Raw genomic sequence first — 72,089 nt, 5'->3', positions numbered from 1 at the left:
CTAGTTTAATAGATTGGGGAGGACCAGGGGACACGAGTTTAAACTATATAAGAGTAGGAATAGACTGGATGTTAAGCAGTTCCTCTTTTCCCAGAAAATTGTGAGCCTCTGGAATACATTGCCGGCTGATGTGGCGGGTGCTGACTCTCTGCCTTCAAGAGGGAGCTGGACCGATTCTTGACTAGGGCAGAGATCGCACCATATTGAAGGTAAGTGATTTTATAGTTAACACTTGGTCTACATGATCTCCTGGACTGGTTTCGATCCCCGGAGGGGGTTGGGGAGGAATTTTCCAGGGTATTTTTTCCCTTGTTGCCCCTGGGTTTTTTCTGTTTGTTTGCCTCTCCCAGGAGGTTACATGGCTGTGGAGGTGGGAGTGAGGGGGGGGGAGGTCAGGGGAGGAAACAAATGTTTAACCATGATAGTCCGGCCATCATGGTGTGGGGCAGACTTAATGGACCAGTAGGTCTTTTCCTGCCCATCAATTTCATATGTTCATAACCAGAGGACACAGATTTAAGGTAATTGGCAAAAGAACCAGAGGCGACATGAGGAAAAAGTTTTTTGCACAGCGAGTTGTTATGATCTGTAATGCACTGCCTGAAAGGGTGGTGGAAGCAGATTCAATAATAACTTTCAAAAGGGAATTGGATAAATACTTGAAGGGAAAACATTTGCAGGGCTATGAGGAAAGAGCAGGGGACTGGGACTAATTGGATAGATCTTTCAAAGAGTTAGCATTTGATGTGGTCTTCATGGATTTTAGCAAGGCTATTGACAAGGTCCCAGATGGCAGACTGGTCAAAAAAGTACAAGCCTATGGGATCCAAGGGAGAGTGGCAAGTTGGATCCAAAATTGGCTCAGTGGCAGGAAGCAAAGGGTAATGCTCGACTGGTGTTTTTGTGACTGGAAGGCTGTTTCCAGTGGGGTTCTGCAGGGTTCAGTACTAGGTCCATTGCTTTTTGTGATCTATGTTAATGATTTGGACTTAAATGTAGGGGGCACGATTAAGAAGTATGCAGTTGATACAAAAATTGGCCGTGTGGTTGATAGTGAGGAGGAAAGCCGTAGACTGCAGGAAGATATCAATGGACTGGTCAGGTGGGCAGAGATGTGGCCAATGGAATTCAATCCAGAGAAGTATGAGGTAATGCATTTGGGGAGGGCAAACAAGGCAAGGGAATACACAATAAATGGGAGGATTGTGAAAGGTGTAGAGGAAATGAGGGACCTTGGAGTGCATGTCCACAAGTCCCTGAAGGTAGCAGGACAGGTAGATAAGGTGGTTGAGAAAGCATATGGAATACTTTCCTTCATTAGCTGAGGCACAGAATATAAGAGCAGGGAGGTTATGCTGGAACTGTATAAAACACTGGTTAGGCCACAGCTTGAATACTGTGTACAGTTCTGGTCACCACAGTACAGGAAGGATGTAATTGCAGTGGAGAGGGTACAGAGGAGATTTACGAGGATGTTGCCAGGACTGGAGAATTTTAGCTATGAGGAAAGATTGGATAGGCTGGGGTTGTTCTCTTTGGAACAGAGGAGGCTGAGGGGTGATTTAATTGAGGTGTACAAAATTATGAGGGACCTAGATAGAATGGATAGGAAGGACCTACTTCCTTTAGCAGAGAGGGCAATAACGAGGGAGCATAGATTTAAAGTGCTTGGTAGAATGATTAGAGGGGAACTGAGGAAAATTGTTTTCACCCTGAGGGTGGTAGGGGTCTGGAACTCACTGCCTGAAAGGGTGGTAGAGGCAGAAACCCTCAAGTCATTTAAAAAGTACCTGGATGTGCCTGAAGTGTAATGACCTACAAAGCTATGGACCAAGTGCTGGAAAGTTGGATTAGGCTGTGGTGGCTCATTTTCAGCCGGTGCAGACACAATGGGCCAAATGGCCTCCTTCTGTGCCGTAAATTTTCTATGATTCTATGATAGGCACAATGGCCTTCTTCTGTACTGTATCATTCTACGATTATGTACTCAAATCTCTGGAGTAGGATTTGAACCCCAACCTTCTGACTCAAAGGCAAGAGTGCTACCACTGAACCATAGCTGATATATCAACCTGTTGTCCAAGGCAGTGAAGATGGCGGACCTCAGAGTCTGCATGGCCCCAGAATGAGCATCCCTGAGAGATGCTGCCACTGGTGCCACAGAGTCCTTGAAGGAGGACCCAGTTACAGCGTCCATTGAGGTGATCACATACTCCATGGTTGACTGCAAAGTGTCAATGCTATGCACCTGATAGTAGTTGATAGCAGACTCTGGCACCATCTGCAACATGGTGCGATAGCTCCGAGGCAGGCAGTTTAATACATTCAGCAGTTACTGGTGCACGGAAAGCACTTTTCTTTTGAAGGCTGAGTCCTAAAATCAGCATTTTTGTCCTCTTCAGCAGAGCTAGGACCCGAGCTTGCCCTCCAGTAATCTGTTTCTTGGGTTTTCCTATTCCACCTGCCCCTGCTCACTTGCGCCCTGTGAATCATCCTATGCAAGCCCCTCTAACTCGCTATCTATACCACCTGGGGTGCCGATCTCTGTACTGATGCTTAGAAAGGTAAAAGCGAGTAACGGGGCATCTTCAGGAGGGTTTTCCCCCTCTGCCTGTGTGGCTGCAGGGCCCAAGTTATCTGAAGGATCTAGTTAATACATAAAGGGCCAAGGTTTAGGACACAATGACAAGGGTAAGCAGCAGTGGATGAATGGCAATGTGATGCTGCCCCAAGGTGTCATGCCGTGTGTATGTGTGTGCTCGAGAATTAAATCAAAAGAAGAAAAGAAGGGAAGAGACCCCAAATTCTTGCTGTGCTTGGTCTCCAGCCTCTCCATCTTCAAAGCTGCTTTTCCTCCCTCTGTGAATGATGTCGATGGTGGCATCTTTCACTGAAATCAAAGTTTACAATGTAGCACGACCATCTCCTGTCCTTGAGATCGCCCTCCAAATTGTGGGCCCCTTCTCTTGCAAGAAGAGAGGAAGTGCGTTATTATGTGCCCTGTTGAAGGGTTGATGATGTATGAAGCAGCTTAACATATTGTGCATGCTGAGAGGAAGAAGCAACATGTATGGGTAAGAGGTGGAAGTTATTGCAAGGGCAGTAGCATGTGTTGAGTGTGAGTGTAAGCAGAAAGAAACGTAGTTAAGTGGACTGTTGCGATTAAAGAAAAGACTTGTGAAGCAGGGAAGGGAAAGATTGCTCATACTGGGGCTATAGTCTGGTGTGGCAGGGCTGTACAGAAAGTAAGAGAGATGTGAAGAGGAATCTTACCTTGGCAATCCTGATAAGGCCATTAATTTCTTCCTATACTACACCCAGGTCCTAGGTACTATGCTGCTGATCTGTTCAGCCACTTCTCTCCACTTCTGCTGGCCAATTTCCTGGGGAACCCATCACTCATGCTAAGGAAAGAGGACCTGCACCTATTCCTCACCTGCTCCATGAGGATGTCCATGGCTGCATCAAGGAATGCTCTGGCCGACATCATGCTACCAGCTGCACAGTAATTCACTGAGCACCTTTGAAAAGTGCACCTTCTCTTTAACATCTGCATACTGCCTTTAAGTAGCGGCAGGACCATTGGATTTTCTGCCCTTCCAAACTCATCCATTCTATTTCAATTAGGCCCACCACGAAATTCCATCGTCTGACCCAATCTGTGTTCCACAATAAAATTGACACCAATTTCTACAAAGTAGCTCTGTTTTACTCATTTCTCCTTTGGATAGCTGATGCAATCTTTCAGAAGTGCGTCAATATTTGCGATGGGTGTTGGAGAGTAGGACAGCATTGGCAGGGGATTGGTGGGAGTGTGTCAATGTTTACTGCGGATTCCCTACCCAGAAAAGTTTGAAAACCGGTAACCTATAGTGTGAGTGAATCATGGAAACCAAGATTTTTGAACTATCGGTTGAGGTTGTTCTGAGCACTAGTACAAGAAAGTATTCCTGGCGCTGTATGAACTATGGAAACAGGAACATTTTATTAATTTGTATCCCCATATAAGTTTGTAAATCACTGTCAATATTAGTCACAGCTTATTCTAATGGTCAAGGTACATCAGTAGTAATTTATTGATGAATTTCTAGCCATATCATTCATAACAAGCAAATATAATTTATGATTAGCAAACACAGCAAGTAAAATAATTAACTCATCAAAAAATAACTCGCAGTTACAATACAAATTTTTTTACATTTTTATGACCACATCACTGAACAAACCTTTGAGGCCATGCTTAACCATCGATTGTAATCAATCCCCTCTGTGTGTTGCTTTTAGTACACTGCTAATGTGCTTGCATTAAATTCCTGTCAGTATTATTTTAAAATGATCATTAATCCGTTTAAAGTAAACTGGCTAAAGACTGCATTAAAATAGCACAGGCAGCAACTTAATATGAATATGTTAACTCGTGAATTAAAAACATATACAGAGGAAATTAGATCCCAAGTTTTTCAGTAACCCCTTTGGATAGAGAAATTGACAGTGAAAACCAAATCAGATTGTCAGCACAGGTTGTCACTTTTATCTAAAGACATATTGCTCAAATTGAATCTCTCCAATCAAATTTCTGCCCCTGCCACAACACTGAAATGGCACCAGTCAAAGTGACAAATTAGATACTCTATGACTGTGGCCCATGGTGGACTATCCTTTATTGTTCTTCTTGATCTTCCTGCAGCCTTTGACGTGGTCCCCCTCCAACACCCATCTTCCACTGTCCAGCTGAGTTGTACTGCCTTCACTTGGTTCAACTCTTACCTATCCAATAGTAGCCAAAGCATATCCAGCAATGGCCTCTCTTCCCAACCTGCACCGTTTCCTTTGGAGTCCCCCAAGCATCTATCCTTGACCCCCTCCTATTGCTCATCTACTTGCGGCTCCTCAGTGACATCATCCAAAGACATAGCAATAGATTCCACATGTATGCTGACGACACCCAGCTCTATCTCTACAACCTCTCTCGTCCCCTCCACTACATCTGTGTTGTCAGCTTGCATATCCGCTATCCAGTCCTGGTTGAGCAGAAATTTCCTCCAATTAAACACTGGAAAGTCCAAAGCCATTGTCCTGCCCCCTCCCACCCCCAAACTCAGTTCCCTCGCTACCAATTCTATTCTCCTCCCTGTCTCAGCTAACTGTCTCATGCTGAACCAGTATGTTCACAATCTCGGTGTCCTATTCGACCTCAAGCTCTGCTTTTGACCCCATATCCTCTCCATTATAGGCCCATTTGCTGCTAAAAACTTCATCCATGCATTAGTCGCCTCCAGCCTCAACTATTGCAATGATCTCCTGGCCGGCCTCCCATCCTCCACTCTTCATGAATTTAAGCTCATCCAAAACTCGTATCCTAACCCACTCCAAGTCCCACTTACCCATCACCCTTGTGCTCACTATCCTACATTCCTTGTCTCCAAATGCCTCCAATTTAAAATTATTATCCTAATATTTAAATCCTTTCATAGCCTTGCCCCTCTCTATCTCTGTAACCTCCTCCAACCCTTCAACCCTCTGAGAAGTTCCTCTAACTTTGGCCTCTTACACCTCCCCCACTCCCTGCGCCCCATTATTGGCAGCTCTCTTGGTCTGAAGCTCTGGAATTCCCTCCCTAAATCTTTCCATCCCTTCACCTCTCTCTTGCCCATAAAACCCTCCTTTAAACCTATCTCTTTGACCAAGCTTTTAGTCTTTCCTCTTAATATCTCCTTCTTCGACTCAATGTCAATTTTTGTCTGATTCCGCTTGGGATGTTTTCCTATGTTAAAGCTGTATGTGACTGCTTGTTGTTGGTACTGTTGTTGTTGATACTGTTGTTGTTGATTGTTGTTGCTGTCATTATTGTTATTATTGTTCTTGTTGCTATGTTAAAGTATTCCCTTTAAGCTGTGAGGATTAATATGGTCAAAACCTATCTACCATTGATAAACTATATACTTTAAGGGTTTACATCAATGTTAAATTTGGGAAATATTTCAAAATACAAGGTGAACCTCGTACTCTAAAATGGTGGATAATTACTAAATAAAGACAACAATGTAGCATTCATCTGGAAAATAGCTGGATTCATATTTAGAATCTTTCATCTAATTGTCTTCTTATGTTCCTGATTTGGTGGGAGCGCTGCTCAGATCTGACCCACCAAGCTCTCAGCCTGAAATTGCCTCAGTTCCCATGTCTCTTCAAGTTTGGTGAGCCCTAAACTTCATGCAGCCTGGTCAGCTTTCTGCGCTGAACCAATAAGGTTGACTCAGTGCTGCATCACCCCGATCTCCATTTCTCTGAGCTGCTTGTGTATAATCCGCTCTGTATCTCCGTCATTCTCTACTGAACATTGAATGCCATGGATGAATAGACTCCCATTTCCATGACCCCTGCATAACCAAAATATTTCAGTCAAACCCTGGCTATAATTCTGTTCTGAAAGAGCAACAAGTATCTTGCAACCCCCTTATGTTCATCCCATTCACTGTCACCAGTGAAAGTCAACCTATCTACATAATTGGCTGTCTCATGCCTTACAAGCTCTCTGTTTGCATTGCAGGATTCCTAAGAGACCAGCAATGGTTTTTTGGATAGTGTAAGATAAAAGATTACTTATATCTGTTCCTTATCATAAGTTCAACCCTTAGGGACCACCGATTACAGAGAGAGAGAGATAAGCATACATTACTTTGTCAGTTCAAGATTAACTTTATTTAGGAAGCTGACAGTGGTTATACATGGAATGAATGACAACCTTAACTTGGAGAACGGCACTCAAGACCTCGAGTTGATCAGATCCTCAGTCTTGGGAGCTGGCCTGATATGTCGTCTTCCATTCCTTCTTTATCAGTGTTTCCTCGAAGTCCCCTGATGTTTCCTCTTGTTCAGAATCCCTTGATTCTGGTGCATACCTTAGCTTAGGTGTCATGCCTTTGTACCTCATCTCAGCTTTCATGTCTACATCAAACAAGCTCCGATCAAGTAAGGGATAGATTAAAGTCTTCTGTAGTCATTATTTTGACCAATCTATTTGAATGGTGTCGATTTAAAGACATGACTTCCCCACAGCCATGGGTTTGATAACACAGTTCCTTCGGCCATTGTTGTTGTATGTGGCATCAACACCTACTTACTTACACCAAAGCAAGTAGGTGTTGATGCCACATACAACAACAATGACCATAATCATCTTGGCCATTGTTGTTGTATGTGGCATCAACACCTACTTGCTTTGAAGTGTCAGCTCGCTGATGTTACTGATTTGCTTTGAAGTCTCAGCTTTTTCTCATGACCTTGTGACAAGAAGTTTCTGCATATAGCAGACAAGCAGTCCATCATGCTTTCTAATTTTACTGAAGGACCAGAATCCCTTCAGTGGCCTAACATGCTACATTTTAAAAACCTGATTTCATTCTCTTCATTTCTCTGACTTTTGCTTGGTTGATCCCCTGCAGCCATTCCTAAGAAGGGGCCAGAGGGTGGAGGTAGGCTGAGTTACTAGCTCATTGAGCAGTTGATCTATGGGATGGCATGAGGCATCTGATCTCCCACCCATGCAATGGCTTACCTGTGTTCACAAGGCCATAAGTGATTAGTATGTGCACCTAGCTGCATGAGAGTTTTACACACCTTTTCAAGTAATCAGATTTTTTAATTGTCTGGAATTAATTCCATAAATCTATCCCTTAGTGTAAAATGACAAAGACCTTTATAGTCTGTTACACCTTTGTTTTCCAGCCACATCTGCCATGTATCTTTGAGCTGGATAACTGTTTCTCTACATGTATTGATGGATCCTTCCTTAGTTTCTTACATTCCTGCCTGTACACTTCAGGCAATAAACGATAAGCACTGAGAATAGCATGCTTTACAACATTATGGTCCATACCATCGACAGGATTGACACATGAAAACACTGCAAGCACCTTTACACATAGTGACATGTGAGTTGGCCAGCCCATTCATTTTTGTCCTACTTGTGGTGAGTGGCTAACAATTCAAATGCCCAGATAAAAATACCAATATTGTCTCCCTCTTTAAAATTTGGAATAAGATTTGATTTAATAAAATGGTGGCCCAGAGTTCTGCAACCCAACTCCCTGTTGATGAGCATACCTTTGCCAGCTCAAGAGCACAATGATGCTCTTTTTCCATCTTGTTGGAATCCCACTGGTGCTGTTTCTCTTTCTTGTTGTCCTTGAATTTGTGTCACTCCCTCTCTTCCAGCAATCTGTTTCTCTCACTCCTCTTCCCAACTGTGTTGCTCTTCTTGTTTATGTCCCTAAAGCTCTAATTGAAACTCATATTCTTTTAGTTGAAACTCCCTCTTCTTCGCTTGTCTCACAAACTCAATTTTGACTTCTTTTAGTTTGGACATTTTTTAAAAATCTCACTTTTTTTGTTCAGTTCATTTTAAAAAATTTTAATGTTTTGATTATCTTCTCCATTACTAATGTAACTCAGAATCCTACTAATTGTTGTAATTTCTTCCATAGATACCTTCTTGAGGTGAGTGGTGACAGTTGCTCCTGTAAGTACTGGGCACAATTCTAAAAGGGGTTCAGGAACTGAGAGATTTGGGGGAATATGTACACAAATCATTGAAGGTGGCAAGGCAGGTTGAGAAAGCGGTTGAAAAAGCATACGGGATCCTAGGCTTTATAAATAGAGGCATAAGAGTACAAAAGCAAGGAAGTCACGATGAACCTTTATAAAACATTGGTTCGGCCACAACTGGAGTATTGTGTCCAGTTTTGGACAATGCACTTTAGGAAAGATATGAAGGCCTTAGAAAGGGTGCAGAAGAGATTTACTAGAATGATTCCAGGGAAGAAGGACTTCAATTATGTGGATAGACTGGAGAAGCTGGGTTGCTCTCCTTGGAACAGAGAAGGTTGAGAGGAGATTTGATAGAGGTATTCAAAATCATGAAGGGTCTAGACGGAGTAAATAGAGAGAAACTGTTCCCATTGGCAGAAGGGCCAAGAACCAGAGGGCATAGATTTAAGGTGATTGGCAAAAGGACCAAAGGTGACATGAGGAAAAACTTTTTTACATAGCGAGTGGTTAGGATCTGGAATGCACTGCCCGAGGGGATTGGTGGAGGCAGATAAAATCATGGCCTTCAAAAGAGAACTGAATAAGTACTTGAAAGGAAAAAAAAAATGCAGGGCTATGGGGAAAGGGCAGGGGAGTGGGACTAGCTCGATTGCTCTTGCATAGAACCGGTACGGACTTGATGGGCCGAATGTCCTCCTTCCATGCTGTAACCTTTCTATGATTCTATAAGTAGATCCCACACCCCTTTGGTGCTGGAGTATACTCACATTGATTGTGTGACCCAAGGGTGTAACAATACTAACCTGATCTAGATGCTTGTGTCTTTCGCAAATGCCCCTACATGCCTCTACAAATGTCTCAAAGGAGGACTGGGGAAACACCTGGTTAGATGAAACCAGAAACAAACTGTTAATTGCTTCATTTCACAGCAATTGAAGAGAGAGCAACAGTTCTGGTCACCCTATTATAGAAAGCATATTATTAAACTAGAAAGAGTGCAGAAAAGATTTACTAGGATGCTACCGGGACTTGATGGTTTGACTAATAGGGAGAGGTTGGATAGACTGAGACTTTTTTCCCTGGAGAGTAGGAGGTTTAGGGGTGATCTTATAGAAGTCTAAAAAATAATGAGGTGCATGTAACTGTCCAAATGCTTTTTAAAAGACAAAATTGTACCCGCCTCTACTACTGCCTCTGGCAGCTCGTTCCAGACACTCACCACCCTTTGAGTGAAAAAATTGCCCCTCTGGACCCTTTTGTATCTCTCCCCTCTCACCTTAAATCTATGCCCCCTCGTTATAGACTCCCCTAACTTTGGGAAAATATTTTGACTATCTACCTTATCTATGCACTCTTTCTAGTTTAATAATATCCTTTCTAAGATAGGGTGACCAGAACTGTACACAGTTCCAATCAGTACAACGAGTCATTGTGCAATAACATGAATATAAAGAACAAACTAAGCTTCCCTGCATCAGTGGATTGCCTTGCTTGATGCAAACAAAACAGCAACTAACTATCCTCCAGCATTCTCCTTTTGACCTTACAGCTTTATATTTAAAGACCTGACTGCCTTTTCAGCATTCTGTATTTTATTTTTTTTAAATGACTGCTTAGAATCATAGAATCATAGAAGTTTACAACATGGAAACAGGCCCTTCGGCCCAACATGTCCATGTCGCCCAGTTTATACCACTAAGCTAGTCCCAATTGCCTGCACTTGGCCCATATCCCTCTTACCCATGTAACTGTCCAAATGCTTTTTAAAAGACAAAATTGTACCCGCCTCTACTGCTGCCTCTGGCAGCTCGTTCCAGACACTCACCACCCTTTGAGTGAAAAAATTGCCCCTCTGGACCCTTTTGTATCTCTCCCCTCTCACCTTAAATCTATGCCCCCTTGTTATAGACTCCCCTAACTTTGGGAAAAGATTTTGACTATCTACCTTATCTATGCACCTCATTATTTTATAGACTTCTATAAGATCACCCCTTAACCTCCTACTCTCCAGGGAAAAAAGTCTCAGTCTATCCAACCTCTCCCTATAAGTCAAACCATCAAGTCCCGGTAGCATCCTAGTAAATCTTTTCTGCACTCTTTCTAGTTTAATTATATCCTGTCTATAATAGGGTGACCAGAACTGTACACAGTTCGAAGTGTGGCCTTACTAATGTCTTGTACAACTTCAACAAGACATCCCACTCCTGTATTCAATGTTCTGACCAATGAAACCAAGCCTTCTTCACCACCCTATCCACCTGTGACTCCACTTTCAAGGAGCTATGAACCTGTACTCCTAGATCTCCTTGTTCTATAACTCTCCCCAACGCCCTACCATTAACGGAGTAGGTCCTGGCCCGATTCAATCTACCAAAATGCATCACCTCACATTTATCTAAATTAAACTCCATCTGCCATTCATCAGCCCACTGGCCCAATTTATCAAGATCCCGTTGCAATCCTAGATAACCTTCTTCACTGTCCACAATGCCACCAATCTTGGTGTCATCTGCAAACTTACTAGCCATGCCTCCTAAATTCTCATCCAAATCATTAATATAAATAACAAATAACAGCGGACCCAGCAGCGATCCCTGAGGCACACCGCTGGTCACAGGCCTCGAGTTTGAAAAACAACCCTCTACAACCACCCTCTGTCTTCTGTCGTCAAGCCAATTTTGTATCCAATTGGCTACCTCACCTTGGATCCCGAGAGATTTAACCTTATGTAACAACCTACCATGCGGTACCTTGTCAAAGGCTTTGCTAAAGTCCATGTAGACCACGTCTACTGCACAGCCCTCATCTATCTTCTTAGTTACCCCTTCAAAAAACTCAATCAAATTCGTGAGACATGATCTTCCACTCACAAAACCATGCTGACTGTTCCTAATCAGTCCCTGCCTCTCCAAATGCCTGCAGATCCTGTCTCTCAGAATACCCTCTAACAACTTACCCACTATAGATGTCAGGCTCACGGGTCTGTAGTTCCCAGGCTTTTCCCTGCCGCCCTTCTTAAACAAAGGCACAACATTTGCTACCCTCCAATCTTCAGGCACCTCACCTGTAGCTGTCGATGATTCAAATATCTCTGCTAGGGGACCCACAATTTCCTCCCTAACCTCCCATAACGTCCTGGGATACATTTCATCAGGTCCCGGAGATTTATCTACCTTGATGCGCGTTAAGACTTCCAGCACCTCCCTCTCTGTAATATGTACACTCCTCAAGACATCACTATTTATTTCCCCAAGTTCCCTAACATCCATGCCTTTCTCAACCGTAAATACCGATGTGAAATAGTCATTTAGGATCTCACCCATCTCTTGTGGTTCCGCACATAGATGACCTTGTTGATCCTTAAGAGGCCCTACTCTCTCCCTAGTTACTCTTTTGCCCTTTATGTATTTGTAGAAGCTCTTTGGATTCTCCTTTGCCTTATCTGCCAAAGCAATCTCATGTCCCCTTTTTGCCCTCCTGATTTCTCTCTTAACTCTATTCTGGCAATCTCTATACTCATCAAGGGATCCACTTGATCCCAGCTGTCGATGCATGTCATATGCCTCCTTCTTCTTTTTGACTAGGGCCTCAATCTCCCGAGTCATCCAAGGTTCCCTACTTCTACCAGCCTTGCCCTTCACTTTATAAGGAATGTGCTTACCCTGAACCCTGGTTAACACACTTTTGAAAGCCTCCCACTTACCAGAGGTCCCTTTGCCTGCCAACAGACTCTCCCAATCAACTTCTGAAAATTCCTGTCTAATACCATCAAAATTGGCCTTTCCCCAATTTAGAATTTTAACTTTTGGGCCAGACCTATCATTCTCCATAGCTATCTTAAAACGAATGGAATTATGATCACTGGTCCCAAAGTGATCCCTCATTAACACTTCTGTCACCTTCCCTTCCTTATTTCCCAAGAGGAGGTCAAGTTTTGCCCCCTCTCTAGTCGTCCATCCACATACTGAATGAGAAATTCCTCCTGAATACACTCAACAAATTTCTCCCCATCCAAGCCCCTAATGCTATGGCTGTCCCAGTCAATGTTGGGAAAGTTAAAGTCCCCTACTATTACCACCCTATTTTTCTTGCAGCTGTCTGTAATCTCCTTACATATTTGCTCCTCAATTTCCCGTTGACTATTTGGGGGTCTGTAGTACAATCCGATCAAAGTGATCTCTCCCTTGTTATTTTTCAGTTCTACCCATATAAACTCAGTGGGCGAACCCTCGGATATATCCCCTCTCACTACTGCCGTGATGTTCTCCCGAATCAAGAACGCAACTCCCCCTCCTCTCTTACCTCCTGCTCTATCTTTCCTATAGCATCTGTACCCTGGAACATTGAGCTGCCAGTCCTGCCCCTCCCTTAGCCATGTTTCAGTAATAGCTATAACATCCCAGTCCCATGTACCCATCCATGCCCTGAGTTCATCTGCCTTGCCCATCAGATTTCTTGCATTGAAATAAATGCAGTTTAATATAGACTTCCCTTGGCCTTTGCCCTGCTTTCTCAGACCATCTGTCCGGTCATGTTCTGTACACTCTCCCTTCCTGCCTTTTGTTTCTGTCACCACTTTACTTCCCACTGACTTCCTGCATCGGTTCCCATCCCCCTGCCACATTAGTTTAAACCCTCCCCAACAACACTAGCAAACACTCCCCCTAGGACATTGGTTCCAGTCCTGCCCAGATGCAGACCGTCCAATTTGTACTGGTCCCACCTCCCCCAGAACCGGTTCCAATGGCCCAGGAATTTGAATCCCTCCCTCTTGCACCATCTCTCAAGCCACGTATTCATCCTAGCTATCCTGTCATTCCTACTCTGACTAGCCCGTGGCACTGGTAGCAATCCTGAGATTACTACCTTTGAGGTCCTACTTTTTAGTTTAACTCCTAACTCCCTAAATTCAGCTTGTAGGACCTCATCCCGTTTTTGACCTATATCGTTGGTACCTATACGTACCACGACAACTGGCTGTTCACCCTCCCCCGCCAGAATGTCCTGCAGCCGCTCCGAGACATCCCTGACCCTTGCACCAGGGAGGCAACATACCATCCTGGTGTCTCGGTTGCGTCCGCAGAAACGCCTGTCTATTCCACTTACAATCGAGTCCCCTATCACTATAGCTCTGCCACTCTTTTTCCTGCCCTCCTGTGCTGCAGAGCCAGCCACAGTGCCATGAACCTGGCCGCTGCCACCTTCCCCTGGTGAGTCATCTCGCACAACAGTATCCAAAACGGTATACCTGTTTTGGAGGGAGATGACCGCAGGGGACCTCTGCACTGCCTTCCTACTCTTCCTCTGTCTGTTGGTCACCCATTCACTATCTCCCTCAGTAATTTTTACCTGTGGTGTGACCAACTCACTGAACGTGCTATCCACGACTTCCTCAGCATCGCGGATGCTCCAAAGTGAGTCCATCCGCAGCTCCAGAGCCGTCAAGCGGTCAAACAGTAGTTGCAGCTGGACACACTTCCCGCAGGTGAAGGAACCAGGGACACAGGAAGGATCCCTGAATTCCCACATCCCACGAGAGGAACATAACACGGCTCTGGGATCTTCTGCCATGACTTAACCCTTAAGTTAGCTTAACACAACTACAATGTCAAGAGAAAAAAAAAGGAAAGAAAAACTACTAACCAGTCACCAGCCAATCACTTACCTGTTGGCTGTGACTTCGTGCCTCCAGCAGCTGCAGTAGCTCGATCCTCCTCCTAAACAATCAGCTACTCATCAATCAGCTCCTTCCCTTCTGCTGACGTCACTTTTGTTTTTTTTTCTCTCTCCCTAACCCTCGTGCTCGGCCGCTCCTCTGCTCCGCCTCCTCAGCTGATCCTGTGCTCCTGTCTCCCTCCTTTTTATGGGCCGCTCCTCTGCTCCACCTCCTCAGCTGATCCTGTGCTCCTGTCTCCCGCCTCTGCTCCGCCGCCTCAGCTGATCCTGTGCTCCTGACTCCCGCCTTTTTATGGGCCGCTCGTCTGCTCCGCCACCTCAGCTGATCCTGTGCTCCTGACTCCCGCCTTTTTATGGGTCGCTCCTCTGCTCCGCCGCCTCAGCTGATCCTGTGCTCCTGTCTCCCGCCTTTTTATGGGCCGCTCCTCTGCTCCGCCGCCTCAGCTGATCCTGTGCTCCTGTCTCCCGCCTCTGCTCCACCTCCTCAGCTGATCCTGTGCTCCTGTCTCCCGCCTCTGCTCCGCCGCCTCAGCTGATCCTGTGCTCCTGACTCCCGCCTTTTTATGGGCCGCTCCTCTGCTCCGCCACCTCAGCTGATCCTGTGCTCCTGACTCCCGCCTTTTTATGGGTCGCTCCTCTGCTCCGCCGCCTCAGCTGATCCTGTGCTCCTGTCTCCCGCCTTTTTATGGGCCGCTCCTCTGCTCCGCCGCCTCAGCTGATCCTGTGCTTGCCTGTGTCTCTGTCACAGATTTTTTATCTCCCCTTGTTCACAATATATGGGGAATAGCCTGTGCCAGACAAACCCCCTGTTGAGCACCCCGAAACAGAGACCTCCCAACAAAATGGGTGTGAGATGTTTATCTCAGTAAATGAATTGCTGATTGTTTAGTATTTGGGGAAAATTAGTATTTTAACCATCTTTCATCTCAGTGTCTTTTTTGTAAACGTTTATGAATGCACTTTGCTTTAAAACTTGGGCCTTAAATGCAGATCTTTTTTCCCAAATCCTTTGGGTGCAATTTTAAAAGTGAAGTCCGGGTGCGTTGGGGGCGGGGGCAAAGAAAATCGGAGAAATCCGGAGCGGGAACGAATCCCGGCTCCAACCTGCCGACTTCCGCGTTTGACCCAGAGTCATCTGGGTGGGCGCACTTCAGGAAGCTGTAAGTCCCGCCGGCAGTTAAAGCTGGCGGGCTGATATTTAATCCAATAATTAAGGGAGTTGAACTTGTTAAAGTATTTAATTTTATGTTGATTGAGGCAGGGAAAGGATTTTAACTCTGCCCCAGCGTGTTTCCCTGGCCTCTGAAACACGCCATGGCAAAGGAGTCGTGTTTCAGCCGGCAGCCATTTGGACATTTGAATACTTGTTTGACAGATGGGGATAAAAGGTGAGTTAATGCAGCAGGGCACTCAGTTCTCTCAGACAAACTTTTGACTGGGAGATCTTTGTGTTTAGACTGAAAATTCTTGTTTCACCAACTTTTCAGACACACTCAAACTAACACCATCAGGATAGGGGGCACGATGGCTGCATTCACCACTACATCTGAGGACGAGCAACATCACCATCCCCTCGTCAGGCACGGCGTGCACTTCTGCCACTTGGAGCTCCACAACACAGTACTGCGTCACAGGCACCTGCACAAGAGCACACAGGGGAACAACAGAAGGAGCAACGTCGCAGGAGGCACTACCCTCATCAGAGGGTCTACAGACCGAGGCTCTGCTTCCTGGACCTCTCTGAGGAGCAGTGCATACGGAGGCTGAGAGTGAGTCACCAGGTGGTTGTAAACATCTGCAGCCTCCTTCATGCCGAGCTGCTCCCGGCTGGGCCTGGCAGCATCTCATTACCCGTTGCAGTTAAAGTCATCACTGCCCTCAACTTCTTCACCTCCGGATCATTCCAAGGCGCCACCGGTGGTATCGCTGGGGTCTCTCAGTCATCTGGACACAAATGAGTAAGGCAGGTCACCGACGGCTTGTTTCGCAGAGACTCACAATACGTCAACTTCCCCAATGACAACCTCGGTCAGAAGGAGAGGGCAGTGGGAATCCACTCTGTGGCTGGTTTCCCACATGTACAGCGTGCAATTGATTGCACGCATACAGCAATCCGAGCACCTTCACATGAGACAGGACTGTTCATCAACAGAAAGGGGTATCACTCCATCAACGCTCATCTCACTTGTGACAAAAGATTCTTTCATGTGTGTGCCAGATTCCCTGGCAGCTTCCACGATTCGTTCATTCTGAGGGAATCCAACATCCTGTCCCTTTTCCACGCACCGAGCACCCTTAAGGGCTGGTTCCTTGGGAACAAGGGCTACCCCCTGCACATGTGGCTCATGACACCTCTGAGGAACCCCATCACCGAGCAACAGTGTTGATACAATGACAGCCACATCGCCACCAGGTCTATAATCGAACATGCAATAGGATTGCTGAAGATGCAATTTTGGTGCCTCGATCGTTCTGAGGGAGTGCTTCAATACGGACCTGTGAGAGTGTGTTGAATTATAGTAGTGTGTTGTGTCCTGCACAACATGGAGCAACAGAGAGGGGTACCAGTTGAGGAGGCCCCATCCCCGCATCCACCATCCACATCTGCCATCCACATTGAGGAGGAGCAGGAGAAGGAGGAGGACAAAACCATGGGCAGAGCAGTGGCTCACCTGGCAGCTCGTGAGGCCAGTGAGTCTCTAATATGTGAACGGTTCTCATAAGATCAAAAAGTGTAGAAGAGTCCAGTCCTCACACCACCTGGAAAGACCAGCGCCAACACCAGCCCATCCCTGCACAAAACAGTCCTGCAAATACACATATACCCATTGTAAAATGACCCGCTAGGTGGCATCAAGTGTCGCCGTTCATGGTGAAGCACATGAAAGGGCCCTATCACAAAAGTCAGTCAAGAATGGGCAAGACATGGCAGTAGTGGTGAGAATGATAACATTTAATGTGACTTTAACATAAGCCAAATATAAATAAAAAACAGGCCAGTCTGTCAGAAACCCTTGTGCATACTCTTCATGATCACAAATCCTTAGCCTTTCTCTTCCTACCGCTTTTACGTGGTGCATCCCCTGTGGCTGCAGCAGAGGTAATGGCAGGTTGCTCATGTTCATACCCTAACTGCTTAGATGCTTTTGGTCTACGCCCTCATGGTTTTGGAGCCCATTAGGACTCCACCAAAGACCGCTCCACCTGCACCTGTGCAGGGGTTGACTCGGACACCAGGAGAGGAAGCAGTTTTGCGGGTACTGGTTGAGAGGGGGGCTACAGGTGAGATGTGGGAGCGCTTTGAGTGGCGTCCACACTTCCATGTCCCCTTTCGCCATCATCTCTCCACTGGGTCAGGTCCACATCACTCCTACCACACTCCTGGACAACAGTTTGGAGGACATATGTGATGCTTTGTAAGGCCATTTCTAAAGTATCTGTCAGCCTGGTTTAAGGTGGCAGAATGTTATTCACCACACGGCTGTTGTCGGGGCTTGAATGGTCTCATTTTTGAGCCATGCTTGAAGCTCAACGGAGGCTAGCCTTCCCTCCATCGCAGACATTCCCGCACTTAGCTGCGACACTATCTCAGACATTTCTGCAGTTACATGCGACACTATCTCAGACAGTTCCTCACATCCCTGTGATACTATCTCAGAGATCCCCTCCTGTGCCTGTGCCACTATTCCACTAATGCAGGAGTTGGACGACTCCATCCTCTGCGCTATTGTGGAGAATGTGCGTGACACCTGTTCTGGTACTTCTGTGGGGAATTCCTTATTTTGTGTGATTCTTGGACACTAGAAGAATAGTCAAAAAAAGAAAGTTACCCTCACTCACGGTAGTTTCATTAATCAGAAGTAATTATTTAATGATGTTGTAATTCATACGAGCATTCATGAAGCAAAATCAAACCATACAAATGACTTTTCTCTATAAAATCCCGCTATACACTTAATAATTTGCAACATTATTATGTAATGACTTAACAACTCATACACACATCAGGCAAATCATTAATACATATAAGAACATAACAACATAAGAAATAGGAGCAGGAGTAGGCCGGCCCATCGAGCCTGCTCATCGGATTTTGCTCATTGGGCCTGAAGGTTGATCAGCTCTTCAGAACTCGAGGTCCTCTTCTTCTTGCGTGATGTTCAACTGCAGTGTGACAGCTGGGTGTTGAAGAGAAGAGAAGAGAGACCCCCTCCCCGTTCTTCTCTCAAAGACTTCTTTTTATATTGTGTTTTACCAATAGGATGTAGGATTGGGGAGGGTCATTCTTTTTGTCCAATCGGTCCCTGTTGCTATGCCTCAATCATTATCATACTTCAGTGATTGACATTTTAGGCTTTGATCATGTGACTGGAGACCCTTTGATGTAGAAAAGACCATCTGTGTTAACCATGGGTTGTAAAAGGCTCCTCACATTTTTATGCCCAGACATTCTTAATGGTCCTTGTGTCTCCAATATTGATTACTTCAATGGCGTCAAATCCATTCCTTATACCATTTGAACATATGCTGGGTGCAACACTGTTTGATGTTTTACAAATCCCAGTTCTTTTGAACAGATTACCAGATAGGAATGAGAAGCCCCTGCTCTTTTTCACACCGATCATTGCTTTCCTGATTCAAAGCCTTTGATGTATACATATCCTTGTTGCCTTTTCTTACATTACCCTGCTGTATTAAAAAGTTTGTGCTTCCAAAAGCCTATGTGCTTTGAAAACCTGACAACGCTTTAAGCTCAATATTATCCATCTAGCTTATGTATTTAATAATCTGTATATCTATCCACAGTATTTGTCTTTGATCCCAAAACTCATACTTCTCCAATGCCATCAGCGTAAGTGAGGGAAAAACAGGATTTCCGAGAACGCAGTTACTGTGTTACAAGAACGTTACTGTGTTAGCAGGTTTTCAAATGTTTTTGTAAAAAGGGGTACAGTTAACCCTTTCCTTCAAATATCTTGTGTTAAAGGGGTTTTGAACCCACACTTCACGAATGTGCTGCTGTCCCTCAGTCATTCTCCTTTTAAAGGATGGCCCCCGGGGTTCAGCATCTGCGTCCGGCTGAGCAGAGCCTGGAGAGGAGTGCGCCCACCGACACAGACTCTCCACACTGCCCCTGCCACCAGTGTCTGTGTGTGGTGACTCACCAGGTGCCAACCCAACTAACTAACTACTGGGACCCACTGAGGTGTGAGTATCTGCACTGGTGGATGCTCACTAAGATGTGACAGTGCACCCTCAGAGGCCAGGAACTCCTCTGAGGAATCGCCCTCTCCCATCACTGCAGTTGTTGAAGGGCCTGTAAGAGAACAGATGTGTCATGTTGCGATGAGCATACTGAGGTGTTCAACATGCCAAGCATCGTTAACATCAATTCATGTTCAATGTGATGAATGATAAATTGTGTCAATAGACGTTTGTGGGGTACCAGTCTTGGCGTCCCCGAAGGACAATCCTCCGCGTCTGTGAGGACCACTACTTGTTGTGGCCCTCCTCCAGTCCTCACCTTCTCGCGTGCATTTTGTGCTCCCTTCTCCTAGAAGGGGAGAAAGTACAGGCGTATGAGTGAGTGATGGTGAAGTGGCCAGCCAGTGAATACACTCCTTTGGGTGAAGCTAACCATGAAAGGGGTTCTTCTGAGGGTGAATATGAGACAGAGACATCACATTGGATCAGGATTGGGGTGAGTTGTAGTGATGGGGTCACAAATGGGAAGGTGAGGAAATGTTCAGGAAGTGAAGGTAAGGTGAGGATGAGCCTTATGTGGGTGTGAGGAGTGATGTGATGGAGTAGTCTTAGCAGTGCAGAATGGGGGGCGATGGGTGGGGGAATGATGTGCACCACGGAATGCAGGAGAATCAGTAAGTGTACTCACTTTTGCTGACCTAGTTAGGTCATTGAAGCGCTTCCTGCACTGGACCCCAGGTGCAGAATATGTTACTGCTGCTGATGACCTCCTCTACCACCTCGAGCCAGGCCTTCTTGGTGGCAGAGGCAGGGCACTTCCTCCTCTCGGCCGGGTAAAATAGCTCCTTCCTCCTCCTCACCCCGGCCAGTAGAACCTGAAGTGAGGCATCGTTAAATCTTGGAGCAGCGTTGCCCCTGTGCTGCTCCATTGAGTCTCCTTGTACTTTGCTCCAGCAAAATCCTTGGAGCAATGGCCCTTTAAATCTAGACGCTCCAACTGACAGCCTGTCATGCGGGTGTGCAGTCCGCCCGCTGCGCAGCTTTCGGACGGCAAACCCAGAAGTCACGTTAAGGGCCATCAATTAAGTCACGATTGCGTGGGGAAAGGTAAGTGTTTATTAGTCGGGTTTGCCATGTGCCCATTGACCCCCATCCCCCGCTGCCACCCCGCCATCCTTTTAAAATTGAGCCCATTGAGTTCTTTTAGCTCTGCAGTCACTCAACTTAATGTTTCTCTTTTATAATCAAATATATTAATATTATCTCCATTGTTTCCTCATCATTCATGGGCCGTTGTTTAGAGAAAAATCTTGTTTATTCAGCTGGAGTTTCACATGGTAATTTTTTTTTTAAATGCCTGTAACCTCAGTTTTTATTTATTAGCACCATGCAGTCTATCATGACTGAAGTGTTCACTGTGGGAAAGATCAGCACTGTACCGACAGAAGTGAATAATGCTGAGGATATTTCATCTCCACAGAATGTCTGGTGCAGCTATTGTCAGCTATCTTATAGTGCACCTGGAGCAAGTGGAGAGGGCAGTCTTACTTCTGAGAGCTCAGATGTCAAGGGAATACATCATTAATAGAACAAACTAAGTATGCTTGAAAAGAACCGATACGGCCAGTTTAAGAAAGAAAGAACTTGCATTTATACAGTTCCTTTGATAGTCTCAGCACGTTCCAAAGGATGTCACATCAACAAATTAGTGTAGTCACTATCATTGTTTAGGCAAACACAACAGGCGATTGACACACAGAAAAACCCTACAAATGGGGCAGGATCATATCGGAGAATGTCGAATGATGTGGGCAATGAGGCCTAATGTCACCTTACCATTCCAGCCAGGATTTCCCTTCCCCTACCTCCACTGGGACCGTCACAAGATATTCCATCCCCCCCCCCCTGCCCCCGCTGCTTACAAATGGGACAAGTGGGGTAACGTCTGGGTCCCCAATGGATTTTCCTTCTTTTCATTCCACTTATCACCTTTCCCAGAGCCACCATGTGGAAGGCGACGACGGTAGGCCCGAGGGAAAGGCAGCAAATGCCCAGAATTCCCCCAGTGGAGGTAGCTTTGTGGGCTTTGTAGTTACATAGAATGTACAGCACAGAAACAGGCCATTTGGCCCAACAGGTACATGCCGGTGTTTAGCTCCACATGAGTTTCCTCCCAACCCATTTCATCTAACCTTATCAGCCTTACCTTCTATTCCTTTCTAATGTGTTTATCTAGCTTTCCCTTAAATGCATCTATGCTATTTGCCTCAACTACTCCATGTCGTAGTGAGTTCCACATTCTAACCACTCTCTGGATAAAGATGTTCCTCCTGAATTGCTTATTGGATATATTGGTGACTAGCTTATATTTATGGCCCCTAGTTTTGGACTACTGCACATGTGGAAACATTTGATTGGGTATGGTAGCATAGTGGTTATGTTACTGGACTAGTAATCCAGTCGGCCTGGATTACTAATTCTGTGTGAGACATGAGTTCAAATTCTGTTATGGCAGCTAGGGAATTTAAATTCAGTTAAGGAAATAAAAAAAAGCTTGTAACAGTGACCATAAAACTACAGGATTGCCATAAAAACTTATTATTATAACTAATATCCTTTAGGGAAGGAAACCTGCTGTCCTTACCCACTCTGGCCTATATGTGACTCCAGAACCACAGTGATGTGATTAATTCTTAACTACCCTTTGAAATGGCCTAGCAAGCCACTCAGTTGTCAAGAAGTTGGCTCACCACCATCACCTCAAGGACAATTAGGGATGGGCAATAAATGCTGGCATTGCCAATGATGCCCACATCCCATGAATGAAAAAAAAATTTCTATGTCAGTCTTCTCTTTGCTAGAGAAAAGAGCCCCAGCCTGTTCAGGCTTTCCTGATATGTATAACCTCTTAATTCTGGTATCATTCTTGTAAATCTTTTTTGCACCTTCTCTAGTGCCTCTACATCTTTTTTATAATATGGTGGTATGGTCTAACTGAGGATCTATATAAGTTTAACATAATTTCTCTACTTTTCTATCCCTCTAGAAATGAACCCAGTGCTTTGTTTGCTTTTTTTATGGCCTTATTAACCTGCGTCACTACTTTTAGTGATTTGTGTATCTGTACCACTAGATTAAAAGAAGAGATCAAAAAGATATAAAGACATTTAAGATGGAAAGGGGGGAGACAGTTGACAAACTTAGAGAGGATGAAACCTCGGGTGCTGATGGATTGCATCCGCGCATAAAAAAATGTAGGGAAGAGATAGCAGAGATACTATTACATATATCTATATCTCCTCTACCCCATTTAAACTCTTATTTTCCAAGCAGTATGTGGCCTCCTTATCCTTCCTACCAAAATGCACCACCTCACACTTATTTATATTGAAAGTCATTTTCCAATTACAGTCCCATTCTGCAAGTTTATTAATGTCTTTTTGTAATTTGTCGCAATCTGCCTCAGTATTGACTATGACTCCTAATTTGGCGCCATGCGCAAATTTGAAATTGTACATTTGATTCCCAATCCAAATCATTTATGTAAATGGTGAACAACAGTGATCCCAGCACCGATCCCTGTGGAACACCATTTCTCACCTATGCCAGTCTGCGTAGCTACCCTTAACCCCTACACTCTGTTTTCTGTTTTGTAGCCAGCTTCTTATCCATTCTGCTACTTGTACCCTGACTCCACATGATCTGACATTAGTCATGAGTCTACTATTTGGTACCTTATCGAAGGCCTTTTGAAAATCCAAATATACTACATTACAGTTGTCTACTCTTTCTGTTACTTCATCAAAAAATTCAATAAAGTTGGTCAAGCAAGTTTCCATTATCTTTCCTACCACCGACGTTAAACTAACTGGTCTATAGTTCCCCTACCACCGACGTTAAACTAACTGGTCTATAGTTCCCCTACCACCGACGTTAAACTAACTGGTCTATAGTTCCCCTACCACCGACGTTAAACTAACTGGTCTATAGTTCCCCTACCACCGACGTTAAACTAACTGGTCTATAGTTCCCCTACCACCGACGTTAAACTAACTGGTCTATAGTTCCCCTACCACCGACATTAAACTAACTGGTCTATAGTTCCCTCAACTTGTTCTAACTCCCTTTTTAAATATAGGAATAATGTTAGCTGTCCACCAGTCCTCCGGCACTATTTCCTTTTCTAATGAATTTATATATAGATATATGTAATAGTATCTCTGCTATCTCTTCCCTACATTTTTTTATGCGCGGATGCAATCCATCAGGACCCGAGGTTTCATCCTCTCTAAGTTTGTCAACTCTCTCCCCCCTTTCCATCTTAAATGTCTTTATATCTTTTTGATCTCTTCTTTTAATGTCATTTCCACCTTGTTAGTTTCCTGGGTAAATACTAAGGCAAAGTAATTATTCAATATTTCTGCCATTTCGCTGTCGTTACCTGCAAGTTTATCTTGTGCTATCCCTATCCTGATTCTTCCTTTATTATTTATATGTCTGTAGAATACTTTACTATTCCTTTTCATATTTATATTTATTGATAGTTCAATTTCATAGTTCCTCTTTGCCTTCTTAATTGTTTTTTTGACTTCTTTCCTCGCCTCTTCATATTCCTTTTGCTCACCCTCTCCTTTATTGTCTATTTATTTAGAGTATGCCTTTGTCTTTAGTTTCAAAATTGCCTTTATCTCTTTATTCATCAATGGTGCCTCATTATTAGTTAGATTGTTCTTGCTTTTTAGTGGGATATATCTCTCCTCGACTCTATTGATCAGCGTCTTACATATTTCTCACTGCTGTTCTATCTCTTTGTCAATATTCTTTTCTCGTTTATTTTGCAAAGGGATATAGACAGGGTAAGTGAGTGGGCAAGAAGGTGGTAGATGGAGAATAATGTGGGGAAATGTGAGGTTATTCACTCTGGTAAGAAAAATAAATGGTGAGAAACTATTAAATATTGGTGTTCCGAGGGATTTGGGTGTCCTCATACACGAAACACAGAAAGTTAACATGCAGGTAAAGCAAGCAATTAGGAAGGCAAATGGTATGTTGGCCTTAATTGCAAGGGGGTTGGAGTACAAGAGCAAGGAAGTCTTGCTGCGACTGTACAGGGCTTTGGTGAGAACACACCTGGAGTATTGTGTACAGTTTTGGTTTCCTTAACTAAGGAAGGATATACTTGTCTTAGAGGCAGTGCAACATAGGCTCACTGGATTGATTCCTGGTTTGAGAGGGTTGTCCTATGAGGAGAGTTTGAGTAGAATAGGTCTATGATATCTGGAGTTTAGAAGAATGAGAGATGATCTCATTGAAACATATAAAATTCTAAGAGGGTTAGATGCTGAGAGGCTGTTTCCCCTGGGTGGAGAGTCTAGAACTAAGGTACATAGTCTCAGGATAAGGGGTCGGACATTTAGGAATGAAATGAGGAGGAATTTCTTCACTGAGAGGGTGGTGAATATTTGGAATTCTCTACCTCAGAGGGCTGTGGATGCTCAGTCATTGAGTATATTCAAGACTGCGATCGATAGATTTTTGGAATCTAAGGGAATCAACAGATATGGGGATCGGGTGGGAAAGTGGAGTTTTGGTCGAAGATCAGCCATGATCGTATTGAATGGCAGAGCAGGCTAAAGGGGCCATATGGCCTATTTCTTATGATTCTTATGTTTCTTATTTTCCCTATTTCAATTCTCATCCCTTCAAAATCAGCTTTTTTTCCAATCTATTAATATGGTTTTTGTGTTATTTTTGTCCTTCTCAATCTTTATCTTAAACATTCGGCACAACAGATCTATGCCGATGTGTATGTTTTCCTTTCAGTGAGCTCCTGGACTTACCTGCTGAAGGCCTCAGTCGTGGCATCCCCACTTCAACATAGGTAGAATTCTCTGCCTTTGCACTGGTGAGATTCCTCTTGACTGGACCGGATTCCTGGCAGGAGCCTGTCATGCATATGTAATGAGCCCTGATCCAGAAAAATAGCTCAGCATTGGGGCGGATACGGAGAGGCAGGCAGAACCTCACTCTGAAAAGGAGAAAGGTATCTGTATTTGGTGATTGAATCAAGTGTGCATGGTGATTGCTGTGATGAGTGTTCCTCTGTTGCTGAGCATTGCAGGTCATTTAATTTTCCTTGCTCTGTGATGAGAACAGTGAATATAACATCAATATCTATTTTTCCATTTTGCTATTCATGACCTGAACTATTAAACATGTGCACAATCATTGTAAATGAAAATATTGTTGTAGTATGTGGTAGAAATCATCGAATGTAAAATGAACATGGTACATTTATTGCTTTGTGTGCCTATTCAACTTAATCAGCTGAATGCCTTCAAGAGTCTTGCTCTCTATTAATTCAATAAATGTCTGTTCCTTTGCAGTTAACACTTTCTTCTAGGATCTTCCACCATTGAGAGATCCATTTACAGGATAGAAGGAGGCATGCTCACAGGAATCTTTACCCCGACAACAGAGTTCATATGCTCCGGACAACATACCTACTGCTCTCTGTGGAGCAATGCATAAGGAGGCCTTTTACTCTAGAGAGACTGCAACAGAGTTGAGTTACCTCCTGCAATAAGACCTGAAACTCACTGGCACAGATCGTACAACATTGCCTATTAAGTCAAGGTCACTGCAGCCTTCAACTTCTTTGCCTCTGGCTCTTTCTAGGCAGCCTCCAGATCACAAGAATCTAATGATGCCAGGATGTTGGATCAGCAAAAGAAGCCAGTCTTGCCAAAGAAGGATTCCAATAAAGTGCTGTCTAAACCTGCCAAGCAAGGCGTTTAGAAGCACAAAAGAATGACGAAGTAGAGTTATTCCATCTATATCTACAAAGTGCTGAATCAGGTCCACCCCAACACCAGCCATGAGCATCATGAGCTCCTTTGTCAATTATATATTTGAGTTTTTCATGGGTAAAGCTTCCCACCTGGCCCATTACAAGAAGCACTCAGTCATCAGCTCCTGGGAGATCCAGGCCACCATGCGTTAGCTGCTGCCCGGGTAGCTGGCCAAGCACGCTGTGTTGGATGGGACAAATGCTGTGACCAAGTACAGCATCTGGAAGTGAAACTGTACAACTTATTGAAAAAAAACATACACGGGGTTATCAGTAACATCAGTCAGTCTGCAGTCCATGCTTACATTAAGCAGCTGCCTGATGCCATGTTTGCTACAGCAAATACTTAAACACTTTCATCACTTTCTCCATTGAGAACCCAGAAGTAGCAGGGTAGGGCTCTAAATGGAGATTGGAGGTCCAACTGCTTCCTGATTTGTAGCACTTGTTAACTGCATCCATTTCTCCCTGCTGGCTCCTTCACACAACCTTCATGAATCACAAGGCTTCCACTTCATTAATGTGCGACTGATGTGCGATCTCCAGCAGAGAAAAGTTGAGATCTGTCTGCTTTCCTGGCAACTGCCATCACACTTCTGTATTGCCATTTTTGATGGTTGTTCTGATGAAAGATCATCGACGTGAAGTGTTACCTTTCTTTCACTCTTCACAGATGCTGCCTGACCTGCTGAGTGTTTCCAGCATTTTCTATTTTTATTCCATTTTTGGTAGTGCTGGTTGATGGAAGAATGTTGGCCAAGCCATCAGGCGAGCTCATTGCTCTTCTTCAAATAGTGCTGTGGTATTTTTTACAACTCCCTTAGCAGGAAGACAGGGCTTCAGTTCAGGGGATGTGCCAGAGGACTGGAGAACCGCTAATGTAGTACCATTATTCAAGAAGGGGAGTAGGGAAAAACCGGGGAACTACAGACCAGTGAGCCTAACATCAGTGGGAGGAAAATTATTGGAAAAAATTCTGAAGGACAAAATTAGTCTCCACTTGGAGAAGCAAGGATTAATCAGGGATACTCAACATGGCTTTATCAAGGGAAGATCGTGTCTGACTAATTTGATTGAATTTTTTGAGGGGGTGACTAGGCGTGTGGATGAGGGTAACGCAGTGGATGTGGTATACATGGATTTCAGTAAGGCCTTCGATAAAGTCCCCCACAGGAGACTGGTCAAGAAGGTACGAGCCCATGGAATCCAGGGCACCTTGGCACTTTGGATACAAAACTGGCTTAGTGGCAGAAGGCAGAGGGTGATGGTCGAAGGTTGTTTTTGTGACTGGAAGCCTGTGGCCAGTGGGGTACCACAGGGATCGATGCTGGGTCCCTTGCTGTTTGTGGTCTACATTAACGACTTGGATATGAATGTAAAAGGTATGATCAGTAAGTTCGCTGATGATACAAAAATTGGTAGGGTGGTAAATAGCGAGGAGGATAGCCTCAGTCTGCAGGACGATATAGATGGGTTGGTCAGATGGGCGGAACAGTGGCAAATGGAATTTAACCCGGAAAAGTGCGAGGTGATGCACTTTGGAGGGACTAACAAGGCAAGGGAATACACAATGAATGGGAGGACCCTAGGCAAGACAGAGGGTCAGAGGGATCTTGGTGTGCAAGTTCACAGATCCCTGAAGGCGGCGGAACAGGTAGATAAGGTGGTAAAGAAGGCATATGGGATACTTGCCTTTATTAGCCGAGGCATAGAATATAAGAGCAAGGAGGTTATGATGGAGCTGTATAAAACACTGGTTAGGCCACAGCTGGAGTACTGTGTGCAGTTCTGGTCGCCACACTACAGGAAGGATGTGATCGCTTTGGAGAGGGTGCAGAGGAGATTCACCAGGATGTTACCAGGGCTGGAGCGCTTCAGCTATGATGAGAGACTGGGAAGATTGGGTTTGTTTTCCTTGGAGCAGAGGAGGCTGAGGGGGGACATGATTGAGGTGTACAAAATTATGAGGGGCATAGATAGGATGGATACTAAGGAGCTTTTTCCCTTCGTTGAGGGTTCTATAACAAGGGGACATAGATTCAAGGTAAAAGGCGGGAGGTTTAGAGGGGATTTGAGAAAGAACTTTTTCACCCAGAGGGTGGTTGGAGTCTGGAACTCACTGCCTGAGAGGGTTGTGGAGGCAGGAACCCTCACAACATTCAAGAAGCATTTGGATGAGCACTTGAAATGCCATAGCATACAAGGCTACGGACCAAATGCTGGAATATGGGATTAGATTAGACAGGGCTTGATGGCCGGCGCGAACACGATGGGCCGAAGGGCCTCTATCCGTGCTGTATAATTCTATGACTCTATGACTTCTATGACTCTATTATTTCATCTAAAGGACTGCACCTTCAACAATGCAGCACTTTCAGTACTCTATTGTGCTCAAGTAGATCACAGCCTCAAATCCACAACCTTCTGACTCAGAAGTGCAATTAATACCAACTGAACTAAACTGATATACCAAGCTGAATTTTCCACCCATTGGCAAGTTAGTGATAGAGCAGAAATACCACACACGAATGTGAATCCATTGCTAATCCATTGTAAATTCCTCCTGGGGCCCTCATTTGCTATGCAAGGCAAGTTTGTAGTAGTAATACTGCTCCTGATAAGTTTACCATCACTGGGAGGGAGGTAAATACAGTTCTGGTGCCACCTTTAAAAGGTTGCAATCAATTAAAAGCTAATGTTGCTTTCTGAGCAGCGGAAAGAAGAATTGCAGCAATGTCTGAAGCAGCAGCTGCAGCAACATCCTTGGGTGGGGTGGGTTGGAGAGCTCAGGAGCTACAAAGGTACCATGATTCTCAGATAGATCTCTCGAGGTGTTATTGGCTGAAGTGAAGTCCAAATGAGTATTGACCACCAGTGAGTATGAGGATCTCGGAGTGGAAGAGGGGAAGTGAGCTCCACCCTTCAAGGAAGGTGGAGAGATGTCCACTCTCGGCTAGGAAGCCTAGGGATCACAGTCTCAGTGGCCCAGTCTTCAAAAGAGCAATGATACAGGAGCTTAGATCTCATGTGCAGGTAGTGGAGACAGTTTCTGTGTATATGTTTGAGATGATGGATAGGTAGATGAAGTCTGCTACATGCCTTTAATCCAGGAAATTTGTCATTTCATACAGAACACCCTGGGGAGTATGGCATTCCAGGCTATATCTGTGGCAGCAACATGGTGCTAGGGGAGGTACTAAAGACATTGACGGCTCTAGAGTGGCAGCTAACACTGCTTCAATATATGCCTTGAGGGTCAGTCTTTACACAAAACTGTTAGAGGGCTCCCAAAATTTAAATAGGAGCATTTGAACTGTTCTCATACTCACAAGTGGGCTGCTAGGAGTCATTACAGATATTGCTGTCTGTCAAAGAGAGTGACAATAAGCCTACTTCCTTAAGGCTCCCTCCAATGCTACTACACGAGGGAGTAGCAGACTTGGATCAAGCACACCTTGACATAGCAAGAACAAGGATATCGAAAGCAAGGCCCTCAGAGACAGCAGTTCCACTCAGAGGAATGTCATCTCAATGGACTCAGTGGAATAAGTTGATAAATTTTAAAAATGTAAGCTTTCTGTTGTTGAGGCAAAGTACAAATGCATATTGATGAAGCATTTGGGGTGGTGAAAATCTAACCATGATGGAAGGATTTTTATTTGCCTTCTCAATTTTGTTTTATTGAAAACAATCCAAAATTAGTTGCTGCCTCTTCCTCTGACAGCATGCTGATGGTTTTCTTGCTCCACCTCCTCTCCCTATTTTGCAACCTCTTCCTAATATGGGAATGGAGGAATGTCTTCCCCTTTTCATCTTCATTTTCTTCAAATTTAGGAAGGAGTAATCCTTTCTGCATTGTGACATTGTGACACAGTAAGCTACAATAATTCTAAAGGCTCTTGTTGGGCTGTACTACAGGGCTAAAACGAGACTTCATAATGCAAGTGGTCACCTGCATTACAGTTCTTGTCATCAAATGGCCACATTACAATAGATTTCCCCCCTTTTAAAGATGATATACTAAAGTCATTAGCTATGACTACATCAGATATCTCTCATCATCAATCAGACATTTTAATACATGGTCTTGGTCTTCATGCACCAAGGTAAAAATGTAATTACAGCTTCCGTGGTAGCATGCAGGTTAAGGTACTCGGCATCACACAATAGCTGGATATTGAAAGAATGAAACCATTTCTATTTATGGAATTAAGGGGCTTGTCTTTTTGGGCTTTTAAGGCCATATGCGTTTTGTCAATTGCTCCTTGCTTGAGAGCCCTGGTAGTCTATGGATCTGGCCTGCTTGATCTCTTTGGCTTGTAGGTTCTATTGAGAAGGTAATGCATTGTGACACCCATCTGAAGAGAGCTTCAATGACCTTCTTTATACAGAGGTGAGCTGCTGCCTGAATAATGCGACTAAGGTCATCTGAGGCTGTCTAGAAAGATCCAGTGGTGAAAAAATTCAGTGCCGGGGTAACTTTCACCATGACAAATAAGATTATGCTTCGTGTTAACGTGGGCTGCAGTCTTCAGTTAGTAGCTGGCATAACTCTCCAGTAGTCTCCAATGGAAGGTGAAGCCTTCCGAGACATTGACAGGCAGAGAAAACTAAGTCTATTAACCCTCTGAAATGGCTAAAGACATGTTGTGCGGTGCCTCACTCTAAGTTCCTCCAACCTAGCCTCTTCCCTTTCCTCATCCTTCTCTTCATAACTCAGGATGAGAGGGATTTCCATTTCCTCAGGCCAAAATTAAAATTTCTCCATTGCTCATATTAAATGGAAGAAGAACTGTTTTGTGAAGCTACAGCTAAAAAGAACGATAATTGCTGATCTCAGAAAATGTATGAAAGCTGCAGTAATTTGAAAAAAAAAGGCCTTCTCTGTGCAGTGTCCAACACAGGAATGGTGTTCAAAGTGTCACTTATATAGAGTCATAGAGAGAGTCATAGAGTCATAGAGTCATACAGCACGGATAGAGGCCCTTCGGCACATCAAGCCCTGTCTACTCTAATCCCATATTCCAGCAATAGAGTCATAGAGTCATACAGCAAAGGTGTTTCCAGTCATTGGGTCGGGAGCACTAATGCAATTTCTCTTTGCTATCCCTGCAATTTCCCCCGACCCAGTGACTGGGTCGGGGGAAATTGCAGGGATAGCAAAGATAAGAGGGTGTTTATTACATAATAAAGTGTTTTACTTTTACTAACAGTCTATTTTGCAGTCATGTTCCCATATACCATTATAGCATTTAATGTTCTATCAAGTCTGGTAATCATTTGCTCAAAAATGTTGATTTATTGAGTCATTACCTAATGTAATCATAGCTTATGACTTCCAGTGGAATAAACAGAGGGCACTTAATGCCTCTCAGTGAATTTTATAAGTCAGTGTTGCAAATCAGGGGTTTAGAGGATGTCATAACTCCCGTTTTTATTTTTTAAGTAAACTGCAAGTTGAAGTTCAAGTGGCTTATGTTCATCACCTGTCAGCCAAAATGTATTACTGTTTTGAGTTCATTGAGAAGTATTTGACATTATTTCTAATATACTGGTTGGGAAATGTTTCATGTAAAATAGGTCCCATGTTGTTCCACAGATGGAATTCAGACCATTAATACACAGATTGATGTCAGCAATCATTTTTTTGTGATATTTTTATTTTCATATTTCTCAATTACATTTATCTATCTTCTTCAAAACAACTGTCGTTTGGAATTTTGTAATTGGCCACAACATCATTGCCAGTGCCTAATTTCTTTGATGTACCAGCTGTTTGTTCCAATAAAGATAAATGCAGTTTCTACAAAACAGAGCACACCATTTTGTCCTTGTGCAAGACCTTGGTTAGGCCTCAGTTAGAATACTTAGTCTCCTCACATGGTGTGGGATATTGAGGCTTTGCAAAGGGTGAAGAGGAGGGCCACAAGATTAATTCCCAGTTCAAAACACCTGTGTTACCCAGACAGACTTCAAGTATACTTTAGAAAAGGATAGACTTGGGGGCAATTTGACCGAGGTTTATAAAGTAATGAAGGAACTAAATTGTGTTTATGTGGATCAATTACTTAAACTGGATAGGTTAGGAAAGACCAGAGGACATGCTTAAAAGTTATGTTAAGGACAGAACTAGGTTGGATGTTAAGCGGCTCTTCTTTTCCCAGAGACTAGCAGGGCTATGGAAGAAGTTTGTGTGGTGAATGCTGATTCATTGTATTCCTTCAAGAGAGAGCTTAACCTATTTCTGGCTTTGGCAGAGATCACCTCATACAAGAGGTAGGAACCCTGTAATATAAATCAGGGTCATTATGATCTCCTAGACTAGTTTTGATCACCGAAAGTGGATTGAGAGGAAATTTCCTGATTTATTTGTTCCCTAATTGGCCGGGGTTTTTGTCTGTTTTTTTGCCTCAATCAGGAGATTACATGGCTCTCGGTGGGAATGGTGTGTCTGTATCATCATGCATAAGGCATCACAACTATATGGGACAGGGTAAATGGATCAGTTGGTGTTTTCCCAACTTATGTTCGTAAGTCTGATTTGGGATCTCAAAGTACTAGCTTTATGAAACAAAGATTCACAGATTACATTATGGTACAGTATTAGGTTATTTTGGATGGTAACTATGATAAATTGCTGTAATTTCACAGTTCAGCATGTATTATAATAACAGTCAAGACAGACTGAGGGAACTGTTGATTTTCAGACTGTCCTTTTACTTCTAGGACCTTGATTTGAGCTGGTTTTAACTGCACACCAGATTGATAGGATGGAAATCTCCTCTCTGTGTTAGCTATAAGAACCCAGCACAAAATGAATTTGGACAGACGCAACTCAGTTCTCAACAGGCACAGGGACACGGCACAAAAATGTTTGAAATGAGAGGTCATAGGGTTGGCTGATGTGGAAAACTTTGCTCCTATGCAGTAGAGAGTACGCTTCTGAGACTGGGCTATGGCACATTATTTTACATCTGATCATGCTATTACTGATTTGACAATGGTTAATACCGTTACCAGGTGGCCAAATGCAAAAAGTATTCCGTCTCCTGGACACGATATCAATGAACATAAACATTCATCAAAAATATAAATTTAATGATGGGTTTCTCAGCCATCAAGGAGCAATTCTGTATTGAGTCTTCTCTGAAAGATTTGTTTAAATAGAATGATTTGTTTTAACGAGTGTTGACAGAATAGAATACAAAGTTATTCTATTATAGTTTAGAACAGCTGTATTTATGTGGACTCCATGAGGAACGCTGTACATGGTATTTAAAAACTCTAATATTGTTGTTTTATTCTTGGAATGTCGGCACCACTGACCGTGCAGTATTTATTGCCCATCTCTATTTGCCTCAAGGGTCAAACACGTAGTGTAAGACTGATTGCACATACAGGCCACACCAAGTAAGGGCATCAGGATACCCTCCCTGAAGGATATTAGTGAGCCAGTTGGGTTTTTACAACAAACCAGAGGCTTTGATTTTCCAGTTAATTACCAGAAGTCAATTTTATCATGTACCATGATGATATTTGAATATGTGACCTCTGGGTTATTAGTCCAGTACTATGACCATTGGATCATACACATATATGAGAAAATAGAAAATAACCAGATTGGTAAATATAACATATTGTAAATGTTCAAAGTGTAAGAAATTAATTACGGCAAAATACTATGGAAAGGAAATGTGAAGGTTGTAAGAAATAAGGCATTTCAAAAAGTAAATAATAATTTCAAAGTTAGTTTCAGAAATAACAGCCCCGATTTAAACTGGGGGTGAGGGGCAAGCAAAGGGGCTGGCAGGGCGAGCGTTAATCTCGCCCTGGTTCGCCAATATGAGGCCCAGGCCATTTTAACTCCCAGGCCTCATTTAAATACACCAGGATGGGCTCAGGTCCGAACTCGGCATCAATAGCGTAAGGACAGTGGCTGAGAGTTGGGAGAGTGCAGCAGGAGGGTCCAGCTGGGGACCCACAGGAACAGTCCCTGGCAGTCAGGTAAGTGCATTGGGGTGGAGGGGGGAGGGTGACATGGTTCAGGGGTAGGAGGAGAAGGGGGAAGCTCAGGTCAGGTAAGGCAGGTGAGATTTGTTCATTTACATGTTTAAAGTTTCCTTGTGGGCCAGGCGGAGCAGGAATGCTCCTCCAGGTCCCGCAAGGAAACTTAAAAAAATTAAATTAACAAATCTTCTTGGCCCTCTTCTGGGCCTGCTCCCCCTCACCCCGGATTTTCTTAGCGAGGTCAGCACTAGCAGCCAACCTCACAACACAAAGTTAAACTAGCGTTGGGGTCTGATTGATATCATCAAACCTCTACTTTTGAATCTCAATGAGGTCCTTGCCTGTCTGGGACAAGGGCCTTACATGCTGCCCGAACACACTATTAAAATCGTGTGGTGTGCGTATGCAACATTGGTTCGGTGAGTGCCACATTGCTGATATTTTAACCCCTGCACAGCCCATTATCTAGTCAAGCATGGGGGGGTTAAATTGAGGTTAACATGTTAAATAGAGTTTTTACTGATGGACAATTGGTCCTGATTGTTAGGTGGGCAGAAAAGTGGCAAATGGAATTCAATCCGGAGAAATGTGAGGTAATGCATTTGGGGAGGGCACACAAAGCAAGGGAATACACAATAAATGGTAGGATACTGAGTGTAGAGGAACAGAGGGACCTTGGAGTGCATGACCACAGATCCCTGAAGGTAACAGGGACAGGTAGATTAGGTGGTTAAGAAGGCATATGGGATACTTTCCTTTATTAGCCGAGGCATAGAATATAAAAGCAGGGAGGTTATGCTAGAACTGTATAAAACAAGTTAGGCCACAGCCAGAGTACCGCGTACAGTTCTGGTCACCACATTACAGGAAAGATGTGATTGCACTAGAGAGGGTACAGAGGAGATTTACGAGGATGTTGCCAGGACTGGAGAATTTTAGCTATGAGGAAAGATTGGATAGGCTGGGGTTGTTTTCTTTGGAATTGAGGAGGCTGAGGGGAGATTTAATTGAGGTGTATAAAATTATGAGGGGCCTAGATAAGAAGGACCTATTTTCCTTAGCAGAGAGGTCAATAACCAGGGAGCATAGATTTAAAGTGATTGGTAGAAGGATTAGAGCGGAGTTGAGGAGAATTTTTTTCACCTAGAGGGTGGTGGGGGTCTGGAACTCACTGCCTGAAAGGGTGATTGAGGCAGAAACTCTCATCGCATTTAAAGGGTACTTGGATGTGCACTTGAGGTGCCGTAACCTACAAGGCTACGGACCAAAAACTGCAAAGTGGGATTAGGCTGGCTAGCTCTTTTTCGGCCGGTACAGACACAATGGGCCAAATGACTTCCTTCTATGCCGTAAATTTCTATAATTCTATGATTCTATGAATTTGTGAAAACAAGGCATAAAGGTGCATAATCTCCATAATAAAGTGGTAAACCTTTTTTGTTAAAGCAAAAGTTAATTTTTATCATGACATCATACAGAAGTGATGCAATGACACATTTCAAGATGATTTGCATCATTGCATCACGAGTTTTAAGGAAATGAAAGTGTTTGATCTTTTCTCATTCTGTGAAGACAACAACCCTTTACACAGGCTATTCTGGCAGAAAAGGAAGAATGGGAAGTAGGGTAAGTTTTTTTTATGTTGCCTATATTTGAGATTCATGCATCCTATTGCTGTACCGACCCCTGTGGGAATCAAAGATACTGTACCCAGATTTCAAGAGACACTGCACTTATTTAAATTGCATACACGTGATTTTCTTTGTTCCCTTATGACTGTCTAATGCTGATATGATGGAATGTTTGTTGTGTATTTTTTTTCCTGGCATGCTGTCAGGGCCAGTTTGTTTCCTATGAATTTGCTTTGCTGGTTATCAAGAGGAAGTGACAGTGTTTAGCTTACCCGAGGGATTCCCTTGTTGTTTCATTAATGGACTATTCAACGCCTGCTTGTAACTTGGTTCAGATGGATCAAACCTGACAGTTTGCATTTCCACTATTTTAAAATGGAATCCGTTGGAATGGTAACTCTCTCCCTGCACAGCACCCCAAATCATACTATTATTAGGAAGTTGGATTAGAGTTTCCTGTATTTTTTGCCATATATGTAGCTTGTAGCATTGGGTATAAGATTGTGAATATAGAAACTTTACAATATAGAAGGTAATGTTAAAGTGTTAGCCATCTGCTCTACACATAATCAGTTAAACTCATTGCTATCATGAAGATATAATTATACTCGTGCACATCTCATTTTTAAATTCATATCAGCTAAGAATATCATCAGTGGCTCAAAAACTGTAATTTTTTGTACTTATTAATTCTCTGTAGTATTATCTTAAAAGAGAATTTGAATTACTTTCAGAAAGAAAAAGGAGGTACTTGTAGAGACATATAGAGAATATAAAATTGTCTTAAGCATCACTGACATTTTTATTATTTCTTTCTCTATTGGGATGTGAGGTTCTCGGTCCCTTTGATCAAAAGTATTCCCATTGTTGGAAATAGAATTAACTGAACTGTATCACCAAGATCTGAAGCTATTAATGAGCCTGGATATTTTAAACTCTTCAGCAGTCAATAAAAAGGGAAATTTATAATGAGACAAGCCCCTGGCTTATTCTTAATCCCTGGTAGGCACTGAACAGAAATATGTGTAAGTTTTTCTTGACAGTCTCAGACCATCATGGCAGTAAGTCAGAGTAAGTAGGACCAAGATGCTATGCTTTTGCTTTAAGTACAAGTAACTTTGTTTGCTATTCCCTCCCTAAAACTTCTTGTTCTCAGTTATTAATGTTATAAAATTAATACTTTTTTCTCTACTTCCCAATACCTGCTTAAGACGTAAGATTAGTTTCTATTTTCTTCTTCCCTTCTCAAAACTTTTTTTCTTTTCTTAGATTATGAAAGATATTTTTGTCCCATTTACTTCCCACAGTGGATTCTTGCTGAAAGTATCATTGGTGTAGCATTGCCCAGGAGGTTTTTCCCACTGTTATGTCTTATTTTATTTAATGACTTAAGCTGAGAGGAGCCGAGCGGATCGGAGGGAGCGTCCGATAAAAGGCGGGATTTCAGAGCGCTGAGAACAGCTGAGAGGAGCCGAGCGGAGGGAGCGTCCGATAAAAGGCGGGATTTCAGAGCGTTGAGAACAGCTGAGAGGAGCCGAGCGGAGGGAGCGTCCGATAAAAGGCGGGATTTCAGAGCGCTGAGAAGAGCTGAGAGGAGCCGAGCGGAGGGAGCGTCCGATAAAAGGCGGGATTTCAGACCGTTGAGAACAGCTGAGAGGAGCCGAGCGGAGGGAGCGTCCGATAAAAGGCGGGATTTCAGAGCGCTGAGAACAGCTGAGAGGAGCCGAGCGGAGGGAGCGTCCGATAAAAGGCGGGATTTCAGAGCGTTGAGAACAGCTGAGAGGAGCCGAGCGGAGGGAGCGTCCGATAAAAGGCGGGATTTCAGAGCGTTGAGAACAGCTGAGAGGAGCCGAGCCGAGCGGAGGGAGCGTCCGATAAAAGGCGGGATTTCAGAGCGCTGAGAACAGCTGAGAGGAGCCGAGCGGATCGGAGGGAGCGTCCGATAAAAGGCGGGATTTCAGAGCGCTGAGAACAGCTGAGAGGAGCCGAGCGGATCGGAGGGAGCGTCCGATAAAAGGCGGGATTTCAGAGCGCTGAGAACAGCTGAGAGGAGCGGAGGGAGCGTCCGATAAAAGACGGGATTTCAGAGCGCTGAGAGGAGCGGATCGGAGCGGAGGGAGCGTCCGATAAAAGGCGGGATTTCAGAGCGTTGAGAACAGCTGAGAGGAGCCGAGCCGAGCGGAGGGAGCGTCCGATAAAAGGCGGGATTTCAGAGCGCTGAGAACAGCTGAGAGGAGCCGAGCGGATCGGAGGGAGCGTCCGATAAAAGGCGGGATTTCAGAGCGCTGAGAACAGCTGAGAGGAGCCGAGCGGATCGGAGGGAGCGTCCGATAAAAGGCGGGATTTCAGAGCGCTGAGAACAGCTGAGAGGAGCGGAGGCAGCGTCCGATAAAAGACGGGATTTCAGAGCGCTGAGAGGAGCGGATCGGAGCGGAGGGAGCGTCCGATAAAAGGCGGGATTTCAGAGCGCTGAGAACAGCTGAGAGGAGCCGAGCGGAGGGAGCGTCCAATAAAAGGCGGGATTTCAGAGGGAGCTGTGACCGAGTTCGAAGTGACGTCAGGAATCAGATCGGGACGCGACACAGGGGAGGCACCTGATTGGTGAGTAGGTTCAAGTGAGTATTTCTACTTATCTACAGTAACTAAAGTAAAAGGAAAGAGAAGGTCTGCAGGTCTTATAGGAAGTAGCGTTTTTTTTTAGTAAATCAAGGTCCCCAGTGCAGTTAACTTTCTCTAAATTAAGAACAATTTAAAGGAGTAAACTCCTTAAAGGGAGTGGTAAGTAGTTTTTCATTCCTTTTTTTTCTCTTGACATTGTAGTTGTTGTTAAGCTAACTTAAGGGTTAAGTCATGGCAGGAGATCCCAGGGCCGTGTCATGTTCCTCTTGTGGGATGTGGGAATTCAGGGATCCTTCCTGTGTCCCTGATTCCTTCACCTGCGGGAAGTGTGTCCAGCTGCAGCTATTGTTTGACCGCTTGACGGCTCTGGAGCTGCGGATGGACTCACTTTGGAGCATCCGCGATGCTGAGAAAGTCGTGGATAGCATGTTCAGTGAGTTGGTCACACCGCAGATAAAAATTACTGAGGGAGATAGTGAATGGGTGACCAACAGACAGAGGAAGAGTAGGAAGGCAGTGCAGGGGTCCCCTGCGGTCATCTCCCTCCAAAACAGGTATACCGTTTTGGATACTGTTGGGGGAGATGGCTCACCAGGGGAAGGTGGCAGTGGCCAGGTTCATGGCACCGTGGCTGGCTCTGCTGCACAGGAGGGCAGGAAAAAGAGTGGCAGAGCTATAGTGATAGGGGACTCGATTGTAAGTGGAATAGACAGGCGTTTCTGCGGACGCAACCGAGACTCCAGGATGGTATGTTGCCTCCCTGGTGCAAGGGTCAAGGATGTCTCGGAGCGGCTGCAGGACATTCTGGAGGGGGAGGGTGAACAGCCAGTTGTCGTGGTGCATATAGGCACCAACGATATAGGTAAAAAACAGGATGAGGTCCTACAAGCTGAATTTAGGGAGTTAGGAGTTAAACTAAAGAGTAGGACCTCAAAGGTAGTAATCTCAGGATTGCTACCAGTGCCACGGGCTAGTCAGAGTAGGAATGACAGGATAGCTAAGATGAATACGTGGCTTGAGAGATGGTGCAAGAGGGAGGGATTCAAATTCCTGGGCGATTGGAACCAGTTCTGGGGGAGGTGGGACCAGTACAAATTGGACGGTCTGCATCTGGGCAGGACTGGAACCAATGTCCTAGGGGGAGTGTTTGCTAGTGCTGTTGGGGCGGGTTTAAACTAATGTGGCAGGGGGATGGGAACCGATGCAGGAAGTCAGTGGGAAGTAAAGTGGTGACAGAAACAAAAGGCAGTAAGGGAGAGTGTACAGAACATGACCGGACAGATGGTCTGAGAAAGCAGGGCAAAGACCAAGGGAAGTCTAGATTAAACTGCATTTATTTCAATGCAAGAAGTCTGATGGGCAAGGCAGATGAACTCAGGGCATGGATGGGTACATGGGACTGGGATGTTATAGCTATTACTGAAACATGGCTAAGGGAGGGGCAGGACTGGCAGCTCAATGTTCCAGGGTACAGGTGCTATAGGAAAGATAGAGCAGGAGGTAAGAGAGGAGGGGGAGTTGCGTTCTTGATTAGGGAGAACATCACGGCAGTAGTGAGAGGGGATATATCCGAGGGTTCGCCCACTGAGTCTATATGGGTAGAACTGAAAAATAACAAGGGAGAGATCACTTTGATAGGATTGTACTACAGACCCCCAAATAGTCAAAGGGAAATTGAGGAGCAAATATGTAAGGAGATTACAGACAGCTGCAAGAAAAATAGGGTGGTAATAGTAGGGGACTTTAACTTTCCCAACATTGACTGGGACAGCCATAGCATTAGGGGCTTGGATGGAGAGAAATTTGTTGAGTGTATTCAGGAGGAATTTCTCATTAAGTATGTGGATGGCCCGACTAGAGAGGGGGCAAAACTTGAACTCCTCTTGGGAAATAAGGAAGGGCAGGTGACAGAAGTGTTAGTGAGGGATCACTTTGGGACCAGTGATCATAATTCCATTCGTTTTAAGATAGCTATGGAGAAGGATAGGTCTGGCCCAAAAGTTAAAATTCTAAATTGGGGAAAGGCCAATTTTGATGGTATTAGACAGGAACTTTCAGAAGTTGATTGGGAGAGTCTGTTGGCAGGCAAAGGGACGTCTGGTAAGTGGGAGGCTTTCAAAAGTGTGTTAACCAGGGTTCAGGGTAAGCACATTCCTTATAAAGTGAAGGGCAGGGCTGGTAGAAGTAGGGAACCTTGGATGACTCGGGAGATTGAGGCACTAGTCAAAAAGAAGAAGGAGGCATATGACATGCATAGGCAGCTGGGATCATGTGGATCCCTTGAAGAGTATAGAGATTGCCGGAGTAGAGTTAAGAGAGAAATCAGGAGGGCAAAAAGGGAACATGAGATTGCTTTGGCAGATAAGGCAAAGGAGAATCCAAAGAGCTTCTACAAATACATAAAGGGCAAAAGGGTAACTAGGGAGAGAGTAGGGTCTCTTAAGGATCAACAAGGTCATCTATGTGCAGAACCACAAGAGATGGGTGAGATCCTGAATGAATATTTCACATCGGTATTTACGGTTGAGAAAGGCATGGATGTTCGGGAACTTGGGGAAATAAATAGTGATGTCTTGAGGAGTGTACATATTACAGAGAGGGAGGTGCTGGAAGTCTTAACGCGCATCAAGGTAGATAAATCTCCGGGACCTGATGAAATGTATCCCAGGACGTTATGGGAGGTTAGGGAGGAAATTGCGGGTCCCCTAGCAGAGATATTTGAATCATCCACCGCTACAGGTGAGGTGCCTGAAGATTGGAGGGGAGCAAATGTTGTGCCTTTGTTTAAGAAGGGCGGCAGGGAAAAGCCTGGGAACTACAGACCGGTGAGCCTGACATCTGTAGTGGGTAAGTTGTTAGAGGGTATTCTGAGGGACAGGATCTACAGGCATTTGGAGAGGCAGGGACTAATTAGGAACAGTCAGCATGGTTTTGTGAGAGGAAAATCATGTCTCACGAATTTGATTGAGTTTTTTGAAGGGGTAACCAAGAAGGTAGATGAGGGCTGTGCAGTAGACGTGGTCTACATGGACTTCAGCAAAGCCTTTGACAAGGTACCGCATGGTAGGTTGTTACATAAGGTTAAATCTCATGGGATCCAAGGTGAGGTAGCCAATTGGATACAAAATTGGCTTGACGACAGAAGACAGAGGGTGGTTGTAGAGGGTTGTTTTTCAAACTGGATGCCTGTGTCCAGCGGTGTGCCTCAGGGATCAGTGCTGGGTCCGCTGTTATTTGTTATTTATATTAATGATTTGGATGAGAATTTAGAAGGCATGGTTAGTAAGTTTGCAGATGACACCAAGATTGGTGGCATTGTGGACAATGAAGAAGGTTATCAAGGATTGCAACGGGATCTTGATAAATTGGGCCAGTGGGCCGATGAATGGCAGATGGAGTTTAATTTAGATAAATGTGAGGTGATGCATTTTGGTAGATCGAATCGGGCCAGGACCTACTCCGTTAATGGTAGGGCGTTGGGGAGAGTTATAGAACAAAGAGATCTAGGAGTACAGGTTCATAGCTCCTTGAAAGTGGAGTCACAGGTGGATAGCATGGTGAAGAAGGCATTCGGCATGCTTGGTTTCATTGGTCAGAACATTGAATGCAGGAGTTGGGATGTCTTGTTGAAGTTGTACAGGGCATTGTTGAGGCCACACTTGGAATACTGTGTACAGTTCTGGTCACCCTATTATAGAAAGGATATTATTAGACTAGAAAGAGTGCAGAAAAGATTTACTAGGATGCTACCGGGACTTGATGGTTTGACTTATAGGGAGAGGTTAGACAGACTGGGACTTTTTTCCCTGGAGAGTAGGAGGTTAAGGGGTGATCTTATAGAAGTCTGTAAAATAATGAGGGGCATAGATAAGGTAGATAGTCAAAATCTTTTCCCAAAGGTAGGGGAGTCTATAACGAGGGGGCATAGATTTAAGGTGAGAGAGGAGAGATACAAAAGGGTCCAGAGGGGCAATTTTTTCACTCAATGGGTGGTGAGTGTCTGGAACGAGCTGCCAGAGGCAGTAGTAGAGGCGGGTACAATTTTGTCTTTTAAAAAGCATTTGGACAGTTACATGGGTAAGATGGGTAACATTTACCTGAGGAAGGAGGAAGTCTCCGAAAGCTTGTGAATTTAAAATAAAATTGCTGGACTATAACTTGGTGTTGTAAAATTGTTTACAATTGTCAACCCCAGTCCATCACCGGCATCTCCACATCATGGGTAAGATGGGTATAGAGGGATATGGGCCAAGTGCAGGCAATTGGGACTAGCTTAGTGGTATAAACTGGGCGACATGGACATGTTGGGCCGAAGGGCCTGTTTCCATGTTGTAACTTCTATGATTCTATAAATAGTAAAAACAATGAAGGCCTGGATTTTCTACCAAATTACCACCCATTTTGGAGCAGATTTGAAGTGGTAAGTGGAGTAAAATGAGTGCTTAGAGGCTACTACCTAAGATCCACTGCAAGATATCAGCATCTGAATTATCCCTCCAAAAAAGCACCAGTCCCCTTTAAGGCTTCCCAGGAGCCCAATCCACCTCATGTAAATGAGTTCAAATTGTAGAAAAAAAGAAGGAAAGAACTTACATTTATATAACGCTTTTCATGACCTCAGGACATCCCAAATCACTTCACAGCCAATGAAGTATTTTGAAGTATAGTCACTGTTGCACACAGCAAGGTACCACCAACAGTAATGAAATAAATGGCCAGGTAATCTGTTTTTGGTGGCTGAGGGATAAATGTTGGCCTGGAGAACTCCTCTGCTCTCTTCAAAAAGGTAACATACCATTTGGGTCTCAGGTGTCAACCTTGGCTCAGCGGTCGCATTCTCGCCTCTGAGTCAGCAGGTTGTGGGTTCAAGCACCATTCCAGAGAATTGAGCATATAATCTAGACTGACACTTCAGTGCAGTACAGACAGAGTGCTGCACTGTCAGAGGCGCTACCTTTTGGATGAGACCTTGGATGAGGTCCTGTCTGCCCTCGCAGGTGGATGTAAAAGACGCTATGACACAATTTGAAGAAGAGTAGGGTATTTTTCCTGGTGTCCGAGCCAACATTTATTCCTCAACCAAAACCACCAAAAACAGGTTATCTGATCAATAATCTCATTGTTGTTTGTGGGATCTTTCTGTGTGCAAATTGGCTATCGTGTTTCCCTACATTACAAAAGTGACTACACTTCAAAAGTACTTCATTGGCTATGACATTTGGGACGACCTGAGGCTGAGAAAGGAGGTATATAAATGTAAGTACTTTCTTTCTCAGTTGTAGCTACAAATCTTAACTGAGGAGTCCCCTATTATTACTGCATTTCTCTCTTCACTTAATTCTCTTTGGCAACCACTTGCTTCATGGTATTGTGGTTTCTTCTAATGCATTCCTTAAACATTTGTGGCTTATCCTTAACTGTGTGGAACAATTGATTGGATGGTCATATAAACTGAGCCAGTTGGGTTTTTACAACATATAAACCGTACAAACTCTTATCCAAACCTAACACATTACAGAAGACAAAATAAACATTGGCACTGAATGAGCTTCCTGCAGTCAAGGCACCACTCAATCTTCCATTTGGATGACTTTTCTGTCCTTTATAAAACACCATTTGGCTGAGAACCATTTTCAGACATCCCTAAATATCTTCGCCAGAATTTTGAAAATTATACAGAGAAAAGATGCAGTCCTATAAATGTTATGTTATGTCAGACCTCTACCTGGTTTAAACAGCATTAATACTGTGATCTAGTTCAAGGCAAATAGAATGTGGTAGTTAATCCTGTTCCTCTCACAGACCTGCAATACTGTTAGTGCTACCAAGTCCTTTAGAGATTTAGGAAGGGAGAAAAATCAGCAGAGAGACCATCTGCTCCAGAGATTTCACCCACCGATAGTGATTAGATGACCCTGGAAATTCAACTTAGCTCTGTGACTTTGGCTGATTTCCTGTTATGTTGTGATAGTAAATGTGCAAGCTTAATGTTGTCAAAATAAATAACTCGGTCTGTCTGGGAAGGATAGTATTTTGATATGAATGCGTGACCATGGAATTCTCTAAGAGTAGAATTCATTTTCTTAGGGTAATGAACATATGAACAATGATAGGAAAAGACCCTCGAGTCCATCATGCCTGTCCCACTTAATTGTGATGCCTTGTGCATCATAATATATACACACCCCACCGCACCCAAAACCATGCGATCCCGTGGGAGAGACCAAAAAAAATAGATTAAAAACTCAGGCCAATTTGGGTAAAAAAGCTGGAAAATTCCTTTCCAACACTTTTGGGTGATCTAAACCAGTCCAGTCGATCACGCTGGCCCTGATAATTCTATACATTACCTATTTTTTGTACAAGGTGATTTCCGTTCCAGCCAGAAATAGGTCTAGCTCTCACTCGAAGGAATTCAGCGAATCAGTGTTCACTGCACGAGCCGGCAGCCTGTTCCAGTGGTCCAATGTTCTCTGGAAAAAGAACCACCTCCTGACATCTAACCAAGATCTGACTTTGTACAACTTAAAATTGTCACCCCTGGTCCTGCGTAACCTATTTAATTGGAACAAACTGTCCACTCGAACACAATCTATTCCCTTCATCATCTTAGAAACCTCGATCAAATCATCCCTAATTCTATGCTTCTCCAAAGTGCAGTCGCAGCGCATTTAGCCTATCTTGATAACTAAGATGCTTCAAACTGGGAATTAATCTAGTGGCACTCCTCTGCACCGTTTCCAAAGCCTCAATATCACTCAGCAAGTGGGGAGATCAAAACTGGACACGGTATTCTAACTGAGGGCTGAACAAGGTCTTGTACAAGGACAAAATAGTATGCTTAGTCTTACAGTCAATTGTCCTATAAATGCTCCCGAACACCCTATTCACTCTAGCTATTGATTCACGGCATTGCTCATGAACCTTTAGAGATCTATGCACTAGAACACCCAGATCTCTTTCTTAGTTCAACTGTTTTAATGCTTTTCCCTGAAGGGTGTATGAATGTTCAGCATTCACCCTGCCCACATGCATAACGCTGCACTTCTCCAGGTTAAATATCATTTATCAGTCACATGCCCAATCCCCCAAAACATCAAGATTGCCTGAATCAGTTGAGCAGCGTCTACAGCCCTGACCCTCGCACAAATCTTAGTAGCATCTGAAAACTTGCAGATTGTGCCCCCAACACATTCATCTCGGTCATTAATAAAAATAGTAAAGATTAACGGTCCTAATATCAATCCTTGCGGGACACCACTGGCTACCAATCTCTAAACAGATCCAAATCCATCGATAACTACTTTCGGCCTACAATCTTCCAGCTAGTTCTGAATCCATCTCAATATATTACTACTAATACCAGAGGCTTTGATCTTATACAGAAGTCTCTAATGCAGTACCTTGCCAAATGCTTTTTGCAAGTTTAAGTGAACAGTGTGAACACTGGTTAACATTGGTTGTTCCATTCCACTGCAGCACAGTCCAAATATTATTGAGTGCTTTGTTTCGAGTTGCCAATCTTGACAGTTTTCTGATCTTATCGACAAATCTTGGTGCTTGATTTTTGGAGCAACATAGATTCGTTTTTTTTATTATTCGTTCATGGGATGTGGGCGTCACTGGCGAGGCTGGCATTTATTGCCCATCCCTAATTGCCCTTGAGAAGGTGGTGGTGAGCCGCCTTCTTGGACCGCTGCAGTCCGTGTGGTGAAGGTTCTCCCACAGTGCTGTTAGGAAGGGAGTTTCAGGATTTTGACCCAGCGACGATGAAGGAACGGCGATATATTTCCAAGTCGGGATGGTGTGTGACTTGGAGGGGTACGTGCAGGTGGTGTTCTTCCCATGTACCTGCTGCCCTTGTCCTTCTAGGTGGTAGAGGTCGCGGGTTTGGGAGGTGCTGTCGAAGAAACCTTGGCGAGTTGCTGCAGTGCATCCTGTGGATGGTGCACACAGCAGCCACTGTGCGACGGTGGTGAAGGGAGTGAATGCTTAGGGTGGTGGATGGGGTGCCAATCAAGCGGGCCGCTTTGTCCTGGATGGTGTCGAGCTTCTTGAGTGTTGTTGGAGCTGCACTCATCCAGGTAAGTGGAGAATATTCCATCACACTCCTGACTTGTGCCTTGTAGATGGTAGAAAGGCTGAAAGGATGGTAGAAAGGAGGTGAGTCACTTGCCGTAGAATACCCAGCATCTGACCTGCTCTTTTAGCCACAGTATTTATGTGGCTGGTCCAGTTAAGTTTCTGGTCAATGGTGACCCCCAGGATGTTGATGGTGGGGGATTCGGTGATGGTAATGCCGTTGAATGTCAAGGGGAGGTGGTTAGACCCTCTCTTGTTGGAGATGGTCATTGCCTGGCACTTGTTTGGTGCGAATGTTACTTGCCACTTATCAGCCCAAGCCTAGATGTTGTCCAGGTCTTGCTGCTTGCGGCTCGGACTGCTTCATTATTTGAGGGGTTGCGAATGGAACTGAATACTGTGCAATCATCAGCGAACATCCCCATTTCTGACCTTAAGATGGAGGTAAGGTCATTGATGAAGCAGCTGAAGATGGTTGGGCATAGGACACTGCCCTGAGGAACTCCTGCAGCAATGTCCTGGGGCTGAGATGATTGGCCTCCAACAGCCACTACCATCTTCCTTTGTGCTAGGTATGACTCTAGCCACTGGAGAGTTTTCCCTCTGATTTCTATTGACTTCAATTTTCTTAGTGCTCCTTGGTGCCACACTCGGTCAAATGCTGCCTTGATGTCAAGGGCAGTCACTCTCACCTCATCTCTGGAATTCAGCTCTTTTGTCCATGTTTTGACCAAGGCTGTAATGAGGTCTGGAGCCGAGTGGCCCTGGCAGAACGCAAATTGAGCATTGGTGAGCAAGTGCCACCTGATAGCACTGTCGACGACACCTTCCATCACTTTGCTGATGATCGAGAGTAGACTGATGGGGCGGTAATTGGCCGGATTGGATTTGTCCTGCTTTTTGTGGACAGGACATACCTGGGCAATTTTCCACATTGTCGGGTAGCTGCCAGTTTTGTAGCTGTACTGGAACAGCTTGGCTAGAGGCGCAGCTAGTTCTGGAGCACCTCATTTTTAGGTATGCCTGGTGCTTCTCCTGCACTCCTCATTGAACCAGGGTTGATCCCCTGGCTTGTTGGTTATGGTAGAGTGAGGAATATGCCGGGCCATGAGGTTACAGATTATGCTGGAATACAATTCTGCTGCTGCTGATGGCCCACAGCGCCTCATAGATGCCCAGTTTTGAGCTGCTGGATCTGTTCTGAATCTATCCCATTTAGCACGGAGATAGTGCCACATTACACATTGGATGGTGTCCTCAGTGTGAAGATGGGACTTCGTCTCCACGAGGACTGTGCGGAGGTCACCCCTACCAATACTGTCATGGACAGATGCATTTGCGATAGGTAGATTGGTGAGGACAAGGTCAACTAAGTTTTTCCCTCGTGTTAGTTCGCTCACCACCTGCCGCAGGCCCAGTCTGGCAGCTATGTCCTTCAGGACTCGGCCAGCTACGGTCAGTAGTTGTGCTACCGAGTCACTATTGGTGATGGACATTGAAGTCCCCCACCCAGAGTACATCCAGTGCCCCCTCCACGTGGTGTTCAACATGGAGGAGGACTGATTCATCAGCTGAGGGAGCGTGGTATGTGGTAATCAGCAGGAGGTTTCCTTGCCCATGTTTGACCTGATGCCATGAGATTTCATGTGGTCCGGAGTCAATGTTGAGGACTCCCAGGGCCACTCCCTACTGACTGTATATCACTGTACCACCACCTCTGGTCAGTCTATCCTGCCTGTGGGACAGGACATACCCAGGGATGGTGATGCAAGAGTATGGGACATTGGCTGAAAGGTATGATTCTGTGAGTATGGCTTTGTCAGACTATTGCTTGACTAGTCTGTGGGACAGCTCTACCAATTTTGGCACAAGTCGCCAGATGTTTGTGAGGAGGACTTTGCAGGGTCGACTAGGCTTGATTTGCCTTTGTCGTCTCCGGTGCCTCGTGGTCCGTCTGGTTTTATTCTTATTATGACTTTTTTTAAGCAAGATTTTACAACTCAGTGGCTTGCTCGGCCATTTCAGAGGGCAATTAAGAATCAACCACATTGCTGTAGGTCTGGAGTCACATGTAGGCCAGACCGGGTATGGACGGCAGGTTTCCTTTCTGAAGGGCATTAGTGAACCAATTGTTTTTTTACGACAATCTGATAGTTTCATGGCTACCATTACTGATACTAGTATTTTAATTCCAGATTTTATTTAGTTGAATTTAAATTCCCCAGCTGCCATGGCAGGATTTGAACTCATGATTCGTGGATTATTAGTTTAGGCCTCTTGATTACTAATCCAGTAACATAACCACTATGCTACCGTACCCTTCTATTCGATCAATGAAGAATTTGCTGAGTTCATATTTACTTTTATTATCCTTCTGCAAAGGAGCTAGAACATGTTTATCAACTGTCAGAATCCTAAGAACTGATTTTTATCTGGAAACGGGAACACAGCATGCGAGGGTGGTAGCAGGCAATGAAACGTGAAACGTGTACACATGTGACGTGTAAGCTCGCCCGATTTTAAATAAAGCTACCAGGTCCCTCATCATGATGATGTGTCTGCGGGTGTGCCACCCATCCGCAAGATGCATTTTCCTGTCCATTACTTAAAGGCTCAGTCCACTCTGCAAGGGAGGCTGAGGGAAAGGAGTGAGGCAAGATTGAAGAAAAATCGTACAGATAGCTGTAAAGAGAAGGAAAGTGGCCTCAGGTTCTCAGATGCTTCCTTGGAGGTCATGCTGGGTACAATGAGGGCCAGGAGAGACATGTTGTTCCCCACAAGTTGGAAGAAGAAATATGCTGCCACAACCAAGAAGGCCTGGATTGAGGTGGCTGAGGAAGTGAGCAGCAGGAGCGTCATGCCAAGGACCTGGATAGAGTGCAGGAAATGTTTCAATGATGTAACCAGGTCAGGATAGGTCGGTACCCATCCTTCTTCACCAATCTTCTGCAATGCACCACCTTCCATTCCCTTTAGTCCCTCCTACGCCGTTCACACCACTCCTCACCCCTGCATCACTTTCTTCAGCACCAATCACAATGGTATATTCTACTAGCTCTCATCCTCACTCCTTACACATACACACCTGCCACTTCCTCCTTTCACTGCTGCCAACAACCCCACCCTCGTCTCATCTCCTCTAAGCTGTTCAACCACTTCCTCTCAGCAAACCTCCTCAATTCACACTGCATCCAATCTTCGCAAATGCATGACAGTACCACTCCTATCTCATCTACCTGATTCTCACTTTCACTGCATGCACTACATGCAAAAGAAGGACACATCAATACGAGCCATTCATAACTCTTAGTGGAAGTGACCCCTGTGGAGGAGGCGGCACTAAAAATAAGCAGCAGTCTAGCATCCTGAGCACTGGTGATGGCGAGGTTGGCGGATGTGCAGAGCTGGGTAACTAATTTAATCTTACACCCCCTCATCTCCCACAACAAAGTGCACCTTCAGCCGACTTCAACACATCAACCAGTATTGTTAAGTGCCTTATGTGCACATTAATATCTTCGAACCATCATTACTAAATCTTCATGCTTTTTTTCCCTCCAGGGCCCTCACATGAAGAACACAAGCCTATGCCCACAGAGGAAGAAGACTTCTCGAAGGAACTCATTCCTCCTGAGTGCGCACCGTCACATGTTACATGCGTTGCAGGCACCAGTGCCCACATACAGTGGGCGTGTTAGTGAGATAGAGGGCCCGGCACCTGGTAAATCTCACAGCACAAGTGAGCAGGAGCAGATAATGGTGGCAAGGACAGCTGAGGAGAATACGCGCTGGAGGGCGTCAGAGGATGTTGTCCTCTCCAAACTCTGCTCAGCAGGACAGAAATGTAGAACTCCGGGATCCAGCCATGAAAAGGAGAATACTGGAGGCACATGAACAAATGTGTGAGGTGTTGGCAGTCCTGCCAGACACTCTGTACACTTTGGCAGGGAGGATGGAGGAGTCCACTTCCAAAATGTCTGGGGTGCTTTTGCAGGGGTTCTGAACTATACAATCTGCTCTGATGCATGTGGCCACTTCCAGGGACACTGTAGCCAAGCCCTCACAGCAGGAGTCAATGCTACGAGCTTTGCTAAAGGCTTAGACGGCTGCAATACAGGCTCTTGGCTCCAACATCTGTTTCACCTTAGAGAAACTGGTGGACAGAGTAGACTGGGGCTTCCAAGGCATCACTCATCTCCACCAGTCTGCTGTCCCACAGACCATTAGGCCTGATGTGCTGCTTCCCCAAGGGAGGGAGTTTGATGGAATATGCAGATGGTATATGCAGATCTCTCTCAGGACATCAACATGTCTCATCCATTGCCACCCCCTCAATCAATACCCGACAGGGTGCCTGAACTCCAGCTGCCACAGATTGCCCCAACAGAAGTTCAGGAGCAGAAGTCAGTAGAAGGGCCCTCATGGGCTCCAGCACCCATAGGTTGTCGGCCGCGAACATCTCAGGTGTCTGAAGAAGATACACAGCAGCCTACCATCAGCTTTGCTCAACTGGTAGACCTAGGAAGCCATCTGTTAAAAAGAGCACATAGGATTCACACTTGGGTATTTAATGACTTGATATGGAAATAATTGTTTTCTTGTGCAAATTAAAACTTTTCTCACTTTTGTCACTTTTGTGTGCCCTCTGCTTTAAAGGCAAGTTCTGTCTCTGACTTGTCATTATGTCATAGATACAGAAGTCGGTTCAATGTTTTCAAGGTGACAAGTTGTATGATTGTAAAGCAATGGAGTGAAGGTTGCAGTTGTTAGTGCAAAGCGGTCTGGTCACATAAGAGTGGGGAGTAAGAGATCTCTAGGTGAAGCGTTGCGTTATGAGAGCACTCATCATATCTTGGGCAGCAAGATGCTCCTCACGCCATGCATCATATCCTTCAGCTTCCTCTTCACCATCCTCTTCCTCACTACACAATGAGTTTTGTAGACCTTCTTCCTCCTGCACCTCCAGGTGTTTGTTAAACGATGTTATGAAGAATGCAGCATACCACAATTATTCTGGAGACTATGGCTGGCGACTATTGCAGGGAACCTTCTGAACTATCAAGGCACGTGAACCTCACCTTGAGCATCCCAATCGCCTGCTTTTTGATGCACCTTGTGGTGATGTGGCTACTGTTGTACCTGTTCTCCTGTGGAGTCATGGGGTTCCGAAGAGGTGTCATCAGCCATAGCATAAGGGTCCCCAAGGAGCCATCCGCTAAGACTGACCCCAAGGCAAAACAAGGGGGCAGGGAGGTGGAAATTGGACTGATATAAGATGAAGGCATCATGATAACTCCCTGGATATCGAGCACATACGTGCATGAAACTCTTCTTGTGTTTTCACACAAGTTATAAGTTAATGGAGTGGAAGCCCTGTGGTTAACAAAGGCAGCTGGCTGGTCAGAGGGTGATCTGATGGCTACATGTATGCAGTTCATGGTACCCTGCATTTGTGGAAAACCAGCCAGAGCTGCAAAACCCTTTCCGCCTGAATGTTGTCATCAGGTTGGAAGGAGATATATCAATTGGCCCTGGAAAATAATGCAGCGGTCACCTGCCTGATGCATTTCTGGGTGGCTGACTGCGACACCCTTGACACCTGGCAGCCTGGAAGGATCCAGAGGTGTAAAAGTTGAGGGCGGGGCTCACTTTGAGTGCCACCGGCATGGCATGGCCACCAGGTCCAGCAGGCAAGAGGACTTCTTCAAGCAGGCTGCAAAGGTCCACGACCACCAGCCTTGAGAATCTGAGCCCCCTGAAGCACTGGTCCTCAGACAGGACAAGGAAGCCTCTGTCTGTAGACCCTGTGAGGCAGGGTAATACCTCACACCCCCTCAGTTGCTGCCTTCTCGGTGGCCAATCTACAGCTCCTTCTTCAGCATGCCCTTGCTGCTGCTGATCTCTTCCTCCTCCTCCTCTTCACTCCAATAGAGTGTAGTCAGAGCAGCACCTGTAATCAACTATTCATTTTTGTTTCAAATGACTCTCAAAAATACAACCCAAAGCAAAGAGTGACCACAGAATCACAGCCCACAATGAAGTGAAAGAGCATCTGTGAGGGCAGCAGCTTTATTCACATTGTGGCTCCATTAATTTCAGCACACTGAATAGTCAGGACCCAATGCTGGGCATGTAATAAGGGAACAGCTATAATTATGGGGGATTTTAACTATCATAGTAACTGGACAAATCAAATTGGGCAGGGCAGCCTTGAGGAAGAGTTTATTGAGTGTATTAGGGATGGATTTCTTGAGCAGTATGTAACTGATCCTATAAGGGGGCAGGCAACCTTGGACCTGGTCCTGTGTAATGAGCCAGGATTAATTAATAATGTCCTAGTTAAGGATCCCCTTGGAATGAGTGACCATAGCATGGTTACATTCCATATCCAATTAGAGGGTGAGAAGGTTGGTTCTCAAACAAGCGTACTGGGCTTGAATAAAGGAGACTGTGATGGTATGAGAGCGGAATTGATTAAAGTGGACTGGGAAAATAGATTAAAGGGTAAGATGGTACATGAGCAGTGGTGTTCATTTAAGGAGTTATTTTACAACTTTCAAAAAATATATATTCCACTGAGGAAAAAAAGGGTGTAAAAGAAATGACAGCCATCCATGGCTAAGTAAAGAAATTAAGGATAGTATCCGACTAAAAACAAGGACATATAAGGTAGCCAAACTTAGTGGGAGGATAGAAGATTGGGAAGTCTTCAAAAGACATCAAAAAGTAACTAAAGGATTGATTAAGAAAGGGAAGATAGATTATGAAAATAAATTAGCAAAAAATATAAAAACAGATTGCAGGAGTTTCTAGAGTTATATAAAAAGAAAAAGGGTGGCTAAGGCAAACGTAGGACCCATAGAGGATGAGACCGGGAAATTAATGGTGGGAAACATGGAGATGGCAAAAATGCTGAACAAATATTTTGTTTCAGTCTTTATGGTAGAGGACACTAAGAATATCCCAACACTGGACAAATAGGGGGCATTAGGGGGGAGGAGCTAAATACAATTAAAATCACTAAGGAATTGGTACTCAGTAAATTAATGGGACTCAAGGCGGATAAATCCCCTGGACCTGATGGCTTACATCCTAGGGTCTTGAGGGAAGTAGCAGTTGGGATTGTGGATGCTTTGGTAATAATTTTCCAAAATTCTCTGGACTCAGCAAAGGTCCCGGCAGATTGGAAAACTGCTAATGTAACACCCTTATTTAAAAAGGGTAGTAGGCAGAAGGCTGGAAATTAGGGTTAGGGTTAGCCTAACATCTGTGGTGGGTAAAATTTTGGAGTCTATTATTAAGGAGACAGTAGCGGAACATTTGGATAAACATAATTTAATAGGACAAAGTCAGCATGGCTTTATGAAGAGGAAGTCATGTCTGACAAATTTGCTTGAGTTCTTTGAGGACATAACGTACAGGGTGGATAAAGGGGAACCAGTGGACGTAGTGTATTTAGACTTCCAGAAGGCATTCGGCAAGGTGCCACATAAAAGATTATTGCTCAAGATAAAGAATCACTGGATTGGGGGTAATATTCTGGCATGGGTGGAGGATTGGTTATCTAACAGGAAGCAGAGAGTTGGGATAAATGGTTCATTCTCGGACTGGCAACCAGTAGCCAGTGGTGTTCCGCAGGGGTCAGTGCTGGGTCCTCAACTCTTTACAATCTATATTAACGATTTGGAGGAGGGGACCGAGTGTAACATATCAAAGTTTGCAGATGATACAAAGATGGGAGGGAAAGTAGAGAGTGAGGAGGACATAAAGATCCTACAAGGGGATATAGACAGGCTGGGTGAGTGGGCGGAGTTTTGGCAGATGCAATACAATATTGGAAAATGTGAGGTTATGCACTTTGGCAGGAAAAATCAGAGAGCAAGTTATTATCTTAATGGCGAGAAACTGGAAAGTACTGCAGTACAAAGGGATCTGGGGGTCCTAGTGCAAGAAAATCAAAAAGTTAGTATGCAGGTGCAGCAGGTGATCAAGAAGGCCAACGGAATGTTGGCTTTTATTGCTAGGGGATAGAATATAAAAACAGGGAGGTATTGCTGCAGTTATATAGGGTATTGGTGAAACCGCACCTCGAATACTGCATACAGTTTTGGTGTCCATACTTAAGAAAAGACATACTTGCTCTCGAGGCAGTACAAAGAAGGTTCACTCGGTTAATCCCGGGGATGAGGGGGCGGACATATGAGGAGAGGTTGAGTAGATTGGGACTCTACTCATTGGAGTTCAGAAGAATGAGAGGCGATCTTATTGAAACATATAAGATTGTGAAGGGGCTTGATCGGGTGGATGCGGTAAGGATGTTCCCAAGGATGGGTGAAACTAGAACTCGGGGGCATAATCTTAGAATAAGGGGCTGCTCTTTGAAAACTGAGATGGGGAGAAACTTCTTCACTCAGAGGGTAGTAGGTCTGTGGAATTTGCTGCCCCAGGAAGCTGTGGAAGCTACATCATTAAATAAATTTAAAACAGAAATAGACAGTTTCCTAGAAATAAAGGGAATTAGGGGTTACAGGGAGCGGGCAGGAAATTGGACATGAATTTAAATTTGAGGTTAGGATCAGATCAGCCATGATCTTATTGAATGGCGGAGCAGGCTCGAGGGGCCGATTGGCCTACTCCTGCTCCTATTTCTTATGTTCTTATGTTCTTATGTTTATCCCACCAGGGTTCCCCTTGCAATCTTTCGTAAAACCTATGCTGCACTCGTTAAAATCACATTATTTCATAGGACCTCGATTTACATATATTCATGAGCCTCCTGCCTCCTGCCTCTCTATAACAGGAGACGTATCGAACCTGATACTTGCTGCCGTTGATATAGCGGTGGCAGGGAATGCAGGGTTTGGGGGTGGGTAGGATTAAAATCGAGTCCCTGGGCTCTGTTTTTAAATACTTCTTTTTCTTTTTTAAGGTCTAAAAAATATTTCACTTAATGAACGTCTTGTGTACCCTCCACTCTGCTCTGGCAGATCTCATTGATTTCTCACAGAATGCATAATCAACCATTGTCTCTTGTAACAGTTTTTTAAAAATATTCCTATAGTATCAGTATTTTGCCCAGCAGATTTCTGAAAGTTGAAATTGGATCCATGCTGAATGATGTGACAGAGCTAAATTGCAAATTTCAATATCTTGTATCCTTCGTTTTGTTTTACTAGATACCAGGTAGTGAAGTCTGTTGTGGAATATATTCCTGTTATTTCTCTAAAAAATGCCTAATTTGCACCTGAATTTTGGGTAAACATGTGAGCAAAATTGAGTTGAAAACTGTTATGCCAGTTGCGCTGCCTTCATAATTCCTATGGTTTCCAGGAAGTGCATAATTGAAACAGGCATCCCTCTGTAAATTTTATTTAAATTATGGAAATATTATGTCATAGAACCTGCAATTAGCTTTCCTTCAAGTCAGCAGGTCAGCTGCAGACGGCCTCTATGAAGTGGGCATTAAAGGCAGAGGCTGCATATGACCAACTTTATTGAATTCTTTTAAGAAGTAACAGAAAGAGTAAACAAGTGTAATGCAGTAGATGCAATATATTTGGATTTTCAAAAAGCCTTTGATAAGGTAGACTCATGACTAAGGTCAGATCGTGTGATGTTGGGGGATAGGAAACAGAATGGATAGCAAGCTGGCTACAAAACAGAAAACAGAGAGTAAGGGTTAAGGGTAGCAAAAGGTGGGAAGTGGTGTTCCACAGGGATCGGTGCTGGGACCACTGTTCACAATTTACATAAATGATTTGGACTTGGGAATCGGAAGTACAACTTCAAAATTTGCGGACGACACCAAATTGGGGGGGGGGGGCAGGGGGTGCAGTTAATACAAGGGAAGAATGTGTCAAAATGCAAGAAGACATTAATAAACTTGCAGAATGGGCGAGTTATTGGCAAATTCATTTTAATGTAGATAAGTGTGAGCTGGTGCATTTTGGTAGGAAGAATAAGGAGGCCATGTACTGCTTGAATAATAAGAGTCGAGATGGGGTATAGGAACAAAGGGATTTTGGGGTACAGATACACGAATCACTAAAAGTAGTAACGCAGGTTAATAAGGCCATAAAAAAAGCAAACCAAGCACAGAAGTTTATTTCTAGAGGGATAGAATTGAAAAGCAGAGAAGTTATGTTTAACTTGTATAGAACATTGGTTAGACCACACTTGGAGTATTGTGCACAGTTTTGGTCTCCATATTATAAAAACAATATAGCAACATTGGAGAAGGTGCAAAAAAGATTCACAAGGATGTTACCAGAACTGAAAGGATATACTTATCAGGAAAGGCTGAACAGGCTGGGGCTCTTATTTCTAGAAAAGAGAAGGCTGGAGGATGACCTGATAGAGGTTCTTAAGATAATGAAAGGGTTTGATAGGATAGATGTAGAGAAGATGTTTCAACTTGTGGGGGAGTCCAAAACTAGAGGTCATAAATATAAGATGGTCACTAATAAATCCAATAGGGAATTCAGGAGAAATTTCTTTACCAAAAGAGTGGTAAGAATGTGGAACGCGCTACCGCAAGGAGTAGTTGAGGCAAATAGCATAGATACATTTAAGGGGAAGTTAGATAAACACACAAGGGAGAAAGGAATAGAAGGATAGGGTTCGATGAAGTAGGGAGGGAGGAGACTCATTTGGAGCATAAACGGCGGCATATACCAGTTGAGTCAAATGGCCTGTTTCTGTGCTGTTGACTCAATGTAACTCAATGTGAGGCAGGACTTTTTAAAGGGGCAGACAGCTAGCAGCACAGTGCAGAAGGTTTTGGCTATTCTCACCTTTCTGTGAGTGTTAACAGTGACTTCACCCGTAGCAATGGGGCTCTTTAAATGTTTGGAACTTTTTGATATGGGTGCTGGGAAATGTTTGAAGACTCCTCTCCCTGACTGAAGAATAGGACTGCCATTGGCAATCTCCTTGTTTTTGACATGTGAAAATGAAGAGGATAAAGACTTGAAAACAGCTGTCTGGGTGCCACGATTATCAGACATCAAAAGAGAAAGGGACCTTCCCACTGTTATCCTGCTGGCCGCATTTATCATCCCTGCAGAAGTTACCTTGACTTTATAAAGGAACAATTTGTATGGAGCTTCAGGTACTCCAAAGAGGTCGGTGCCATGGTGTAGGGCCGGTACCCTTTTGCCAGTGGAAGTGAAGGTGAAACAGCCAACATTAGTAAGTCAGCAACTCATTGGTGCACTCATCTAGTGACAACTGCATTGTGCAACAATACATTACCTTCTCTCTGGAACCCAGTGATCAACATGCCAGGGCACCTGGGTTTTTCCCCATAGCTGGGTTCCCCAAGATCCATACAGTGTTCGAGGCATGCACGCTCGTTGACCTTTGTACTCTTCTGTAGATGATTGGCACCTATATAAATCTGTCACCAGCCTGTGAATGACCATCATTCTGAGAAAGTCAGCAGTGCCCTTGTTGTTTGCAGACACCCAGCAAGTGAAAGGTTGGCTTCTGGGGGACAAGGTGTTGCTGCGGCTCATGCGCCCTCACAATCATCCTCAAGCTGCACTCCAAAACAAGTTCATTGAATTACGTGCCTTCACCAGAGCCAACATCGAGCATACAATAGTGGTTCCAGGGTCTGGACAGGTCACAAAAGCAAAGATTAGTATCTTGCTACATTAACCCGCTGAAGTGTCCAGGATCATTGTCATGTGTTACGTCTTGAGTAGCTTGACAATTGACAGAGGCATGAAGCTGGAGGAGCAGCAACAAAGATCCTCAGATGAGGAGGTGGGACCTGTGAGCTAGAAAAGGATGAGGGGGTGCCACCACAGACTCGTTGTGAGCTGAAAGAGCCACTCAGAAAACATTAGCAATTAAACATTCTCCTGAAAGAACCTGGCCTATTATCACAACCATCACGTTCCGCCCACCACCTTTTTGACCCATGAATTTCTACATCAGTAACCACAACCCCCATAACAAAGCAACAGTCCTTTGCCCAGAACAACGCTTACACCAGATCAACAAATTAAAGTGGCTCCCAACACAAATTGCTATGTGCAAAATTTTTATTCTTTTATATTCAAGTATGTTTCCTTCAAACTAGTGTCTGGTCCCATGGTGCTTTCCCAGTGGGTGCATGTCATGGTCTTCTAACTAATCTGCCGCTTCTTTTCTACTGTGAGGAACCGGTGAAGTGGCCATCAGCGCAATGTCACTGCGAAGCTCTTCAGAGGTGGTTCTCAATCTGTCAGCAAGGTACACATCTGGTCCTGCTATCTATATGTTTCTGCAGAGCCAGCCTGACCCTGTGAAGTCATTGGGATTGTGGTTTAGGCTTGGGTGAAAAATAGAGAGACAACAACCTCATTCATTGCCAGGATTGACCTGCCCCTGATCCCAGTCACCATGTCAATGTGCCCAGAGATCAGTGGGTGAAGAACCCCATTGCAGTAATGACATCGCTGAAGCCACTGTCCATCTCTCATCTCTTTTGCTATCTGGCCAATCAGGAGATAAGATTGCAGCTCAAGACTCTATGGCAACCATCGTTGCTGTCATAAGTGGCTCTGGTGTGAAGGGCTGCACTGCAGATATCCTTGGAACTGCCCTTCATCCCCTGGCTGTATGTATGCTTTCCATGCCTTGCCAGAGTGTCTTACACGTGCAGGCAGTGGATTCCGTCATACTTTCCACCACGTTTTGCAAGCTTCTAGGCTGATATCTCACAGACTGCAATAGCCACTCATGCTCTGAAAGTATGCTTCTTTTAAAAGCTGGGGTCTGGATACTTTGGCCTTTAGCCTCAGCAAGAAGAAAGGTGGCCTTGCCATGCAAACAGGTGCTTCCTTCTCCTCTGGTACCATTTCCACCAGCTCCTGCTCACCTGCGCACTATGCATCACTCTAGATGCTCCTCTCAAACTATCTAGGTCCTGCAGCATGGCAGGTTCTGTGCTGGTGCTTGCAGTGATGAGGTGCTAGATGAGAAGTTGATGAGTTGCCACTTCCCGTGACATACCCGAAGAAACAGAAACGAGAAAATGTTAGGGGAATGTCCTCAGAGTTACTTACTGAAGAGCTGCCTTCGCCAAGCAGCTGGCATGGTATGGCTGATGTATGGCAGCTTGGGTGTCAGTGCTTGTGGGAGTATGTAGAAAAGTGTATGAAAGAAAAAGCAGTGTGGAACCAAGCTTGAGCCGGGCCCATGCCTCCTGATTCACCATCTTCTGCCTCCTCCTCAAACTCTAAGCTTTGTGTTTGCAGGGCACACTCCTTGTATGGAGTCAGTTCCACGATTGTTGTTGTGCCCCCTCAGTAGTAGACATTTGCTGTTTGCTGTTCATGGCATTCTGCCACAAAGTAAGAGGAGGGGATAACAAAGGTGAGTACGTCTGCCTCCCCCATGTGTGAAAGTGCACCCCCTGGAGACAGTGAGGACAGAAAGATGCAGCATATAGGTGGAGTTCAGAGAAGTAGTTGGCTGTGGTTGTCCTAATTTTCTTGTGCAGAAGGAAGACAAAGCAGACAATTGCACAATGGAGCTTCATGGACAATCATGGAAAGGTGCAGAAAAAGAGAATTGCTGCATTGGTAAGAAATTTAAGATTGTGCTACTGTTAGAGGATAGTTGTTCTTACTTATAAATTACTCCTCAAAATAATAAGGTTCACAGCATTACAGGTAGCTAGTCACAGATTTATTAAGCATATGATAATAACTATTATTGACAATAATTAAACATACACTTAACAACAGCACTTACGAGTTTTTAACCCAGAGAATCCGTATGTTAACAGTGAAATGGTCAGCTAATCAGGCTTCATCAAATTCTGAAGTCTCCCTTCCTGCAACGACTGTTTTATATTGTTTTTTCCCAATCATGTTATGTTTTAGTATTACCTATTGTTCCTTTCATAGCTTTCATTTCCATACATATCCTGATTGATCTGCCAATAAAATCCTTAGGATGAAGCCAGTTACAGAACCATCAAAGGCATTCTAACACTCCAGTGTACGTGTTACTTTTCCTTCTATTAGGCTGTATTCCATTCGACAGACGGCGCCTTCCAGGGTGGCCTTTGCCTACAGCCCTTTATGTATCAATACAACCACCTTCAACTTTACAGATACCTAACCACCATAAAATTGTCACAACTCCCTTGTGTCGCTGTGAAGTTGAAAGACTAATAGTTGACAAGATGCCCTTTCGCTCGCACCTACACGCCTTCTAAGGTCTCGATTCAAATTCTGTCCATAACAAAGAGATATTCAAACCACTAGTGAGATCAGTTCCAATTGAAAAGTTATGGGACAGTTAAATTAATATAAAGAGAAATCATTAGCAGCCCTATTTGATTAACCCTTCGTTAACACTACTATCAGTAGATACACAACAGAAATGAGAGGGGAGCTGCACTTAATTTCTGCAAGCAATATCTCTACTGCTTTGCTATCAAATGAATCTCTCCCCATTCTCTGGCACTGTCCTCATCCCTTTAAAAGCTGCCATTATCACCCCCCATTAGAAAAGTCCATCATCATCCCCTCTACACTCTCAATCTCCAACCCTATCTCCAAAATATACTTTTTCCCAATTATGTGTTCACCTCTCAAGGCAGTTCCTCTTTGAATCCATCCAAACCGATTTCTCACCTATCTGAAGCACCATGACTGCCCTGGTCAAAGTCACCAATGACTTACAATGTGACTGCGACAGTAGCTTATTGTCCATCCTTGTCTTCCTCCAACTCTCCACTACCTTTGACATTGCCTTTCCTTCATGGTCCACCCTCCTAGATTCATTCCTACCCATCAATGCATCCACTACATGTTGACAAACACTTTCTCTGTGTATTCCCACGTGGTCAGTTGTGGCGTGTCCCAAGCCTTTATTTTTGGTACCTTCTAATTTATCATCTACACACTATCTCTCAGGGATAGTCCACAAGTAGTGACAACCAATCTTACAACTTTACCATCATCATTGACTCCAAGAAAATTTCCACTCTGTTCAATTGTTTCTGTAATATCAAAACTTGTATAAGCTGAAATCTTGTTCAGTTCAGTGTTGATAAAGTCATCCTTTTCAATCTTCACCAGTACCCATTAGCCTCTGGTTCCAGCTCCATAAGGCTCCTTCTTGTCTCCACAAGTTGGACAAGGTCATGTGCAACATTGAAATTCTGCTGGACCCTAATCTTCTCACCCTGCCTTTAGTTAGTCAGCAAGATGGCATTTTCCCACCAAATGTTCTCATTGCAAGCTCTTTATCCTTTTCTCCCCTTGGTAATAACACTCTCAGGTGCACTTCTATGTGAAGAATACTATATAAATGTAAATTGATGTTGTACAGTGTTGTAATGATGCAGATAATGCTGCTGGGTCTGAATTTATAACTCCTCTACTTTGTTTATATACCTTGCTTGTTTTTATGATATTTTAATAAGCTTTCCTGAAGACATGGTTTTTCCTCACTAAGTTTTATTTTGACACATTCTACCTAGCAGAAATATGATTAATTGTTGGATTTGATTTGCGAATTACAGGAGTTCTTCAGTAAATGGCTTCATAGTTTGGTACTACTATCCAAAGTCCAATATAGTGCAATGTTTAGCATTTTTATCACACTGGAAGACTGGATTTTTTTCAGCTATGATTGCATCATGCTATTATAGCCGGTTATATGTTGAATTTAACTTTCTAGCACTGGTACTTTCAAACTTATAACATTCAGATCGGAATCATGGATATGTTTCCTCTTCAGTAAGAAGAATATATAAAAACATAAGAAATAGAAGCAGGAGTAGGCCATATGGCCCCTCAAGCCTGCTCCGCCATTTAATAAGATCATGGCTGATCTTCGACCTCAACTCCACTCTCCTGCCCGATCCCCATACCCTTGATTCCCTTAGAGTCCAAAAATCTATCGATCTCAGTCTTGAATATACTCAATGACTGAGCATCCACAGCACTCTGGGGTAGAGAATTCCAATATTCATGACCCTGTGAGTGAAGAAATTCCTCCTCATCTCAGTCCTAAATGTCCGACCCCATAGCCTGAGACTATGTCCCCTGGTTCTAGACTCTCCAACCAGGGAAAACATTGTTTCAGCATCTACCCTGTCAAGCCCACTTAGAATCTTATTTGTTTCAATGAGATCACCTCTCATTCTTCTAAACTCCAGGGAGTACGGGCCCAGTCTACTCAATCTTTCCTCATAGGACAACCCTCTCATCCCAGGTATCAATCTAGTGAACCTCCGTTGCACCAACTCTAAGGCAAGTACATCCTTCCTTAGGTAAGGAGACCAAAACTGCACATAGTATTCCAGGTGCGATCTCGCCAAAGCCCTGTACAATTGCAGCAACATAAGAACATAAGAAATAGGATCAAGAATAGGCCACATGGCCCCTTGAGCCCGCTCCGCCATTCAAGCAGATCATGGCTGATCTTCGACCTCAACTCCACTTTCCTAGCCGATCCCCATATCCCTTGATTCCCCTGGAGTCCAGAAATCTGTCTGGCTCAGCATTGAATATATTCAACGACTCAGCATCCACAGCCCTCTGGGGTAGAGAATTCCAAAGATTCACAACCCTATGAGTGAAGAAATTCCTCCTCACCTCAGTCTTAAATGGCTGACCCCTCATACCTGAGACTAAAGTCCCTAGTTCTAGACTCTCCAGCCATGGGAAACAACCTATCAACATTTACCCTGTCAAGCCCCTTCATAATCTTACATGTTTCAATGAGATCACCTCTCATTCTTATAAACTCTAGAGAGTATAGGCCTATTCTACTCAACCTCGTCTCATAGAACAACCTCCTCATTCCAGGAATTAATCTAGTGAACCTTTGCTACACTGCCTCTAAGGCAAGTATATCCTTCCTTAGAAAAGGAGACCAAAACTGTACGCAGTACTCCAGGTGAGGTCTCACCAAAGCCTTGGACAATTGTAGTAAGGCTTCCTTACTCTTGTACTCCAACCCCCTTGCAATAATGGCCAACATGCCATTTGCCTTTCTAATTGCTTGCTGCACCTGCATGTTAACTTCCTGTGTTTCATGTATAAGGGCATCTAAATCCCTCAGAACACCAACATTTAATAGTTTCGCAGCATTTTAAAAATATTCTGTTTTTCCATTTTTCCTATCAAAGTGAATAACCTCACATTTCCCCACATTACACTCCATCAGCCACCTTTGTGCCTACTCACTTAAACTGTCAATATCTCTTTGCAGACTCTTTGCTACTTATTGCATTTTGGAACAAGTCTTTTTGATGTTGATCTCTACAAAATGTTTTAAATAATGGTTGTGACTGACAATGGCAGTAAAAAGCGAAGAAGTGCTCAAGAGTGTCAAAAAATTATAGGCAACAGAGCAAATACAAGGAGACACTGTAGAAGAAACATATGTGGCTTATCAAACAAGACACTCAACTCACACTCAGCAGATTGTAAAGTTCAATCAAACCAGTGAAAACAGCATGCCTGGTGATACCGAGTACTGAACTAGTAAGGATTATTGTGATGTTGCCAATTATTCTGTCACTAGTGTAAACTCAGCTGCAATTATACTACACTATCACTCAGAAACTCATAGCTGTAGAGGGCAAAGCACAGTTGGAAAGATTGTGGTTATACTGTAGGCTGTAACTCACACTCTGCCTGCATGCGTTTATGCTATATGTTAAAGACTCAACAATCAGTTTATACGGGTGGGAGGTGAGAAGAAATTGGAAATATATGTCCGATGAAGACCATGTTAAGGAGAAGTGTATTAGAAGAGCATGCTTCACCAAAGGAGCAATAGGGGAACTATGCCAGCTACTATATGAGAACATGGAGCCATGGTCATCTGCCTGGACAGCTCTGTCTGTGGTTATGAAGATCACAACTCTAATTAAATTTTATGTTACTGGGTCATTTCACGCAGCCAAGAAGGAAATGTATAATATTGACCTAACTTGCCCTCTGGCCATATATTTGCCAGGTCACTGACAATTTTCTGCAGAACTGTGGAATTCAACCAGCTTTACATCACAGCAAGGCAGTGGCGAGATTGGGCCATCCACTTTTAAAAGGCTGCTAACTTTCTCAAGATGCAGGGTGCAAGAGATGGCACTCATGTTGCTTTGTGAATGACCTTCACTCCAAGGGCTGCTCAGTGACTACACCAAGGGGTATCATAGCACAATTGATTATTAAAGTGTTCTCATCTATGAAACACAGTCTACTTTGTCACCACTGCCTTAACTCTTTCTCTCCCACCTTTGAATAAAGAACAAATCCTTCGACACAGGACCCATCAAAAAATACCACAACACATTGGACCTCATTACTCCTATATGACCATGCCAATAATAATCAGTTGGCTGAATAACTCAGTATGAATAAGTGCACCCTTTCCTTTATGACTGTCATCTCCATGAATGACAAAGCATGACATAAGTTCACATAATCCTTTAATACAATAAACTCCAAAGTGAACAGGAGCCAGATTACTCTTTGTTCATACTGTGCTTCCACATGGCATCTAAACATACATTTCTTTCTCCTTTTCCAGTGCTTATCTTAGAGGCAACCTAAGGGCCAGTATCATAAGAGGTGGTTGGCTACTTCTGAGTTAAAAAAGGCCCATAGACTGAAGTGACCTTGCTCTTAAAGCAGCTTGCTCCTGGGAGGCAGTGGCTGCTGAAATGTATCTCTGGAGCTTGTGCCTGTGCAGCGGGTGTCGCCTCCTACATGGCACTGGTATGATGCTCTGAAGGGAAAGGTCAGATACCTGATGTGCAGCTTTCACCATTCCACTGTTCCCTGGATCAATGGGATTGCAGGTCTATTGTCAGCTAGCAGATCCTGAAAGCTCTTGGAGATAGTGGACGGCATTGCAGCCCCTACAGCATAAAGTGGGTGTACAAGGATGCTGTCTAAGCTCCTCCCTATTGCCACAAGAGCTTCAGTCTGTGCTTCCATGGATGTGGAGACACTGACTCATCTCTGGCAGCTTCGGAGGTGGGCTGTCTGTTGCAGATTCCAATAAAGTTGCCATATGCAAGGCGGAGACTCTGAGAGACATTCATAGCCTACAACATAAGATTTTCAAAAAGCCTTTGATAAAATGTTGCACAAAATACTGCTAAGTAAGGTTGCATGGTGTGGGATTGGTGGGCAGATCTTAGGTTGGTTAGAGAATTAGTAGCAGTCACGTAGACAGAGGGTAATTATTAATAGCAGAAATTCTGGGTGCGAGCTGGTCACTAGTGGCATCCCACAATGGTTAGTCTTAGGATTATTGCTCTTTACCATCTTTATTAATGATCACGATTACGGCATTGGGAGATCAAGCTATGAGTTTGCAGATGACACGAAGATATGTGTGGAAGTTGGGATCTTAAATTTAAAAAATGGTTTGCAGGCAGATTTAGACACAGTGAGGGAATGGGCCCAAGTCTGCCACATGTCTTTCAATATAGACAAGTGCAATTTGATGTATTTGGGCTGGGCAATTCCAAGCATATATATACCATGTAAGATTGCACGCTCAAGGTTACTGAGTGGAGAAGAACCTGGGAGTTGTGATTCATTCATTATTGAAGGTCCATGGCCAGTATTCCAAAGCTGTTGCAAAAGCAGGTGGAGCGTTAATATGTATAGCTCGGATAATTAATTATAGAATTAGAATTACAATCCCTACCTTATACACGGTCTTGGTCTGGCAGTATCTAGAATACTGTGTCCAGTTTTGGTCCCATCACATGGTGAGCAATATTGATGTCCCGGAAAAGATTCAGAGGAGGACCACTTGATGAATAAAGGGCCAGATTTTGCTCTGAGCGGCAAACGAACGGGGCCAGCCATTTGTTAGACTTGCACTTGCCCATCGGCTTTCTATGGACTTTTGCACAGCAAGTTCCTGTCAGCCAGCCATCAAAAAAGCGCAGCACCCTCTACAGGGCATATGGAACTTGTGTGAACAGGGCAAGCAGCTGTGTATCTCCTTAACCAATCAGATTGAAGAATCATTAATGAGCAGCGTAGAGTCTGAACCAGGAAGTTTCAGTTAGAATTGCGAATTCAATGTCAAATCAAGTACAGAAAGCAAAATAAAGAGGGGAAAAGTAACATTGGATAAAGAGACTGAAAGAAAAAGTAAGAAAAATTTTATTTAAATTTTTTTAAATCTCCAACAATAATTAAAAGCTGAAGTAATGAGACTCCATACTTGTAAAAGCTAATTTTCAGTGCCAGAGAGGTTGTTTCACAGTCATTAAGACTTACCATGCTGTTAAAAAGGTATTTAAACTGGAATGGACAAGTCCTAACTATGAGGTAAGTACAGAACTTCACTCCGTTTAATACATAATGGTGAGTCAGATGGTGAGATGCCGTTTTCGTGGAGCTTTTGAAGGAGCAGGGCCTCTCGAAGAGCTGCTTCCGGATTTCTACATTTAACTGCGCATGTGCAGTCGTTGGAAGTTGCTGTCCAATTTGCAAATAAAGGTGAGGGCTGTTAGCCTCGCCATTATTTTCACAGCAAAATCCAGTCCATATAGTTTAATGGCCCTTAGGGATAGGCTGCAAGGACCAGCTGGTCTTTTCCTGTCCTATTTTGTATATTTATTTGTCCATAAGGGGTTTTAAGGTTCTGTATGCGAGTGTAATTACTGTTCGGGGACATGGCGACCCCTACTTTAAAATCCCGAGTTAGAGCCGGCTTAACCCCAGAGTGCAGTCTGGGGAGCTCCTAATTTTAGAGTCTGGAGAGTATGCTAGTGTCCAGTGCGTCCAAAGAAGAAAAGCAAGAGTAACTGTTGTATTATCTTGCCTGTCCTCATCAGGTCATGAACTTCTTGCAGGGCTAGTCTGCAGTTCTGGGGTGAGAGTTGGCATTCAGTGCCAGTGCCACCTCCCTCCACATATCAGGAGAGACAATTTTTGAGGATTCCTCCCAGCTGTCTGGCTCTCCTTTGTTCAATATCCTTGAGGTGGTGTTCGGAGCTCAGCCTCACTAAAATGTTGTGCTCCTCTCACACCTAATGGGAAATTGTCTGGCTCTTATACATAACAGGCTGGCAGATCGGGGAGGGTGGGGGAGGCGATCCCAGGGGGTTACTGGAGTTTTTTTGCGGGTCCAGGAGAAGCAATCCTGCTTCTCTTGGGCCGACAAAAACAAAAATTAAGAATTTCTTTGGTCTTTTTTTACGCAGCCTGCAGTGGCCTCTTTATGGTCCACTGGTTAGGCCACTCGACACCTGGTACAACTGGGCAGAGCATGCACAGTGCAAGCTCTGCCCATTTGAACCTGAATTTTGCAATCGGGGTCCAATGACCAGTGTAGGATCTTGCTTTGCATATTTAAGTTGCCTTTCGCCTGTTGTCGTCTTCCAGGCTGCTCGCCCAGTTACAAGCCCATCTGAATATTTTTAGGCACGAAACAGGCAGCCTTGATTTGAATCCCCCATAGTGTCCATCACTGGATGAAATTAAGGAACACTTAAAAAGGCATGACTGAGTCTAATGGCCCTGAATTCAAGCCCCACTCCAGGATTTGAGCCCATAAGCTAAGCTGACATGTCAGTGCAGTACTGAAGGAATGCTACACTGTCAGAGGTGCCATCTTTCAGATGAGGTCCCTTTTGCCCTCTCAAATGGATGTGAAAGATCCAATGGCATTTTTTGAAGAAGAGCAAGGGAGTTCTCCCCGTATCTTGGCAAGCATTTATCCCTCAACCAAAACCGCAAAAAAAAGATTATCTGGTTGTTTAACTCATTGTGTTGCAGTGCACAGTGAACTATAGTGTTGTATAATTGCATTTTATAATATCTTTTATATTGTCTAAAGTAGTTGTTTTTGATATTACCTTAATCGTATTACTTAAAGATAGTCACCAATCGCTAGAACAAATGCAAATGTACGAACAAATACAACCATGAGAACAAATGCCTGTGCTCTCTGCTTTATCATTTGTAACTAGGTGACTTTTCTCTCATGTCGTTAAAAGACATGAATAATACATTTGAACTATCAGACAAGAACCCAAACATTGATATCCTTAACTAGAAAGGAAGTTCTTTTTACATCATCCTTGGAGGAAAAGAACTGATTAACATTGAAATACTGTAAGTTTAATTAAAGAAACCTTGAAGCAGATAACAAGGAAGGGAGACAGATCCTCTTGAATGTCTGAGTAAAACTAAGCCTCATTGTTGAAAGTGTAAGAATTGGAATGCAGGCAATTTCCCCAAGGAGGACCAGATAATGCCAGTCTAGTTTGCAGATAATTGTTATCAACAAATGGGACATGAGTTAAGCCTGCAGGTGTTTGTGAAACAATTGAAGTTAAAGGAAGAGTGACATAAAAAGACTCGGGAGAATTTTGACTTTGTACGATATTGTAAAACGGGTGTTAACGAATCGGCAGCCTGTTTTACGTCTCTCCTGATTTTTATTTCCATTGAAGTCGATGGAAATGAAAATCAGGAGAGGTGTTTAATGGGTGGCCAAGCCGATATCGCCTGCTTCACATTATTGTCTAATGTCAAAATTACCCCCATTGACTTTTTTGACTGTAGGACTCGCATCCGACCCCAACAAGGAGTCCCCCAATGCTGCTAACAGCTGGATCACCAAATGGAATTTACATCCTAATCTAGGAAATCCCCCAGCGTCGTTGTCAGAGGGCTACCAACCGAAGATATTCTCCCAGTGTGAAATAGGTAACAGTGAGTGCTGATTAAATATTATGGTGATAAGCATGCTAAACAAGTAAGTGAGCTTTAATTAATAAATTTGTTGAGTCTAAATTAATGTGTTGCTTTACAAGATTTTGTAGTCTAATGTGGTTGTCTCTGAGTCCGATCTAGGATCATAGGTGGGAGCTGGACTCTTAGGATCTGAGGTTATAAATTGAATCATTTCCTATCCTTGGTGTATTGGTGCTTATGTACGACTGGCATAGATTCCTTCTGCATCCAGAGACATTTATATTATTTATAAGTATATTCACTTCACAACAATAGCTCTTTGTGGGCCCTTAATATGCGCAAATTGGTTTCCACATTTGCCTACATAACAACAGTAACTACACTTCCAAAATAATTGATTCGCTGTGAATAAAGAATTGATGTCCTAAGGTTATGAAGGGTATATAAATGCAAGATTTTTCTTAGCCTCCTTGAGCTAATCAGGTACAGTTAGTGTAAAGGGCAGATCATGCTTGGTGGAATGTTTTGAATAAATCACAAAATATATAGATAAAGTGAATGCAATTAATGTTTTATATAAGGATTTTCAGAAGGTACCACATGAAAAACCTGTTCTGAAAATGAAGGCACATGTTATTAAAGGGAATGTAGTAGCATGGATAAAGGGATGACTAGGGGCAGAAAGCAAATAGTAAGGGTTAAATGGATATGTTTTAGAATTGGTGGGATGTGGTTTGTGGTGTGCCTTGGAAATTTGTATTGGGACCTCTTTTTAAAAATTTATATAAATGACATAGCCAAAAGAGTAAGCAAATTGAAGTTTGCCAACGATAACAAAATGGGGGAATGGCAAACTAGGAGGAAGAATGCATGGGATTGCAGGAGGACGTAGGCAGATTAGTAGAGTGGGCAGATAGATGGCAGATACAGTTCAATGTAGAGAAATATAAGTTGTACGTTTTGGGAAAGCAACAGTGTAAGGAGCTATACCCTAAATGATATGATTCCTCATAGAATGGAGGAGCAGCAAGATTGGCATTGGTAGAAAAGGTCATAAAAAGGGAAATAGGATTCTGGATTTTATACTTAGAGGCAAGGAAGTGGTCAAGTTTGACATTGATTAGGACACAGTTGAAGTATTGCATGCAGTTTTCGGCACCCTGCCGTAGAAACAATATTAGACTATGGAACAAATACAATGACGATACATTAGGATGATAACAGGAATGAAAAATTACAGTTATGAAGAAATTGGAGATTTTTTTACTAGAACAGAGAAGGTTAAGGGGCATCCAATAAAGGTTTTCAAAATTATGAAAGATTTTAAATAGTTTCCACCAGCTGGCAAATTGGTAACAGGGGACCATATGCATATCATTAGCATTAGAAGAATGAAAGAGGAAGTCAGAAGAATTGTTTTCACATAAATGGTTATTAGAAAATGGAATGCTGGCTATTGAAGCAGAGAATACAATATCATTTGAATGGTAAGTATTCAAAAAGGGAGAATATAAAAAGATACAGAAACAGGTCAGGGAAATTATATTAAAATAGCAAATTCCAGTTGAAGAGTTGCCAAGATGGTTCGAATAGCCTCCATCTGTGCTGTCAATTCTGATTCACAGGTTGACAGTTGCTCCCAGCAGGTCAACAGATTGCTCTGACGACTTGTTTCCTCCGTAACACATCTGCTAATACAGGAATATCCAAGCTTTTGTCTTCATGGGCTATTTAGGTGCATATCACGTAGGCCAAGTTTAAACCAATCTTCTCATAATTTGCATATATTTCAAGTGACTGATACTAAAAGACCTTGGTGTGTAGATTTAGGATTTATTCACCAATAATGAAACAACATCACTACAACAATCCTTTCAAAACTTTGAGGTGAAATTCAAACAGGGCAAACCGGTGAGCAAGAAATAGAGGTAAAAATAGAATTGCATTGCCTGGGCTTCATAGGCTGCAAGCAGCAAGTTTGAACCTCTATGTGCTAAGGGATGACTGCGCTTAACCCCATGTTCATACTATTTTAAAGGCAATTTTTGCTGCACCTACACTTGAACTCTAGTCCTGAACCCACCCGGATTTGTTGGTTTAGGTCATTAAGCTAAGTCCAATGTTCCCCAGGTGATGATGCAAAAATGCATCCACTAGTACAGACCTGTGAGGCCTTCAGCAATGGTAATGACCACCAGCTTCGAGGCTTTCTGCCTGATGTCCAAAAAACATGAACCAGAAGTCCTCCGGCATCAATCCCTGACCCACCTGCTGTCCCTGGAAGATTGTAAACAATTTTACAACACCAAGTTATAGTCCAACAAATTTATTTTAAATTTCACAAGCTTTCGGAGGCTTCCTCCTTCCTCAGGTGAACGGTGTGGAACGGTGTTTCCACACCGTTCACCTGAGGAAGGAGGAAGCCTCCGAAAGCTTGTGGAATTTAAAATAAATTTGTTGGACTATAACTTGGTGTTGTAAAATTGTTTACAATTGTCAACCCCAGTCCATCACCGGCATCTCCATATCATCGTCCCTGGAAGAGTAAAGGAATGGCCATTTTGGCCCTCCAGTCTATGCTTTTTGCCCTTTTCCGATCGGACCATGACTGAACGTTACTTGCACCTACTGCAGGTGGAAGCACTATGCCCCCACCCCCCTGCCCCATCTCCCTGCGGGAAACATCTCTGGTGTTATGGGTCACTGACCCCTTTTCCCCTCCTTTACACTTGGGAATTGAGCATTCTCCAGATACATTGGAGAAGAAAATCAGTT

The sequence above is a fragment of the Heptranchias perlo genome, chromosome 6 (assembly GCF_035084215.1).
Source record: "Heptranchias perlo isolate sHepPer1 chromosome 6, sHepPer1.hap1, whole genome shotgun sequence".
NCBI classification, from domain to species: Eukaryota; Metazoa; Chordata; class Chondrichthyes; order Hexanchiformes; family Hexanchidae; genus Heptranchias; species Heptranchias perlo.
Note: the sequence above shows the minus strand (reverse complement) of the source record.